The 72089-nt window shown below is 37.5% G+C and overlaps 2 protein-coding genes and 1 long non-coding RNA gene across 5 annotated transcripts in view; 2 read left to right on the top strand and 1 right to left on the bottom strand.

Annotated features, from left to right (window-relative positions):
* LOC104693916 (sodium channel protein type 2 subunit alpha-like) overlaps window positions 1–4920 on the top strand; it is a 70602-nt gene extending 65682 nt beyond the window's left edge. For all 3 annotated transcript variants that reach the window (XM_020584997.2, XM_010406863.4, XM_020584998.2), the window contains exons 28-29: window positions 525–795; window positions 1633–4920. In XM_020584997.2, coding sequence (XP_020440586.2) covers window positions 525–795; window positions 1633–2822 — 1461 coding nt within the window. In that variant the 3' untranslated portion in view covers window positions 2823–4920. The remainder of the gene's footprint in view (window positions 1–524; window positions 796–1632) is intronic.
* A 3437-nt stretch (window positions 4921–8357) lies between these two features.
* LOC104693917 lies at window positions 8358–12963 on the bottom strand. The gene is made up of 3 exons (XR_752661.4): window positions 12733–12963; window positions 12140–12328; window positions 8358–10106 (listed from the first exon to the last, which is right to left on the bottom strand). It is a non-coding gene; the product is annotated as an uncharacterized LOC104693917 (long non-coding RNA).
* A 28385-nt stretch (window positions 12964–41348) lies between these two features.
* SLC38A11 (solute carrier family 38 member 11) lies at window positions 41349–68064 on the top strand. The gene is made up of 12 exons (XM_039555383.1): window positions 41349–41381; window positions 43757–43874; window positions 44303–44377; window positions 44964–45098; window positions 46641–46706; window positions 48311–48414; window positions 48577–48656; window positions 60904–60974; window positions 61808–61969; window positions 63680–63792; window positions 64460–64591; window positions 66491–68064. Exons 1-12 carry the CDS (start codon window positions 41352–41354, stop codon window positions 66734–66736), a joined length of 1332 nt encoding a protein of 443 aa, XP_039411317.1. The 5' UTR covers window positions 41349–41351; the 3' UTR covers window positions 66737–68064.
* Window positions 68065–72089: the final 4025 nt, after the last annotated feature.

Below are 72089 nucleotides of genomic sequence, written 5' to 3'. Positions count from 1 at the left end.
TGCAGCAAGTGGTTAAAAATAGATTTTCTAAGGAGAGACATATGGCAAAAAACATTGAGCTAAGTACTAAAGAAAAACTAGGCTATTACAGTCATGGTGTATTTGAGACATGTATCTTAAGCTGTCCAGTGATCTCACCAAGCACAATTAATTTAAGGAAGAAAGAAGGTTAGCATTCTAAAACCATCTGAGAATAAAGATAAGAAAATTTGTTTCCATTCAGCTGGTACTCTTGCTGGCTATCAATTTACACCACCTATTTTACCCCAGTTATTGTCACTGTTATTACTCTTATTATTGCACTGTTTCCCTTCTTGTCTCTTCAGCCAACAGTGGTGAACTTCTTGATTCACCCTAACAGGATGAGATATAAACTGACATGTGTTGGGCTTATATTAACACCTGTATTGTGAATGGGTCTTGCTCTGCACTCCTAAATCTTGAAGGGAGTTGTTTTCTCATTTGGCATTTTAAAAGACAATTATTTTCACTGTATAAACTGTATTCCATCTTTGTGTTTGCAGAACAAATTCCAAGGCATGATCTTTGATTTTGTAACCAAACAAGTATTTGACATCAGCATCATGATACTCATCTGCCTTAACATGGTCACAATGATGGTAGAAACAGATGATCAGAGTAAAGAAATGGAAACAATTTTATCCCGGATTAACTTGGTGTTCATTGTCCTTTTCACTGGAGAATTTGTCTTGAAATTAATTTCACTTCGCCATTACTACTTCACTATAGGCTGGAATATTTTTGATTTTGTGGTTGTGATTCTCTCCATAGTAGGTAAGAGCAATTCCCTTTCAAGAAAGAACTAGTGGAAGAAATATGAAACATTTGTTTCAAGTATGTTGATACTGAATATGAAATTTTCTTTTTCCTAGATGACTTACATGTTGATTCAGATCTTCATACTATCTAGCATACAATATATGCAATGTTGCATATAAGATTTTTGTCTCTCCCATTAGATTCACTGTCATTTTCCACATCAAAACACATAACGGAACTGTTTGGCACATTAGATTAATGTGTACAAAGAGGAGTGTTTAGTGGTATATGCAAACTAACCACAGATTTACTTTCAGTACTACAACTGAAAATTATGTGAAATGGGTGAGATTTCTTTTTACTTTTGCTAACTCAGATTTGTCAGTTCAAACCTAGTGATTGCCCAAGGTGCAAATGAGTGATACATCTGAGAAAGATTGTGTTGATACAATGTAAATGTGTTAAAGAAATCTCTGATTTTCGGAAATTAAGCCAATGTCGTCCTTCATAAAAGGCAGTGATTATAGGCTCAGCTTCAAGAATTAACTGTATCTAAGACATAAACTTCCCCATCCCAACTGTTTTAAGAACTACCTGTTTAGACAGGCACTACCTACTTGCCACAAGTAGTCTTTATTTTACTTATTTACCTTCTCTAGGATAACATTTCAACATAAGGAAGATGCTTTCACCTTAATAACAGCTTTCAATAAAATGTAATAACTTCTATAATTTTTTGCTATAACATAGAATCCCTATACTGATTGTTTTGGAGATAGCAATAAATAAATCTTTCTATAGGTAATTAATTAATTTTAAATTGTATTTTAATTATTCACTTTCTTTTTCTAGGTATGTTCTTAGCTGAGATGATTGAGAAGTACTTCGTATCCCCCACACTATTCAGAGTCATCCGACTTGCCAGAATCGGTCGAATCCTGCGCCTCATTAAGGGCGCTAAGGGAATCCGCACTCTGCTTTTTGCTCTGATGATGTCTCTTCCAGCTTTGTTCAACATTGGGCTGCTGCTCTTCCTGGTCATGTTCATCTATGCCATATTTGGCATGTCCAACTTTGCCTATGTCAAGAGGGAAGTTGGGATTGATGACATGTTCAACTTTGAAACGTTTGGCAACAGCATGATCTGCCTGTTTCAGATCACCACGTCCGCGGGCTGGGATGGTTTGCTCGCCCCGATCCTTAACAGTGGGGAGCCAGACTGTGACCCCCATAAAGATCATCCAGGGAGTTCTGTGAAAGGTGACTGTGGCAACCCTTCTGTTGGGATTTTCTTCTTTGTCAGCTACATTATCATATCCTTTCTGGTAGTGGTGAACATGTACATCGCTGTGATTTTGGAGAACTTCAGTGTTGCTACTGAAGAAAGCGCTGAACCCTTGAGTGAGGATGACTTTGAGATGTTCTATGAAGTCTGGGAGAAGTTTGATCCTGATGCAACACAATTCATAGAATATAGTAAATTATCAGATTTTGCAGCTTCATTAGATCCACCTCTTCTCATAGCAAAACCAAACAAAGTCCAGCTTATTGCAATGGATCTGCCCATGGTGAGCGGTGACAGAATTCACTGCCTTGACATCTTGTTTGCTTTCACAAAGCGTGTATTGGGGGAAAGTGGGGAGATGGACGCCCTCAGAATACAGATGGAAGATCGGTTTATGGCAGCCAATCCTTCTAAAGTCTCCTATGAACCAATTACAACCACATTGAAACGAAAACAGGAGGAGGTGTCTGCTGTCATCATTCAGCGTGCTTACAGACGTCACCTTTTAAGGCTAAAAGTTAAACAAGTGTCTAGTCTATATAATAGAAATAAAAACAAAGAGGGAGATGGACACATTATAAAAGAGATAATTATTAATAAACTAAAAGGGAACTCCACTCCAGAAAAAACGGATGAGAGTTCTACAACTTCCCCACCCTCTTATGACAGTGTAACAAAGCCAGACAAAGAAAAATATGAAAAAGATAAAGCAGAAAAGAACTACAAAGGTAAAGACATCAGGGAAAATAAAAAATAATGGTGTAAGAATTTTGTTAATGGGGCAACTTGTTTACAGTCTTTGAGAATGAAGCATCAACTGGACTCCTGCAGGAGATTTATGCCAAACTGACAGTTTTTACACATATATGTGTGTGTGTGTGCGTGTGTGTGTGCATATATATATACATTATATATATACTTAAGGTCAGTGCCTATAACAAAACAGTGAACCTCCATCATCAAACTGTGACTCTGTTAATCAGGGTAAAAAACTTGACAAGAGGTTACTGTTTTCACTACAGCTGACACTGCTAAGAATAAGGGAAAAGGTGGCTCCATAGAGAAGACGGAGCATGAAATGAGTGCAAAAGGATACTTTATGTTCCACATCATGTAGAACAGTAATTCTCTTCACTGTTTGTAATGCAACTGCCACATCTGTCATATTTTTACAAAAACTGTATTAGTGTATTTATCATTTTTTAATTCACAGGTTGTTTACTATTATATGTGACTATTTTTGTAATAGGTTTTATGTTGGGGAAAGAGGTATGAGGACCAGGAGTTCTACTATCAGATTCTCTATAAATAACAGATAGAAGTGATTTGCATAGACATGCTGCACTTGTCAATCATGCATAAATAAAAATATGACGTTGCACAAAGCTGAAGATTTTAAGAACTTTCATGTTTCAGGGTTGCTCTTAAATTTGAGGTATTCTAACTACTTGTATGGCTGCATCCAGATTATGAGATTATGCGCATCCAGATTAATGTGCCTGGAGAGTCTCCTCTAATTTACAGGAATCTGCAATGACTTATTTTTATGTGAATCATTAAACATTAACAAGTTCTTGTTTATGTTAAAATATTTACAGCTCAAAAAATATTGTGCGGTTTCTGCACTTGAAAAATAGCTTCACCAAATTATATCTGGGAGTTCCTTTTTTTTTTTTTTTTTTGAACAGCTCTTACTTTTTTCCTGGAGTATTCTTTGGTTACTGTCTTCTCTCATTATCTCCAACATCCAGTGAATCCATAAAATACCCTTTTCCATGTAAATATTAACAATATACTGTTGTGCATATTTGACCATAGAATTAAATGGCTTTGCCGCATTGAATCGCATCAGATATGTACCACAGTATGGTTAATTTGCAAGAGCTCAACAGGACATGTTGTATCCTATGTCATAGATAGTTAGGAGAGTATCACTGATGCATGTCAATGCTTTTGCTGCTGTACTTTGCTCCTTCCACTGTCCACAGTCTCCACGATAGGAAACCATGTGTCAGTGATGAAGTGAATCAAGTTGTCCAACCAGACCTCATTCTTTCAAATCATCAAGCAATAGTTTGCAGCTATTTATGAGCTTTTTTAGTTTTGCATTTTAAATTTGAAGTGGCTGCTATATGGTGTAGAATCAGACTGTACAGGCCATATTGCAAACTATTAAACCTGTTGACAATGTGGTTACCATATATAAATAATGTAAAGACATACCATTTGGCAACAGTTCTGTATATAAGAAAAGTGTCTTCGAGTTTAGATTGCTGTTTCTTATATTTCTTTCCTCATTCACTTGGCTTATTTTCTAACCACAGTAATTCCAAACTGACATCATCACACTATGAGAAAAAAAGTGAGTATTTGTAGACTATCTTGTTTTAATAATATATTTACATATATTCCAATGTGAAGTAAATTGTGTAAATCTGGAACCCAGCTTGTTTCCAAATAGTTACAGGACATAGCAAAGAAAGCATTAGGGGAATGTACGAATTTCTAGCACTGTTTGCATCAGAAGTTCCGAGAAAGTCTCATAGTTGATTAAATCGTTGCTATCCTGCAGTGTCTGTTTACATAGTCTATTCTTATTCTTTTTTGAATCACAGTGCACTAGGCTTGTACAAATAAAATATTTCCCAAGAAAAAAATGGCACATTTGTATAATTGAGGACATCAGGACATTTTGTGTTTCATACACAAGCTAACATTAAATGTAGAAACTTTCTTTTACAAATGCTTTTGACTTGTAATGTGTTGGTGAAATGCATGCAGGAAATTGTAATTATCATAAACAACGCAAACAATATTACATATGAGCCAAAAAATAAAGATTTCTTTTTTTTTAATTGTGTTTATTTTGCTTTGTTTCTGACCTTCTGTTGGTTAAAGCAAGATAAAAACTGACTTTGGTGCAAAAGATTGCTTTCTTTTTCCCTAGAGCTAAACACCTTATTCTTCACATTTTAACTTCTACATAAAATAATTATAAAAAAAATCTGAGAACTTTGATCAAACTCCATTTATTTCTACTTCTTTGTTTATCAGCATATTTTCTGGGAATAAAACTGGACACCTACACAATTCTGCCCCAGAATGTCCTCTCAACCCTCAAGAGCCCTTCTCAGCCATAAAGGCACTGCTCAGTACTGCTAAAAAAGCTGTCCATGTTTTATGAGTCTTGAATATGCAAACAAACTCTCCAATAAAGTTTTTTTGTTTGGTCTCATATAACATTCAGCCAAAGGGCTCATTGCAAACAGATAAAAGCTGGTTTTAGTTATACAGTGATTCTTTTTATTCCAGTAATTCTCAAAAGTAATAAATACCATCTCACTTGATCTCACAAGTAAGGGATAACACTGACACTCAACTGCGCCAAGTAGTGTTCATAACCAAAATATCCGGATGTTAAATGGTAACATGGCTTGACTTAATATGGATGTCATCAAGCTGTTCAAGGGTAGAAAAATTTAGGACATTGAAACACATTATCATATTATTGAATTTAAAATATATTATTATATTTCAAAATTCACAGTAAGTACAATATTCCTGGAGATTTCGCACTGGCTTGTTTTCAGTGTTCCTTAGTCTGTGGATATTATGCCATATTAACCATATTTTGGCTAAATATTAAATAGCTCATATAACCACAAAATAACTGATGGAACACTGTAACACTACAGTCTATTCAAATATCTAATACACTGAGCATCAGCAGCTGCTGCAGCTGTCTCTGAGTTGGACTATCATGCGATAAGGAAGCCATACTTCACAGAATCATAGAAAATGCTGAGTTGAAAGGGACCCACAAGGATCATTGAGTCCAACTCCTGCCCAAGGGCATTGTCCAAATCTCCTTGAACTCTGTCAGGTTTGGTGCTGTGACCACTTCCCTGGTGAGCCTATTCCAGTGCCCAACCACCATCTGGGTGAAGAGCCTTTTTCTAATACCCAACCTAAACCTCCTCTGACATAACTTCCAGCCTTTCCCTTAGGTCCTGTCACTGGTCACCACAGAGAAGAGATCAGTGCTGCCCCTCCTCTTCCCCTCACGAGGAAGTTGTAGACTGCAGTGAGGTCTACCCTCGGTATCCTCCAGGCTCAACTAAGTGCCCTCAGCCACGCCCCATATGGCTTCTCCACATGGCCCTTCACCATCTTCATTGTCCCCGTTTGGACACTTTCCAATAGCTTCATGTCTTTCTTATATTGCAGTGACCAAAACTGCACATAATATTCAAGGTGAGGCTGCCCCAGTGGAGAGCAGAGTTGGACAATCCCTCCCTTGCCCAGGTGCTGTGCCTAATGGCCCCCAGACACGCTTGGCCCACCTGGCTGCCAGGGCACTGCTGACTCATATTTACAACTTTTTGTTGACCAGGACCCCCAGATCCCTCTCTGCGGCACTGCTCTCCAGCACCTCATCCCCAGTCTGTCTATACATCCAGGGTTGCTCCATCCCAGGTGCAGAATCCAGCACTTTCCCTTGCTGAAATTTATATGGTTGGTGATTGCCCAGTCCTCTATTTTGTTGAGGTCTCTCTGCAGGGCCTTCCTGCCTTCAAGGGAGTCAAGAGGTCCTCCCAGTTTTGTATCTTCTGTGACCTTGCTTAATATCCCTTCCAGTCCTGCATCCAAGTTGTTTATGAAATGTTTAAGAGAACAGGGCGTAAAATGGAGCCCTGTGGAACCCCACTAGTGACAGGTCACCAGCTTTATGTCATCCCATTCATTACAACCCTTTGAACCCAACGCATGAGGCAGTTGTTCACTCATCACATGGTGTGCTTATCTGAACAGCTTTCCCTGCACCAGAAAAATGCCTTACTAAGAACATGCAGATTTGTGTAGCCTGCTCATACCCTTAGATCTTGGAGCTGGTCTCTGGCCCTCTTAGAATACAGGTTTAAAGCTCAAGATATGGCCTTCCCTAGTTGTCTGGGCATCCTTACAAGCACCTGGCCTGTAGGCCTAAATGAGAAAATCCTCTAACTTGTGTTAATGTCAGTATGTACATTCTTGAAGTCAAAGTTACGTACATTATTTATTCCACTGCTCCTCTGACTAACTCATCTAACCTTATAAATGATTCAATTTACTTCCAGAGACTTTTGGAGCTCTTCTGCTTCTTTGGTTCCTGAAAACTAACAATTTCATTTTACTCTTATTTTTTCATATTACCTGTTTAAACCAGCATCTAAAATCTGCAGAACTTTTGCTCTGTGAACAGGTTGGCAAGTGTTCTGATGAGGAATGACAGTTCATCATTCATTTTCCAGAACCTGGAGTCTCTTACAGTACTCTGTAAAAGTAAGGTTATTGTATCCATCTTCATTACCAAGCACAGTATGTGCGAAAACATTGGCAATGCTTTTGGCATGGACCAGCAGAAATGGCTGAGGGTCTTGGTTCAACCAGGTCAGGAAAGAGGCTCACTTCTTTGAGGGAGTTTATGTCCTCCTAATTACCCTTTGCTGCTTCTGTGAACAACTTCTTCCCTCCTACCTATTCCTTTTTACACAGAAATCAGTTGAATTTGTACAATTTAAACCTCACACTACTCCTCTCCTATGCTTCCAATGCATTTGAATGGAAATGCCACTTGAAAGAACTCTTTACATGCTACTAGGCAAGCCAGTAGTGATGGCTATTCCAGTCAAGCATAGTTTTATATTACTGCCATAGTGCGCTTGTAGTCCTTTCCCACTGTTAGTCCTCCTTTGTTTCCAGTCAGCAAAGGAAGATTCCTTATATTATTAGCTCCTAAAATCCTCGCTGTATGACTATACTGACCCATGTCCAGGTGAATTTTCAACATGTCCAACCACAGACAAAATGCCTTCCACTCTGTATTAAACTTCTTATCTGTCACGTATTGCCAAAAAGAGAGCATTAGTAATGCTGACAGTAGAGCCAAGTCACTCTCCTAGTATATTACTTGGTACTTTTCCTTAATGAGTTTTCAGATGAAAAAATTTCCACATGGATGCCTGGAAAGGAGACATATTCCTGTTCAGTACATTACAAATTAATTCATAGGGCAGCACTGCTTAATGCTGTTCCCAAGGAAGTGTTCCCAGAAGTCCCAGTGCCTCACATGAGCTAATGCAGCAGTACTAGCTTGCACAGTCATAAAAGAGTAATGAGCTTGCAGAATTAACTGAAGCTAATTCAGCACTGAAGAAATTTTAACAAAGGAGGAAAGACCAGTGTGTGGTGGAAAAAAACCCCAACCACTTCCTTCAAGTAGGAGCAGACTGGCCACAATAAAGACAAGCAGGACTGCCACTATGGGAAGTTAGGATCCTGAGTAGGCAAATGTATTTATTGTGAAATTCATTATTGCATTAAAGGAAATGGTGAGTACTCAGCACTTCTCAGTCCATTATAAATTGCATACTGTACTTTATTGAAAAAAAAATTAAATCCTTTGGAAGATAAAATCATGATGGGAATTAAAAAATCAGGACAGCCCTTGCCCAGATGGTTCATCACTAGTATATAACTTACACGATACATTATTATTATTGCTACATTAAATGTCAAAATTGTGTGAAGATTTTTATATTTCCGAGCTTAACTCTCTTTAAGTTCTACTTGTTGTGATTTTCATGTTCATCTCTTTATTTCTTCATCTAGATAGATAAAATGGAAAAAACAAAAAGAAATCCGAGCAGGAAAGATTACTGGACTAACAACAAAATCTTACACTTAAAATAAGTTTGTATTATTTTCTACTTTTTTGCCATTATGAAGAATGTTTGGCTATCTAGAAAAAGACAACGCTTGGAAAAGAGAAATAACCATGTGAGTGAAGCTCAAAACAACAGAAATAACTATAAGTAGACAAAGCAAATAGCAAGCAGAGTTCATTAGCCACGTGTTCAAATTACTGAGCTAGTTACAATGGATGTTTTCTAAAAGATCATGATTAAATCACGTACAATTTAATAATAAGACAAGATAAGGTAAAGGGGGATGGTGAAGTGCTGTGATCTGTTTCCACTAAACACCACAGAGCAGGGATGTGCTTCATCTTTGTAATGTAACACATACTCTGCACCACTTTACAAATTAAATACTGCACCCTCATAGAAGAAAACATACTGCAACATGAGGCTTGCCTAAGCTAAGAAAATAAATTGCACTGCAGTAGCCTAAGTAAACTGAAGCCAATTACCATCTCTCAGGAGAGAAGACAAATCACATGCATCTCTGCAGCAAGTGCTATGTTTGATGCATATATGAAAAGACATATCATGAACAATTTATAGCAGTAAAGGAGGCATTCATTCCCAAACATTCTACACTTCAAGTACATTTCCTGTATAATAAAAGCCACTTCATGGTTTTTTTCTCATAACCTACATTAAGGGGTAACAGGGAAAACACTATCACCCCTAAAAGTATTCATTGTTTTTATAGGAAACACACATAAAAAATGTAAAAAGCACTTAGCAGACCTTACATAGTATTATTGGTTTTTTACATAACAGGAATTTCAGTATCATAGGGATATTTACTCTTTATTCTAAAACCCCGATAGTCGGTACATGGATCATAAACACTCTGCCTCACCATTTTCCTGATTTAGAAGTGTTTGGTTTGCTTTCAGAAGGCATAGCCCCAGCTACATGCTTACCGCAAAGTACAAGCAAAGTACAGCCTTAATGAGTGAAATGGGTCATCCTAAATCGAAGGGGGTCATGCCATTTTTCTCTCGGTCTAATGCAGTGATATCAAATCCAGCAAACCAAAAGAAGCAGTTTAACATTTCATATAATAGCAGCTATTTTCAAATATAACATGCACAGGTTTTTTAATTATGTCACACAAACACTCTAAGTTGTATTATGAATTTCTTTCCCAGAGATTTGGAACTGATTGACTGAATTGAACAGCGACAAAAATTTACACTTCTTCAAATTTTCCTCTTGTTGCTGTTACAGGGGGATGACAGTGATCGGTCTAATTTTATGACTGCAGGAAGCTCAGTCCTGGTATACACTTCAGAGATCCCAGCTCCGATCTAAGGAAGGAAATTGATTGACCCAGAAAAAAATAACAGATTTTGTCTCTGCAGAATATCAAAGGCCTTATCTTACCTCTTCATGCAAATAAGCAGAGAAAGATCTGAGAAGCATGTAAAAGCATGCAGTGGGAAAGTTGTATAAATTCTCTCTCTCAACTAAGAACTAATAAATGAATTACATAAACACAAAAATATACAGAAGGTGAAAGGGATAGTAGTTTTAATTGGCATAGTCAGATCCTAACATGTGGGACACTTATCATAGGTATTTATTCTTTGGATGGGATTTTGCTACTGCAAGTCCAGGGAACAGCACATTCTTTTCAAACTCTGAAAGCGACAAGAGACAAAAGTGGCAGAGCATATGCTACTTCCATGAATGTGCGCTGCATAGAAAGGATGTTACTAACATCTCCCATCTGCACCAGGCACATCCTTAATTCATGTGTTGCAGAGTCTGTTCAGAAATTAGGACAAGCAATGATTTTTATTTTACTGTTATCTTCACTTCATAATGCAGCATTTTAACCTAGACTCTAATTTACACATGTATTTTCAATTGTATGTTTTAGACATAAAAAGCTATAACTGCTCCATTTAGCACACTACTTTTTTTTCCTTTTCTTCTTTGGTAAAAAAATGAGAATAAATTACCTGGTGCACCCAGGTTGTGCAACAGGCAGCAGAAGTATTTCAATTACCTACATCCTCTACTCATGCCCTCTGGGTTCCTCACACACAGCAGAATTTCAAGAGTTCCAAATGGAGATATGAAGCAACACCCTTCTTGCTGCCCATATACATGGAAATACATACTGAGTGCAAATAGCTGTAAGGGGTACTTGGTGTCCATTGGGCAGCCCTGTAGGGGAACTCTCAGTTCCTAGATCCAGAACAATTAGCCTATTTTTGTACTGTGATCTGAGTTCACCACAACTCTGACACTGACACCTTGCATGTCTTCATGATTGTCATGCAAAACAAGTCCTAAAACTTAGTAGGTAGCTAAAATACAAAGCTCCCTATTGTTTAGTTAATCCCAGAATTGTCCACAGCATGCAACATTTTTAGCTAGGTGATTTATGCTGTTAATGAAACAGGCAGGGCAATTTAATGGCTGAGTAGTAAATTCTCAAAGTGATTTTGTGAGCCTGTATTTCTTGTTCTAACAATTCTATTTCTATTTTACAGACTCTTCATACATACAAGAATATATAAGCTCTTTGTTTTGCTTCAGATAAAAATATGTAACTGACAATGCTGTTTTACTGGCTTAGCTGTTCCCAATTCACATTCTGCAGAATTTGTCTAGCTGAAGCTAGAGATTGTAAATATTTTACAGTAAAACGATATTCCTATATTTTCTAGGTCACTGCTTTTTTCTGTTCCTGAATCATTAGGAACAAACAGCAGAGTGAAGGAAAGGCTTCATCTGAAGATGGAGTACAAAGAAGACCAATTGTTCTCTGCAGCTCACCACTGCTCCCACACTGCTCTACAGCACTGAAAACATACACAGAGCTGCTTCCCTTGGGAAACTAAGATCCAGATAGTAACTCTCATTTAACATGGGGACTTAAACACTTCAAGGAAGTACTAGCTGGAGTCCGTTCTTCCATTTAGCCAAATCGCTCTAATTAATTCCCCATTAAAATCGTAGGGTTTCTTTCCATCTTTACTCTCCCAGAGCTCTATACTTTCCCTCTTTATGTCAGCCTACGTTAATTTGAAACAGGGACATCTTCCTGTTGTCTGTGTACAGCATTCCTGGCTGAACTTTAGGCTGAAAACTCCAGCACCGAATAATATTAATAACACTACAGATAACAAACTCTTTTCCACAACTCATCTTCACTAGATATTATGTGTAGACATACAGAGTGACAGCTGTATGGTCCTTACTATAAAATTTCATTCATGTAAACCACAAAAATTCCCATCTTTCATTTATCTTGTTCTGTACCCTTCAAGACTGTCAGACTCTGACAGTCCTTTACTTTTTTTGAGGTTATGGTAACTCTCTTCTTTACCTCTCAAGTTTCCATGTCCTTACGCAAGCACTTCACTTCCTCCTGTAGCAGAGGTGTTTTACCTGTGCTGCTGCAAAGGAGGACTGGAATTGAAACAACAAGCATCCTGCAGCAACTCCAACTCCAGCTGTGATCTTGGCAGATTGCAGAAGTTTAAATGAGGCTGCTCCAGGTCAGGCCATACGAAACCTGTAGAAGGAAAATACTGATAATTCACTAGGTGGCACTTTTATGACCCACTTGAATCTGAAGCCAAAGAAGATGCAATCCCATTTTTCTGCTATGACATCAACAAGGTCAAACCATATTTCATCACTGAAAATGCTGTAAGGCCTCTCTCACAAGCGAAAGTCTGTGTGTCCTAAGTAAAGCTCAACTTCATATTTCTACTTACCTAAATTGCTGGGACATACTGAGGGAAGACTGAGCTGAAGGACTTTTCCTGTTTATTCTCATTAAACATTTCCCACCATATGTGTCTACTTTCTGCTGGTAGAAGTGGTCATAGCCACAGAGCTCTCCCTTCCTATTCAGACCAATGACCTTAAATCACTGCTGTATTAAAATACTTTCACCTCAGCATATAGGTATACCTTCCCTTCTGAAGTGCCTCACTCGGAAAACCTTTGGTCAATACAATGCAAAAGCTCCGGCAGTCCAACTGCGAGTGTCCTCCTGCCTTTCCAATCCAGTAAAGATTTCAAATGGCAAATGCAAGCAGCCCCTATCTCGCTGTCTGCAGCGATCAATTCTTTCCCATTCCTGCATTTCAGGGAGGACGCATGCACATAATAGAGCAGACAGGGTAGACGTAATCATGTGTAACCCATACAAAAGAACCCACAGCTAGAAGGAGAGTATCTTCATGCCCTTCCCCCCACTTAGGAATTACTATCATCTTACAAGAGCCCTCCCTAAGGGCTGTGTGTAGTCATGGTGACAAGACATCACCACCTGTCTGCCCCTGCAATGGAGGCAATGAGCCAGAATGCAAAGCTTTGTTTTGCTGCTGCTGAATGCATACAGCACATTTCCGACTAGCCTGACTTGAACAGAAACCAAAGAAAATGACAACACTTTTAAAAATATAAAATCTTAAGAAAGTTACAGATTTATTAATAATGGCTTATGAAAATGAATCAATAAAACAAAGTGGCATAAAAATCTTCATAAATTAACATGCTTCTCACTCTTCAAAATGCAATTTTAGTCATAAAATCATAAAAATGGATGCTTTATGACCAAAAGCTGAAAATGTAGACATTACAGAAACAGAATTTAAAATAGGCTGCAACTGTTAACACACATTGCTTTTATTCCAGTGAAAATGCACACATACTATTAAATACTGCTTTCCTGCTGTTAACAATGTCCAGCTTGCAGCATTTTGCCTGTTTTGGTACTGACTCCAAACATCAGCTGACCAAAAATCACAGAGAAACTGGCTAAATTACTAGCGCGATACAGCTCAGTGAAGGGAAGCAGTAAACATTATAAATAACGAAACAAGCAGCTGAAATTCATCCCAGCAAAGAAAGGAGACAGCCTAAATAGAATGGGAGCAGAGCATTTCCTCTTCCTTATCCCAGATATCTAGACTGTACTTCAGGTTATGCATACATTAGGCAGCACCTCACAGCTCTCAGATGTGGCTGCATGCCCCTACCTCAGGCTGAGCTTGCACTGGGTAAGACACAGTGGGAGTATCTCCTTTCTCTTATCTTTCCAGCACACTGGGTTTCCCCAGGAAAGAAATGCAGACTGGTAAGGATTTTCAGTGTTCAGCAAGTTCCCTGAAATGGGTGAACTGGAGGGTGAGGATTAAAAAGCAAGCTGCAGAATTCTCTGTTTTGTGGTTTAGATTCACCATCAGAGACAGTACATAAGATTTCTGAGGCTGTACTGTTGAATTGGGCCGGACCTCTGTTTTCCTATAGGGGCAAATGCCACTACATACCTGGATCTCTTATGGGTCTACTCACATGTGCTGGCTCTTCTCTGGATGGGCTCCAGCACTTCCATGTATTTCTTGGAGAGAGAGAGGCCCAAAACTAAACACAGGATTCCAGGTGTGGCCTCACCAGTGCCCTGTACATGGTGTCAGTCAGAGCCCTGGTCCTGCTGGTCACACTATTGCTGATACAGGTCAGGATGGCACTGGCCTTCTTGGCCACCTGGGCACACACTGGCTCAAGTTCAGCTGCTGTCAACCAATACAACCCAGGTCCTTTTCGGCCTGAAAAGCTTTCCAGTCACTCTGTCCCAAAAGCCTATGGCACTGCCTGGAGTTTTTCTGCCCCAAGTTGCAGGACCTGGCTCCTTCCCTTGCTGAACCTCAGGCAATCGGCCTCAGCCCATCAATCCAGCCTGCCCAGATCCCTCTGCAGACCCTTCCTGCTCTCAAGTAGATCAACACTCCCATCCAACTTGGTGTCATCTGCAAGCTGACTGAGGATGCACTTGATCCCTTTGCTCAGATCATCAAAAAAGATATTGAACAGTATTGGTGCCAGTGCTGAGCCCTGGACTGAACTCCATTCCCCACCACTCTCTGGGCCCAGCCACCCAGCCAGTTTTTTACCCAGAGAAAAGTACACACATCCAAGTCAGGAGCAGCCAGATTCTCCAGGAGAATGAGGTGGAAAACAGTGTCAAAGGCTTCAGTAATCCCTAGGTAGATGACATCCTCAGCTTTTCCCTCCTCCACTGAGACACCTTGTCATAGGTGGGCATTACATCAGATGTTCTTGCATCATTTACTACATCATTTGTAAACAGCAAACATTTTATCTTTCAAGTGGTTAGCAGAAAGGCATCGTTTTGATACATTCAGGAGAAATTAAGAGTGCTTCAGTGCTCTCAGATACTAATTGGTTCCATTTTGTCTAATCCTTACAACTGACAAAGGCGAGGTGCTCATGTGCTCTGCCCGTAGTCACTCTCCTTCCAACATATACCCATTTAACAGGCAGACAAAGGCTTTCTGGCATCAATAAACATAAAATCTTCATGTCTAAAACCAATATTCAAATGCTAAAGGTCACATGTGCTAATCTGCCATCTTGTGGGTATATATCACAACACACTTTTTTATTATCAACCATACAATTTATTACAGACAAATTAGCATCTTGTATTTGTATATAAACTACCAAAAGGTTTCTAAATGAAAAATGTGAGACATAAATACAACCTACCATCTGGTAAATAAGACATACACAATGAGTATTGTAAGTCCTAAAGAAGTAACCACAGAGGAATATTACCCAAGTTACAATAGTAATTCTAGTTGGACAGACACTCTAGGCTGGAAACTTGGTTACCTTGAAATAAATTATAGTTGTGAAAAACAGTTATAAATTATGAGTTAACTACATAACAAATTAGTGTAATTTTAAAAACAATTTTAAAAGAAAAAGAAATAAAAGTCAGACTCTTTTCCAAACAGGGAGAAAGATCAGTCGTGAGGTGCTGAGTAAAAACTTCATTACTGCCTTGGCTGCCAGTTAAATTGTACGTGGCATAGAGAAAGTGCCAATCTAAAGGTAAAGTCCAAATGGCATCGGCAATGGTACAAACATCAAAAGGGTTTCCCCACAGATACATAAAACTTGCCAGAAAATTATGACCATCAAAGAAAAAAAAATCTTAAATGTGCTTAAATACTGCTCTAAAATGCAAACAGCTCTTCTTTCTATTCTGTGTGGAATTTTGTTACATTAATACACAAAAATATAATAAAATTATATTAGTTTAATTGGTGATTAACTTCAACAGTGTCATGAAACATTGGTCCCTGGCAGAAACTCCCAAACTTCTATCACCCTTCATGTCCTTTATTTGTTCTTACTCTAATGAAAATCTCTCTCTAGTCATGAAGTATGGAAACTCTTTATAAAATTAACAGTAAAATATTGATTCTATTTTAGATACAGGTAATTTATTTCAGTGTATTCCATTAAGACACTTTTCCTCACCTCTGATGATAATGACTATTTGCAAAGCTGTAAGACTGAGGTGCTTTCCTAGGAATATTCCTACTAGAAAGAAGTAATACACTAGTATGGAGACATCACCTGTCTAATACATTTTGCTTTTTGAACAATTAGAAATCAAAACTCTGGTTATGTCTTAGCAAAAGGTAATTTGGGTGCTTCAATAAAAACAATTAAATGGACTCAAAGGAGGGGCAAATAGCATTTTAAACCATCATTGTTAGAGGCATGATGTGTGTCACTTGTGTAAGTATTGTGGAAGAGATTCACATTTTTCTGCAGCAGTATCGAGAATTTAGCTTCCTTCTTGGAAGAGAAACCTGGAATCTTTATGGACTAGCTAAAGCAAAATAGCCAGCTTCACTTAAGAAAATGAGAAAAAGTCTGAAGAAATAGCAATAGAAAGTATGGCTCAATAGCTTATCATGTGCCTCCAAAATGCTTTTCAAGAGGAAAAAAAAAATTTCTAATGAACATCTGGGATATATTTTCAGACTGAGAAAAAAGTCTACAGAGCTTTTGGTTGTTTACCCAGACAAAGATAAAAATCCTAGCAGCAGATAGACATGAAAGCATTGCAAACATATTACTGTTTTGAGTCCTTGAATGAATCTGCCTAGGTGCAAAGCTATGTCACAGGGAGAGCAAGATCAGCAGAAGACCTTTCTTGGGTCACGTTTTACCTCCAGTGTAGCTGATTTGGAGGAGATGTTGCGGGGGCAATTAGTAAATATAGTAATATTCTTGGTTTAATGATGACATTAAAAATTTTCATGGAAGACTAGCTTGGTAGCCTGGTGAGTCAAAATTTTGCCTTCCCCATGCAAAAAATTATTATACCTACCAGCTCAAAGATAAAAATACCTTCTTCCACTTTTATAAAGTACTATAACAGATACACAAATTCAAGTATGACACAGGTTTAGCTAAGAAAAATCTATATTTATATCCATATATTATATTTATTTCTACAATCCACCTGAGCTGTTTCTGCTACTTTATGAGTGTTGTCTCAGTTACATCATGGGGCATTGATTAATCTCAGTGAAATGTATCATCAGAAATGGAAGCCTGCAACAAAATTAAGACACGGATTTTGATCTACTAGTCTTTCAGAGGAGTTACTGCCAAGTTTTTGGTTCAGTTCACTTTAAGTATTGTTTCCAAATCCAAATTCTAGATATGGGACATGGTTTTGAATTAAAATTCTTACTACAATCCTGTACCAGTCATAGCCTCCTAACCGGTGTTGGTGTGATATCTGAATACAATTATATTCTAAAAAGGCTTCACACAATGACAGTATCACATGAAATAAATTTCTACAGTTATCTGTGACTTTGCCTTTTCTCATTATGTGCATGTATTATGTATACATAAAGAAAGTGCAGTTCAGAAAATTTCCTAAAGAAAGATGCAGCAGTATTACACAAAGGTGACAAAGCAAACAAAAGAAATCATGCTTCACTAACTTGATTGCCTCATACAATGACAACCAACTGGATAGACAAGGAGAGAGCAGTGGATGTTGTCTACCTAGACTTCAGCAAGGCTTTTGACACTATCCCCCATAGTGGGATAGTGTCTTTCTAGGCAAGCTCAGAAAGTGCAGGCTGGACAAGTGGATGGTGAGGTGCATTAAGAACTGGCTGAATGGCAGGTCTCAAAGGGTTGTGATCAGTGGCACAGAACCTACATGTCTAAACAGTCTCTAAAGCAAGTCAACTGTTATAAAAGGACAAGTACCATCAAGATATCTCCCCCAGAGCAGTAAAGAGGAAAAAACAATCCAAAATAAAACCTCCCAGGAAACAAAAAATCACAGCTTATTCAACAGTCTTGTATTTTCCTTGCAATAAATTAATACACAATACATGAAAAGTAGCTTCAGAGGAACTTGAACAACTATAAGCACTCTCTGAAGAAAATGCCTTTAAAATTGCACTAAAATAATAGTCTCGCTTCAGTGCTGCGCACACAAATTACATTTGCTTGGATTGCAAATTGGACAAACTTAAGTAAATTGTTCACTAAATTTTGTGGTTTGGTTTGTTTCTCTTCCCTTCCAAATTCAAATTCAAGAAACAGAACTTGAAGATCAAGCTAGGTTATTTCTGGTTTTTCTACTGGTGCTGACTGAAACACGTTCTTGTTCCACAAACTACAATTTACCTATTACTATCCCCAAGTAAATGATCATCTTGGCACCTCTATTCCTTGTTTATATCCTCTCTCCGTGCTTCTCTCCATAGCATCACCTATTTCCTTTCTCATATTATCTGAGACCAATTATTCTCCATGGTATTTAATTTTGAAGTTTGTTGTTCTCTTTCAGATCCATAAAAGGGGCTTCTGTGACCAAATGCCACTTTTCCAACTGTATTAATTGTTCCAAGACAACATATCATCTGTACCTGCAATTCCAATCTAGCTTCTGACAAGACACAGGAGCCAGTATGGTCAAAAATATCTGTGTAGTTGTTTTAATAATTCTGAATGAGATGAGATGAGATGAGATGAAGAGATCTTATACAATTACTTTACGGCATTAGTACTGACTGCACTGCATAACTTCTTGAGTGATGCAACTGAAATCTGTGCATAAATGAATAAAACCAATCATGGGTAAGACTTCAATGAAATGCTAGCAAGGGTTAAATTCTGCTTTAATCCTTGGACAGTTATTTGGCTGCTATTGAATGTGCTCTTAAATGTGCCTCAAGCTTTTCTTTATAATATGTTTTGATCTGTTAAGCAGTGATGAATAAAATAACTAGGAAATGTTATTTCTTCCCTCATGGTGAAGTAGGGGAAAGAAGGCAGTGTAAGATTCAGGATTCGCAGCAGACCACATAGTGAAGTCAAAGAATCCAGTGCACAAAGAAAAGTGAAAGCAGTGGCATCAACACTGATAATTATTTACTTACTACAGTATTATTCACATTGAAACATGGACAATTTCAGATGAAAACAGGATCCTTTCCAGTTTTCAGTTATTTAGCTTTAAAGGAGATAGCTATTTGTCATCAAGAAAAGGTTTTGTTAAAAACCCATTCATCTGGTGAAAAATAGAACTCTATCAACCTAGCCTAGCTGTTTTTGCAAATTTCATCTCAAATAATAAAATAAATTTTCTAAGTGAGCAATGCTCAAAACAAAAAAGTCAACTTTCTCCATTTCCTCTTCTACCACTCCACTGAGTTTAAAATTCTACTGTTTTGAGTAAACCCCACACACTATCAGAAAGTAATGGAATAAAAAAGAAACACAAATAGTACAAGATCATCTATTTACATATATTCATGTGTCTAAAGTAGAAGAAGACAGGAAGATATGAAGCAGAACAGGAGGAAGCAGGGAAATGGAGAGAGCCTTTCACGTGGGCAATATACTCAACCTACCAAGCATTACTATAAGATTCCAGGATATCTATTCTGATCCTATTTCTGAGTAATAAAAAGTTGACATAAATAAAAAATACAAAAATTACAAAAGAAAGGTATGTCCCGGAGACAAACACTCAGGCTCTTGAGTTGGTATTAATATGGAGTGTAGCATGAACCTTCTTCTCACTTACAGAATCGGAGATAGATAATATAGAAGAGTTAAGACTAATAAAACATTAACAATTTTCTCTCAGTTCTCATATAGCTTTGTGTTATTTATTCTGAACAAGACTGGATATTAGTAGGGGTAAATGAAGCTCTGTTCTTGTGCTCTTTGCCAAGATGACATAAAAATCTCTGAAATCCAATACAATTTTCTTAATATCTTTGCTATTACTACCATAAAATGGTAAGAGATTCCCAGAAAGAAAACAAAACCCAGCTGCATGTAGGTCTTCATTAGGAAACCAGGCTGCACTTTAACTCACTAGAATCAATTCACTGATGATTCTGGCTATGAACAGGCAGAACAGATAAGAAAGAACAAAATTTTCAAAACTCTCACTATGCCTTTGTGCTTACCCTAGTTTACCATTTGTGATTCTGAAATTTTTTACTCTCTCTCAATAAGTGTCAGCTTAAATCTAAAAATCATTACAAACTACTTACAAACTTCTGCTGCAACACTAAAAACCTTTTTCATGTGTAGTTGTGACATCAGCTTTTTACCACTTACCCTCTACTTCTGATTTATGGTCAAATATAAGATTTTGCAGTGAAGACAAAAACTGTTGGCCTGTTTATGCATCACTTTAGCAAACTGAATGGCTGATGGCATATGGTCTGATTAACATGAGGTGACAGAAGGAAGGATCCTTAAATCACCACGTTCTAAATTCATTTCATGGCTAAAAAGATGGCTTTGTAATGGCCATGTATGATTATGTGGTTTTGCACAACCCTGTTCTCTTTGTGGTGATCTGTGTAAAGGTACCCCACAAATGAGATCAAACTATGGAAAGTAATGGATCAATGCTGGTTAAATACCAGTGTTTGAGTCCATGGCTTACATTTTTAGTGAAGAGTCTCCTTAAAAATTAACTATCATATTCTGGATGAATAAAGTAAACTCAATTAAGCAAAAACCAGAATTACAATAGGTCAATAACTAATAAAAAATAATGGTTAGTTCATGGAAACTTGCAATAAGGATACTCCAAAACTCTTATTGACTTGCCTAATCCTCGGAAAATCCTTCTAATGTGTTTTTATAGACCATCACTCTGCAGCAGTAAGCAGAGTTTGTGCATAAACAAGATGACCTAGTTTTCAACATCTGCAAGTCTTAGCTTGAAGCTTGTTTGTTACTTGAAAAGGCAATTAAAATTTAAACAAGTGTGAAAGAACAAACTCTTATTTTCCTTGAATTTCTGTGAAAAAACCCAGTTACACATTAACTAATATTTAATACAAAGCCACATCGGAACTCAAAATAACAGCAGATAATTAGCATTCATATTTTTTAGAATAAAACAAATCACAGACAGATACTAAAACATGCACAGAAATATACAAGAACAGTAGGTGTAAACAATTCAGGAGATAAGGTTGGTCAGCTCCTTTCAAATTATAAACCATGTACAGAAAGCGTAATTTCACAGGATATTCTTCAAGTAAGAAATGACCCGTGAGTTGATGAACTAAGTGACCTATGTATTATTGTGTGGAATTCAAGACACTCATCTTGCAACAAACACTCCACATGAAAGGTGACTTTCAAACATCAGTATTTACAGAGACAAACTCATTACTGTTTTCCTCTGATAGCAATCTTTTTTTATTGCATTTGCATCTTTTACTATTTGACTATGCATTTCATGATGGATTTACTGTTATTTATTGAACTAGTTGCTTATTACAAGCAGAAAGGTGATACAGAGCAAAATAATTTCCAAAGAGCTTGTAAACCAAACACAGGAAAACACAGGAAAAAGGACCGAAGGACCAAAGAGCATTACACTTGCCCAAGGACCACAGGGCATTACAACATCCATTTAAAAGGAAGCTAAAACCCCAAGTAATTTATACTCCTTCGTGTCCTGAAAAATGTTCTGGAAGACAAAGGTGCAAGAACTTCATATATTTTATTAAAAAAAAACTATACTGAGTAAACTTAGCTCCATCCCTGCCACTGCTCCAAAGGATGGCTTTCTAGTCAAAGCACAAATGCTGAAGTAAACAGGACTGTATCCAGGTACCAGCTCCTCTGCAGGACTTCACACTTTTGGCTTAGACTGTTATTTATTTCCTTTACTTCCATCTGTATTCAGAGTCCAAATGTATGTGTTACACAAATACATATAACATCTACATAAACAAGTGTTCTAGACTTTCCCCATGGAAAGTCTACTTGTTCTATGTAAGGCATATAAACTATTTTCATGACAAAATGTGGCATTCTACAGACAAGCGCACAATACTATAAACACAACATTTCTGCTTCCACAGACTATAGCATTCATAAAAGGAATAACTGGTAAAGATGAAGGATGGGAAATAGGGTAGTCCCAGGACACTAATCCACTTTTAAAATTAAGTATGTATTGCCATTCTTTGTGAATGTACATTTAAAACGCAAATATTATTCAAAAGTACAAATGCATTATCTGATTACATAAATATCTGATCTTGATGCATTAACGGAATGTAGAAGAATAGGTTGCCATTAGCACAGAAATATTAGTTTTTCTTTACTATACATCTATGTACTTTCTGCTCCTTATATTTATCTTAATTCAGTATTTATATTGTATCAATTTTTCTTTTTTTTAAATTATCACTTACTTAGACCTTTTCTTCTTATTAATACAAAGTATTTTCAAAGCTTGAAAGACACCAGACATGTAAATATATGCTGTTACTTTGATACTGATCCTGAGTAAAATCACAGAACAGAAAATAAAGACTGCAATCAGTTTAGAATTGGAGATGGTAAAATAACTGAGCAGCATCGAAACAGCATAAGGAGAACTAAGTCTTGCCAAACATCACTTTTCTCTGAATAGAGGTTTATTTGATCAAAGTAACTGTGTTGACATCAAATGCCTTGCAGAGTCTTCTAATAGGCTTATATGACATTCTGAGATACAGAAAGAAAAAAATCAGTAACATATAAAATACAGGTATCCAAAGGTAAATGTAAATGAGATGCTCCTAATACAAGGGAGCATTCCATGCAGATCCTATGTAGCTGTTTTGGCCAACAGTAACATAGATGTATTTATCATAGCCTGGAACATGGTCCTGCATCACATTCTGGCATACTCACTCAAGAAGAAAAGAGAAATTGAAAAAGTGAAATTTATAAGGCAAAAAGAGAAAAAAAAAAGATTCAAGAACAATTTTAGACCTTAAATAATGACAAATGAAAACTGTGTTTCACATACCAATTATCAAACTGAATACTGAAGCAATGTGATTATCATCTACCGATTACATGCAGAATATATTCCTTTTACATTCTTAAAATGCAGTGAGATAATATGGCTTGCATACCATTCTCTTCAATATCATAATCTTGTCATAAATGCAAAGTCTAATGCCCAATCTCAGAATATTTGGATAAGAGCTGCAGCCCTGTAAAATCACTCTGTTTACTCTGATTTACACACCTTCTTTTACTCTCACAAGGAGGAATTTTTAGAATTACTACTAGAACCCTAAAAGAAAAAAATAACAATAAAAACCCCTTCAAGAAAGAGAAAACAGCAAGAATTAGAAGTTTTAAAAAAACCCCATACAGAGAAACAGCTCTTTGGATTCAATGTATTATCATGCGTATGACATTACATGCATTGGAGTTCAAAATTGCCCAACTCCAGTATTCTTTTCACCAGAAGAACAGCTTTACATATTAACAGATATTTCTTTAAATCATATACATCTTGTTATTGAAGAATTCTGCCTTAGTATAACATGTTTGGATTTTACCTTTCTACCATCCTCTCGTTCTCTTAGAGAATTCATTTGCTTGTGGTACCATCCGAGGAAAGATTACAGGTTAACCTGGCAGCTTTTAGCCAACAGCCAGTTTCCCTCCCGGGACAGCACCTCTGGGCACATGGCTGGGTAAATCAGCTTGCTCCATCCTGATTCTCCCCAGACACGGGCACAAGTGATTCATCCCTCCTGGCAGATAAGCTGCTATTTCCATCTCTGTTTACTGGGCTAGCTGACAGATTTCTGACATGATCCCTTTGTTTTCTCCCTATTCTCTTTACATTAGAGCCAGGAAGTCTAGCAGATGAACACCTACTCTCTGCCACAAAATGGAAACACCATGTGGAGTCCACTTTACAAGTAGTTTCATTTTCAGAATATAAAAATCAAGCACTCATGTCAAAAATCTACATTGCAAAACTCAGTTTGACAAAAAAGTATCACAAGTCATCTGATGCATATTAATTTCACATACAGATGTTATTTATCAAGGAGCACAAAAGGTTTTGCAAAGATTTCAGAAGGTACTGCAGAAACACTTATGAACAGATCTTGATCCATAAAAGAATTACATTAGACCTCTTTTTTAACTTAAATGAGAAGCAGTTTTAATTCTATAAGATAAAGAATTTTAAATTTGGAACTTGCATAAGGAAATGCACATTTTTAAAGCAAACAAGTGACTTAAATAGCTTCAGGTTTTTAGTCTGACCCAAAAGTTTATCTACCTATAAAATATGGATGTATTAAAATTTTTGTTATGCTTTCCAGATCCGTAAACTGTAGGCAAGTTAAGCTTGACATTACTCAACTGTAAAAACAAAAAACCTTAATTATATACAGGATTACACAAATAAATCTTCCTAGGACTGGAACTTCAAAACATCTACAGGACACAAAGAGGGAGAACAGACCTAGATACTTGATAGGATTAGCAGAATTACAAAAGACCAGTAGCACCCTAAGAAGCAGGAAAAGCAATGGACCCATAAACTTCTGACACCACTAGACCAGACATTACATGGAACATAAAACCACGGAAATCTATTTGTTTATTCCTTGTTCAATGAAAACTCACTAATTTGTGACAATACACTGGGCTTTTTTTCCCAGAGAATAAATCATCATGGACAAAAAACATACTGAGATTTGTTTTACAAGGATAGTTAAAAACCCAAAACATTCTGCAACATCCTATACAAACCAAGAATTGCTGCCTTTTAAAATATACTATGCCTTTAATATGCCTACTTTAATATACTTAAGGAACTGAAAAAATTCCAGTGTGCCTACCCTGTCTTCTCTAGGCTACCATTTCCCTTTTTTGCAGTATCTTAGACCTGATAAATGCTGCTTGCACATAGCTAAAAGTCTCTGTAAAAAAAGAAGCTATTAATGATAGCCTCCAAAAATAAAACAAAATTAACTTTCACTTCTACATATCCTTAAACTCCTTCCTCAGTATATTTGTTTCTTGTCAGTTTTAAAGGGAGAAGGTGAAAAATGGCACTCAGCACTGGACCTGCCAGAACTTTGCTATTCATGACAAAGCACCTAATGCAGCAGTAGAAGAGAGTTGGTTTGAATAATACAATTTCTTAAAAGGGGAGGTGCTTAGAGGGTAATAGACAAATTTATCTTGCAAAATAAAAGTAATTTTTAATTCCTACCAACTTCTGGGTTTGAATTCCATGTGGTTTTGAAAACTTAAAAGCAATTCTACAGGTATACTCCCCCCAGTATTCATATACCATATTGAATCTCGTTTCTTTTACAGGAAAGCAAGGGCTTTCCCAATTCAAAATGCCTTTCAGTTTGTCTTAGGAAGAGAGACTTTAAAACACAAAAATGAATTTGGCAGAAATCTTTTTATATTTTATAACATGGAGACCTGCAAGTAAATTCAATTTGTGGTCAAAAGAGACGCAATGTTTCCTTCAAATGCATGGTAGGATAGCTCAAAGTGCCTGTAAAATGTGCTCACTGATGCAAATGCTTAAAACATTATCTACTGCCAGTAGCTGCACCATTGGCAATAGACTACAAGTGCAGAAAATTTCCATCTACTATAGCAGAAAACTGACACTTTATACATGCTTATAACTGGGCAGAAAAAGCCTAGCAAAAAGAATAAAAGCATTTTTAATATATATAATGATAAAAATCAGGTTTTAGATAAAAAATTTAATCTACTATGAAATCTTATCTTACTGAATTAGTGGTGATGAATAAAAACATTTTTTTTAATTGCCTTTGCTATAGGTTTTTAGTTATCTCTATAATAATGGGCCTTAAAAAAGAGGACCTGAGATCTATAGGGTTGAAAGCAAAGAAATTGTGTTACAGTGGCCATCTAGCTGTTCTGACCTCCATAGTTCTCAGTTCTGAATCTTTCAATTCATTAAATATCTTAGACCGTCTGTAAATGTTTCCATCAAACCTGCTTATATTGAGTGAAAATTGTGTATTTTATTAGGTCATTCTCTCTTTTTACTGTCATACCTCAGTGTCAGATGAACGTTTCTCATTATATGCTGACAGACTAATCCAACAAAAGCTGCAACTAGAAAGTTTCTTTCATAAGTCTGTATGGAGCAGTAAAGTCCTGATGGGCTCTGCGTAGCCACTCTCCAGCCATTTGGCCCTCAGCATGTACTATCAGGACTCGGCACTGCCCCTTGTTGATATAATGAGATTCCTCTCTGTTCTGTTCTCCAGCCTGACTGGGTCCATCTGAATGGCAGCACAACCTCTTGGTGTACAGTAGTAACTCTTCACCATTTTTGTATAGCCTGCAAATCTGAGGGTGCGCTCTGTCCCATCACCAGGTGACTGACGCATAGGTTGAACAGTACTGGCCCCAGTATCAATGCCCAGGGTACACATCAATTAGTGACGTGTCTCCAACTGAACTTTGAGTTGTAATGTTATTCTTTACCAATTAGCATAAGAACTTCAGCTTGTTGGCTTGAAATTAATTATTTATATTTTTCTTGTTTCAACAAATTCTATAAATATGAATAAAATTAAACAATTTGTGAGTACAGTTTTTGTATTTGACCATTGGCAATCAGAAACTTTCTGCAGGAACATGGAAAAGAAATAGGAGTACTATAAAGCCTAAGAGCACATGGATTTAAAGTAGGAACTATCTAAAGACAGGTTTAAGTTACTGTGTCCTCAATCTGCAGCACAAATTTTTAAAGAGGTTTTTGTACTGAGTTATCTTTGTACTATTAACAATACTATTCATATTTTATCACCATTTCCCTTTTGACAGAACTAGGTCTCCACAAACACACACAGGTCTGGAAGCAAAGCATAAGTGTTTTAAAGCAAACATCTCAAGTATAAATCTAAAACACTACAACTGGTTTTAGCATTACTGACCTTGTATTACATAAGGAAGTTATGTTGGATTTTCTTTCTGATACTAGTATTGCAACAAGAAGCCAAAATTTTAAGACTCCTTCTGAAAGCAAATCAAATTCTGTCGTGAACAACTTTTTCCGCTTTGAACTGCTAACAAAGCATATAGGGAACATGCCCAAGTTCTGACTCTACAGGCTACAGACCCTTGCTATGAGACCAAAGTGTCTTACTATTCATAATCCCACATTTTAGTTAATTTAGGTCACATACAATTACATATGTATTTTTAAGAGCATTATCCAGAGAAATTATTGAAGTTAGTGATGTCACATTTCTGGCATCAGGATTTTCTGCATGTAAGCTTAGGTGCTCCAGCACCATCAAAGTCTGTGTCACTGGAGTTTTAACTCCATTAAGTGACCTTTAGACCAAATATATCTAAAGGTAAGTGCAATCTAAAAAAAATTAAAAGAAAGAAAAAACCCCACTTTCTGGTCCATTCAGATTGGACATGTAAAGGGAGAAATGAAGTAACAAGCGAAGAAATATCCTTGTAAAAATGTATTTTTTTTAATCCCCCATGACTTAAGTGCTTTCAGGCAGCTCAGGAAGGACCAGGTCACCTTCTAAAATACTAAGTAGAGTTCTGCTGTCAAGGATGTATTACTCAAAAGGTCTTTCATCTAGCTCAAGGCATAGAGAATTTCATTTTGTTAAATCCAATGTATGTAATTAGCAGGGTAAAAGGTGAGCTGTACTTCTGGAGCCAAGAATCCCTTGCTATTTATAAGTGATTTGACAAGTACTGTAGCATGCATTTTACATTTACGTGTATCTGGCTGGGTGTCATTCTGTGCTCACTCAGGGTATTTATGCCTATGTAGGTACTGCAACCCATGTGTTGCAGGACTTAAATAAATGTCTTTACACCTCAAAATGCTGCACATACAAAAGCTGCTGTTAGTTCAAAGGAAATAAAATTTCCAGAAACAGTTATTCAAAAGAAAGTCCACAAAGAAATGCTTTTAAAATGTGTCATACTAGATATTTGCTTTGTAGACTGTGTTCATCTTCAGTGAAATAAGTATCTGCTTACATTATTAAACATCACTTTAAAAAAATGTAATGCAGTGAAATTTATTAAAACACAGATATCTGCAAAATAGATATGGAAATTGTGACTGAAGTATTTAACAATATGAGAAGAAAAAACGAATTAAGTAACTCTTTTAATAAATTGTACACACATACAAAAAAATGCGAATTCAAGACAGAGAAAAAATAACACCAAAAATAATTTTGCTCATTTATAATATCTACTGAGATAGTTTTAAGTTTTTCTTGTTATTTGTAAAGAAACTGTTGAGGCTCTTGCACCTAAAATTAGACTTACTACATCAGTTATGTTTGTATTCTTGGTTGCTACATCCTTGTCTGTGCAGCCCCTACACTGCACTCTCGTGTGCTGGTGTGGTAATGCAATAGCTCACTATTACTTGTCTCAACAGTGTGCAGTCTCCTCTATACGGAGATGCACCACGGGAAAGGAGTGACATAGCAGTTACCAGCATGGGAGAGAACTCCTCGGCCTTAATTTTTTGCTGCTGGAGGATTCAGCAAGAAAAAAAGGATTTAACACACCTGCAAGTGATCTTTTCTGAACTGGCACTGTAGATCAGGACCACTAAATATTTATTTTGCAAATAAAACTGACTGAAGTGAAAGTATTCAGACAAGCTGTTGCTATCACATGAAGGTTCAACAATAATTATTCATAGAATAATAACAAAACTATTATTTTAAGTGGGAAGAACCTACTATAACTCATCATGCAATTCCATCTCTTGGCTGTACCAGGAATTGAGACACTCAATTCCTTCATAACAATGTGTGTTTCTTGGCTTTATCAGACCTATGCTTATCCTACCTATAACGACTGTGACCACATCGGTGCACTTCTGAAACAAATGAGTTGTTGATATGGTGGTGGTCAGTGAAAGGTTGGACTCAATAATCTTGGGGGTCTTTTCCAACCTTAAGGACTCTATGATTCTAACTGCAGCAGTAACCTCTTGGCTATCACGTCAATCATGCAGATATTTCCAATTTTATAATCAGTTGTACTTCTGCTTTTAAGGCAGCACCAGGAATCTTAAAATAATCTTTAAAACGTTTGAATAATGTGCTATCTCTACTGCTATGCTACAAAATGAACATTTAGAAAGCCTGGGCAAAACGGTTTAGCTAATTTTTGATTATACAATTGTGATGCTTATTTGCATATATTATGTTAGCAAAAACATGCATTGAAGAAAAGAGGAAAGGGATTGATAATGGATCATCTTAAAAAGCAATACAATAGCTGTAATCCACAACTATGTCTAACAATGGAAAAACTCTAGCTGTAGTCCTTTCTGCAATGTCACGAACGGTTGCTGTGGAAATAACCGTCATTAATCCAAAATTGAAAGCAGAGAGCATCTGGAAACTCACAGCTCAGTCTGCAGCATCTCTAGTGTTAAATTTCTAATGTAAAAATTTCTCACCCATAAATCATATTCTCTCAATCCTTTTCTGCCTCCCACCCAGCTGCACCTCCACCCACCCTACTTCAAGGCTGTACTGTTTGTGCAAGGTAATGTTCATCACTGCATATAGTAAAATGATTCTACCTTCTGTTACCCAACAGTGCTTCTTTTTTAATCCATATCATTAATAGTTAGTCATAGAGCTATTATTCATTCTCTGAACTCCTAAAATGAGATATCCCTGATAGGTTTATATCCTTAGCAACTGCACATAATATGGAGAACTGTATTTTGCTCAGCCATATCATCCCATGTTCCTATTTCTGCTTGAAAACACACTCTTGTTGTTAAAGAACGCGTGTCAACAACAGGCTTCAACAGGGTATTTCATACCAGTTAATATGTACAGCATGTCTTCACCTCCCCAGCAATGTCGCTAGTTTGAGTGACACTTTTCAGCCCAAAAGTAGATTTCTCTACCAGCTAGTACCTATTAACCCTTGCTTCTATTATAAAAATATACATAAGCACATATATATATATATATAAATTTATATATATGGGTTTGCCTTAAGTAATTCTGCCTCTTTATATGTAGAAGCATGGCAGATATGTGAAATTGCCTAAAATATTTGATCACATAGTGATAATTACTCCTGTAAATACAGATGCTTATTTAAAAATTTTATATTTACTATATTTTACTTTAATTATTTACTATATCTTCCTTCATTTTACTCCACGTGCACAGTAGGAAATACCCCAAATAGAAGAGGTAAGACAGTGACATTCTTTATAGAAAATGTAATTGTTTCAATAGCCATAATCATATTTTATATGTACTAGGAAAGAACATGCAGGATATGCAAGAATTTTAAAAAATAAGGTATCTAACTTTACATGCATGTTTGCATTAACATACTTTTATATAATAAAGGAAGATGTTTTGGAAGACTACCTTCTGTTATACTAAACATGAAGGGAATTCAGTGGTCAGCTGGTCTTTCAACATAGACCCAACCTGGATAGACCCTCTCAAATATAATTTAACCCTTTCCTAGACAGGAACAATGTTCAAAAATAAGGAAAGTCATAAGGTCAAAGAATTCTACAGAGGCACAAATACTTAAAAGCTGACATCTCTGTAAGTAAATTCTCCATTTGATAAGGAAAATACGTCCACTGTTCAAATTTTATGTCTTGTTTCTGGATGCTTTTTGGCCAGAATTGGCAGTGAATTTCTTGCAATTCTACATTCTTTTTAGATGAACCACGGTTCAAAAGCACTACAAGGAATCCAAGAACCCACAAGCTTTACCACTATTACCTCCCTACACAAGGGGAACTTTTGTTCATGCAGTGCTAGAGTAACACTGTATTCTATACACATACCTAGATGGTATGGTCTGCTTTCCATTTCCATATATGCAACCATGTTAAAAAACCAAACAAACAAAACCAAGCCCCACAAAGCTTTAAAAATCGTATGTGAACTTATTTATTACAAAATACTACAGTTTTGCTCCATTTGTCCCTCTTGTTGTTATTCTTTTGCCAGAGTCTCACTTAAACCTTTCCTAAAGAAAGCCAAAGCCACATGCCGCGTCATAAATACTTTGCCTGCAAAACAGAGACAGAATGACTTGAATTTTGAATTAGGGACATGAGAACTAGAGGGGCCACTATTGTTCCTTCAGGCTTCAAAGACAGCCAGTAAAGTCCATTCCCTTTTTCTCAGAGGATATTATCAACTCAGACAGCACATGGTGGTTTTCTGTAGGCCTAGGTCTTTTGAAGGAAGGCAGAAATAAGGCAGCGGGTGAGGTAGTGTTTCTTGAGAAGCACAGGGTAAAGTCAGAGGTCTAAAGGGATAGCATTAATAGCAAAATGGGACTAAGATGTGTGGGGAAGTACTTAACACTTAAAATAGACTATGTCTGTCTGTATTTTTTTTTTTTTAAACTAAGAAGATTAAATTACAGAGAGGAAAAATTAAATAAATACCACTACCATATTACAAGCCACCCCTACTTCCATGAAAAAGGTATTCTCAGGTATATATGCACCTAATATGCCGAGCCCTTCAAAACAGTGCCTCTTCAGTCACTCTCCTAGAAAAAGTATATTTTTGGCCTTGAGAGGTAGAAGATAATCTATAAAACCTCCATCTGAATTTGTCTGTTGAACAGAGATATGTGTGTATAGATCATACATATATTCACGCAGTTGCACATACAAACAGGTATCAACCTTTCCATTTCTTCCTCCCATTGAAAATGCTACAAAAGTCTCTCTTGCCAGTTATCTTTACTGAAAATAGAAAAGGATTGTTTTTATTAGCAAATACTTTATTGTTATAATCGCAGTTATCCACTCCTTTAGTTAGTTGTTATTGCCAATGAAGATTATTCTCAGTCTTTCCCCAGTGATGCTCTATTTGTCACTATTCTGGGCATTAATCCAAGTCCAAAGATAGGAATGAAAATTATAGGCTCTTCCTACATAGCTTTCCTTTTTAGCAACTTCATGCAGGCTCCACATTAGCAACTTCTAACTTCTCTCAGATTTCTTCCTACATAAGTCATTCTCCAAATGGATCAAAAGCAGAAAAAATTCAGCTCAATGCTCAAAGGGAAATTATCCTTTAACTTCTTACCAAAAATACTTCTTTTTCCTTTTTTTCCCAAATTCAGATAAAGGTAGTAGATTTGGAGGGGGGGTAGGGGGAGTGGGTGGTTGTGGTTTTGTTTACTTGAAGCATTTTCTATAGCATATACCACATTAATGTCTGAGATAAAATATTAATGGATTTTTCTTCACAGTAGTTCCATAAAATGGAGGATATCATTGCCCTCATTTTAGCAGTAGGGAACTCATGCACAGATAGTGAACTGCATGTGCAACATCATAAGAGAAGAATATGCTGAAATTAGGAATACCTTTCTGAAAATACAATCCTTTTCATTCCTAATTTTTGTCAGTGCTTTGGAAAATTTTGCTATATATTTTCACTGTTGTTCCATGATGTTGATTACACAGAGTGTTGAATGCAACTTTTTTATTTGATCTAATTCATCACACTATATTAATGGATAGAAGCTCAGTTATGGGTCATGATTTATCCTGCCAACTGTTAACAAACAAACAAGTTGGAAAAGCTAACAGTAGTAAGTATTAAGTAACCAATAAAAAAATAGATAACCAAATTTATTTCACTCCTAGTCTGAATTAATTGACAGCAAATCTATTTTGAAGCAGGAGACAGAACTAAGGTGTCACTGTAACCATCTGTCATATAAGCTTTGACAAAGAGGAGAGATTTGTAAGGTACAGCCACATGCTACTGCTAATGGAAAATCTCTGTATGTTATATGGAGCCCCTACATACCAGTAGGAGTATGTTGGACCTAACATTACTCTCTATATATTTACCAAATCTCTTGGTTTATATCAAGTAGCTACTTAAAAGGAGATCTAATGTTTTACTGAACTTCAATGGAAACAATATTTGCATGTAGCTCTTCAACCTCTAAAATAAAATCAACAACTCTTGCCAGCTACTTCTTGCCTGCATTTCACAATGTAATGTTTTCATTTAGGATTAAAATTAGCAATCAGATATGATTTCAAAGTGAATAGTGATTGGGAGGCACTTAATCACCTAACTAAGATAAGACATTAGGATTGGCAAATCAGAAAATGCTTCTGAAAGAAAAATAGAAGAGGTTGCAAATGCAGTCAAAACAGAGGCTAAATGGCAGGGAAGTCATTAGCAAAATAATACTTGATAAGCCTGATTTCCTCCTAATTATTTTTGCCCTACCATTTTAAAATTATCCCTTCCTACAGTCCATTTCTAGTCTTCTCCCTCTTTCTTCCTTCCCCTGGCTAGTTCTTTTGGAAGTAAAAAAAACTACCTGTTCTTCTACTCCTTCTCAAAACACATCCATCTTTCACTTACTAATGGATTCCAAACTTGCATTACTGCATAACCAACCACAGGATACACACAAACAAGCCTATCACACCTACAAATAACAAAAACACACAAGAAGCATAACAAAGTAATCCATAACATCCTACAGGTGTATGGAATTGGTTAGTTCTTCTGCTATATTCATACAATACCATAGAGCATTTAGGAGTTTCACCACTGACTTCTCTGTGCCCAAGATTTCAACATTCATATTGTCTCTATAAACCATATTTTAAAATAACAAACAAGAAAAAACTTATGGGGAGTTCATAGTTTCCAAAAGGATAGCAAAAATATTCTGCCCCTTGGTACATCGTAAATAAACTATAATCAGTTTACTGCTTGTAACATTTTACACCATAAATATCTTAAGTACCTACATAGCATCATTCAAACACCAACTTCCTTGATTAGACTTGCAACATCTTATCTCACCACTCTGCATAGAAATAGGGAAAAACCTGAGTTTGAAAGTGGTCAAGACTCGTAACTGGACAGGCAGTTGTAAGGAATGCCAATTTACAAAGATGGCTCTGAACAAGTCAACAAAAGACAGGAGTTTGACTAATCTCTGACACAATCATCTTAATTACTCTACATAAATTTTGTCATGTTTTTACAATACGACACTCGATCACGTGATTTTATCTTTATTTTCCATCCCTGATAAATCTCTTCGAGCATGGCAAAACGCCCACAATGGCTTCAGCGGCTGCTTTGAGCATTTCCTGGCCGTGCCGCGGCGCTGTGCGGGCAGCCCGGGCCGGCAGCGCGGCCCCGCCCGGCGGCAGCGCCCCCGAGCCCCGGCAGCGCGGTGCCGCAGCGCCCCCTGGTGCCCGGCGCTGCCCGGCAGGGCAGAGCCCGCCGGCGCCGATCGCAGCGGAGGCGCGGGGCGCTGCGGTAACGGCGAGTTCTAAGGCCCAGCAAAAAAACTGTGCTCCTTCCCCTTGCTGGGCGAGTTCCTCGCGGTATAGTTTAGAAATGAGCTGTATGAGTATATACCTGAGCAAGAACCAGTCCGTTCTGCAAAGAGGAGTTAAAAACAAAGCAAAGAACTTCAGGGAAGAATCAATATTGCGTTTTAGGGATACAAGGGATTTGCATGTCAAAAGATGAAGAAATGTGGTCTGTTTATACTCCACAGTATATTGTGTTCTAAACTAGAAGAAAAATGTTGAATAATTTGACCTTAGTTTTTCAAATAAACCGAGAGCTTACCATATTAAGGGCAGCATTTTTATGCTACTACAAGGAATCCGTTCACCATCCACTTCAGAAAACACAGAAGATGTATTCCCTAAAAAGGAAGGCAATTATGACATTGACTAGGATTTGTTCTGAAGACGTTCAAGGATTAAAGCACAAAAAGCACAGCTGAAACAACAAGCACTAGTAACAGAAATTAATACCGTAACACCTATTTCAATCCTTTAAAAATAAAAGTACAAAAGCAGTAATCAAAGAAACTTAGTTTGCTTCTGTATAGGATCTGTTAAGGCACTGGAGAAATACCATAGTAAAAGCTCTAGGATTGCACATGGCTTCACGTTACCAATGAATCAGTAACAACCAGCAGAATACCAGCACTTGCAATATTAGCATCTTCTGCTACAGCTCAGAAACAGAACTGAATCACTTAAGCTAAGGAATGGGTAACACAGTGCCATTACACTCAGCATAAATCAAAACCACACATGAGGCAAAGAAACTAAGAATACTTCACAAAAACAACTCTAAATATAAAGTAAACATAAATATATGCCTGCCAAACATGCCTCTGTGGCCTTGCCTTTTGTTCTCTGAACACTGAATGCCTTCAGGTGAGCTGATGGCTAGTAAGTTATCACTCACTTGTGCCTCACTTTCTTGCCTCTAGTTCTCCTACTCCTCTTTAAGTCCTTTTGTCTAAAATCTGTTACAGCAATACTTCAAGCAAATCCCACTTTTTATAACTTCCTCATCATTCAAATTCTAGCTCATACCCAGCAAGCAATTAAGGAGACACAATTTACTTCTCCGTTCAACTTCTCTTTCCCCCCCACAACAAGGGTAGTCCAGCAGGTAAAAACGTGGTATCCCCTTTAATCCTAGACCCTTAGCTACACAGAAGCACAATTAGCTGCGCCCACATGCTGTCCACATCACTGACCTTTGAGTAATCAGAATATTAAGAAACCATTTATTCTCTTACTTAATTTCTCAATTGTAGTAAAGAACCAACAGTAGAGCTGCTGTGATTCAAAAGTACACAAGGAAAAAAACTTCCAAGCTTCAAGAAAGATGAAAGAGACTTCTAGGAAAGCAAATTCTAGGAAAGCAGTTCTTTTTGGCCTCATACACTTTAGCTGAAGAGTTACAGGGTGTAACACAGCAAGGCAGTTCCCAGTTCAGAGTCATGAGTTCTTAGTATAGCTCTCCCACACCAGTGTGCCTGCTCTCTTGGTTTCATTGTGGCTATTTTGAACCAGAATTTTGATTTTGATTTTCCCAGCTACAGATATTGTGAGCTAATGAGTCAGAGAGACAAAAAATGAGTTTACAGTTCAAATTCACAGTAAGAGAAATTCATATGAAAAGCTTTAAATTCTCGAAGTTGGTTTTATGTGAGACTTAAATTAAATAAATAGTATATTATCTGTCACAACCAACTAGTAAGGCATCACCAGTTGCAGTCTGAGATTTTGTCTTCCCTCCATACACTTCCTTTGACCATAACAGTGCAGGACATGAGGCAGAAAACGTTATCATGTAAGACTGAAGCCCCAGGCTCCACAGTGAGAACCATCAACAAAAGGTTACCAACACTGAATACACAAGGCTTATCAATGATAAGCTTAAAGACTCTATGTTTCTCCAAAACAGACTATGGTATCTTCAACTTGTAGGAGAGGAAAAGCTGTACCGATAACTTCCAGGTCAGTTATTTAGCATTTGTCCACTACCTTCACAAATACTACAGGTTCTTATGAAGGCCAGCTTAGAAGTTTTAGAATATAAACAAACATCTTCCTCAAACCATAATTCTTTTGAGTAGTTTCTGTAAAGCTCTATACACCCTTACAGGAGATCAGGTGCTTGGTATTTATTCAGATCATCAGCTAAGCAATGCAGGCAGACTGCCCACAGCTGTCATATTCGGAGGTTGCATTCCCTTGTAGCCCTGACCATCTTTGCAGGGGGCACAATAGAGCTGGACAGTTTCCACTCATTGCTCACATGCATCACCAAAGCTCATTTCTCAACAAAATCTCTTTTAAAAATGGTCCATAATCTCTTCCTGGCGGACTGTTATGTATCTCACAGCTCAACTAATTTGCTGTTGAAAACATTAGTCCTTTTAAAATATATTTACCTCAAAGACAAAGACACTATTAAAAAGTAAAAGGTTACTGACCTTTTTAGGAAAGACTAAAGAATCTGACATTAAAGTGTCATGTGATCATAACAATCATTCCTTACAAAAAAGGTTCCTTTTTTTCTGTTTTATTCCTTCACTTAGTGATAAAAAGAAATGCAGTCTCTTTTTTATATCTGTCAATTTGCATCACATGACTTTTCTTTCTAGGCCTGCTTTGTGTCTCATCTTGTATGTTTTATCTTATATGGCTTCAGATGATCTAGACATCCTTGGAGTACACAAAGAGCTTATAGTATTGACTCTTCTTTGGTTTTTTTTAATGCCTTGTTTGCTTTAATATGTTTAAGGCTTGTGAAAGATGACAGTGGTTTTATTGGCATTTACAAATCTAGTTCTCAAGCAGTAACACTGGCAAAGCAAAAGTTGTAACAGTGTACGCTTCTCCATGAAGCTCTGCCAACATGGTTTTCAACACCATCTCATCCTGATATTTATTACAGTTTGTACTACCTTGTCCAGTGGAGATGTCAGGCATGTTTATCCATAGTTTCCTGGAACATTCTTGGAGTTCTTTCAGGCAGCCATACTCATGTCACATGCGCCATTTTTCAATACCACTAGTACCACTGACATTAAGCAAAACTTTAGCACTTCCTTCCCCAGCCACAAATTAATTTATGATTCCAAGATGAATACATCTGATCTTCCCAAATCATTGCTACTTATATTTTCCAGTCACTCTATTGATAATTAAATTTAAGGCATATTCTCTGTCTGGTCTTCCTTGTAGAAAGTGTTTGGCCATGAAAAATTTCCCAAGATGCTCTCCAGTAGACAAAAAAACCCCAACTCTTTGCTTTCTCTGTTCTGGTTTTATTGTGATTGCTCTTCCCACCCAGCCTTAAATTTCTGTGGATCCTCAGGATTCTCTTGCAGAATTTCTGCTCATAAACACTAAAGGTACTAATAACGATTCCTTTTTGGTGGTTGTTGCTCTAACTCATTTTGGTCTCCTTGGTATGTTTCCACATTTCATGGAAATTTAGGGTTCTTTCTGTTCCCTTTTTTTTAGACACAACTTCCTTTGTGCCCATCTTTTTGGAAGGTGCCTTCTGGTGTGTTTTTTCTTATAATTGTCCTACTCCTGCGGTTTAATTGTGTTGGCATCCTTCAGAGCTTGATCCTGCACTGCAACCAGAAGGGTAAACAATTGTACAAACTGTCCGACAACAAACTCCCAAAGAACATAATGTAAACAGTGGGTTATGGACTTGCAGTGCACCCTGTAATTTTATTCACAATGTACTGCTAGTCTTACTACTAGGAATAAAACCAGTATTAAGCTTTCTATACAATAACCACATTCCAAAGCACAACAGGAAGCACAGAGCAATCCAAGTAATCAAAAACTAGTCTCATAGCATAGGAAAAAGAACCTCTGCCCAATCTTTTGGGAAGTGCCTATTCTTTGCCCTAATTCACTGTTACTATACGGAATTAAAACTATTAAGTTTATAAACACTACTCGGAATCATTTCAGTGTGACCAACTGAAGTAAAATTCTAGGACTCTTAAATAGGTGGGTGCCACATTCAGGCACCAGCCCCATCACATACTAAGAGCTGCATAGTGGGAGCTTGAATTAATTTGTCAAAAAAAGCCTGAAGGATGCATCTGATTAATTATAAGGTTATACATGAGAAAGTATTTGCACAAAACAAAGTATTTTCTAAGGTAACTAAGGTATGCTTGTCATAGGTTAGCAAGCATAGTCCCGGAAGGGACGTCCTTGCTAAGGGGTGCTTACAGTTTCCTCTGGGAACTGATAGAACCTATCAGCTGGCCAGTTTGAATATGGACAATTCTCTAAGCCACTTAAAGTTGTGATCACCTCTGTGATCCACATTTAAGAACAGGCAAACTCCCCCTCCAAGCTCTCTCTCGTTTCCGGCGCTGGGACAGGTGGCTGCAGGGCCCGAGCAGGCCCAGTGGGGCCCGGCCGGGCCCTGCTTGGGCCAGGCCGGGCCGGGCCACGGCCATCCTGAAGCCATGGACCTGTTCCAGCCATGGAACCCCCCCCCCACTGCCTTGCCGTGGCAGCCGGAGCGGTCTCGGCTCTCCCCCCTCTCCACTGCGATAAGAAAATTCAACATTCCAGCTGCAAAGCTGCAAGGCCGAGGTGAGATTAACCCTTTTTATTGCTGTGAAGAGCTGAAAACCTGAGGGAAGAGAGAGAGGAGATGCTTAAAGCTGAAATTCTGTTTGTGAAGCTATGATATATCAGAGTATCCCGTTGTAATTTCATGAAGATATGGGGGGTGGAGTGTTCAACTCGTGAGCAAAAGCACCTGCCGCCGAGATAGGCAGATGCTGACGCAGCTGTAATTTCATGAGGAGTTTGGACAGGGAGAGATGAAACCAGATGAGGACTTTTGCTCCAAATGGGAAAGGAGAAAACCTCAGTCCTAGAGATGCTCCCAGAGATAGTCCTAAAGGATGAAGATGATGAAGACCCTTTGCTCCCAGGGAAGGAGAAGGGCCTCTGTTTTTGTTTCTGAACGGCTCACCTTAAAATTGTACCCCAAAAACTTCAAGAGTGGACCCTCGAAAGCAGTTTGCGGGGAAAAGCTGGCAAGTCGGGGGAAAGGACTCACACGCAGGCAGAGGAGACTCCTCTTCCTAAATGGACTGAACAATATTTGGAAGTGGGCGGCTGTCTCGTTGTGATAATGTTTTCATAGCATGAGCAAGAAGAGACTTCTCTTTCTAAATGGACTGAACAAGGTTATTATGGCAGTGGTAAACAGACTGAACATCTTAAGGGTTGTCTTTTCACATTGTCAGTGGGAGAAGGGAGGAAGGTGGGGGGAGGAGGAGAGTTCTGAAGGTGGTATAATTTTTTTTTTCTTCTTCTTTTAGGTCTGTTAATAAACTTCTTTATATTCTTTCAAGTTTGGTGCCTGTTTTGCATTTCTCCTAATTCTTATCTCACAGCAGATAAACAGTAATGAGTATTTTGGACAAACCACTACACTAAATTGGTGTTTCTGCCCGGTTACAAACCGAACCCGCGACAATGCTCCAAACAAGAATTAAAACAAAATCACATTATTCAGGACACTATTGTAGAGCACTTGGGTGTTAGGTACAGAGGCTTCAGGAGGAAATTGCTACAGTAATAAACATAGAGAATCTGGTAGAAGACTACCTTGAAAACCTACTATATGCTTTATCACACTCTGCTTTAAAACAGCTTAATTCTCTGTTTTTACACAAAATTCTTTGTATAGTCCAAGAAAGAAAATAACTGCTACAAATCATGGGAATTGCATCTTAGGCCTCTCAAAGGTTCTTTGCTGAGTCATGTCATCTGACTAGTCACACAAGAATACATGTCAGCTTGTAGCTTGTCATGGAGATGATTAGAGATTTTTTTTGAAGGAGCTGAAACTAATGTGCTTAAGCTATTGAACAAAAATGTCATATATGCTCTTTATGTGCACTTTGTTCTCCATATTAAATCATATGCATCATAGATCTTTAAGGACAAAATTACTGATGCACAGCACACGTGCTCTTTTAACCAACACAGTTTACCCTAGCAAAGTATTATCAAATATAGGAGTTCTTAAGACTATAGAACAGAAATTAGCATGCTCTATTTTCTTCTGCTATTTAGTTGTCATCTCTCAGGGATTTTTCCCCTATAATGATTTAATCTTGTTGAAAATTTTGGGTCCACATTCTGATGATGCCCTCCAGTAACTGGAGTAAGTTCCCAAAGTTAGGTGGATTTTTTTACTCTTGTAGGCCCTACATTTTATGTCTGGCAAAACTTCATGAAATTAATGACTGCCTCCAATTTTTTATCAATGCCTGCTACTTCCTGTGGGTTTTTGTTTAAGATGTATGGGTTTTTTGCATGGCTTGTTCCATGTTTCCAACGCATCTTTCTGCTGGAGGCCATTTGGCCTCAGCTTGATAGTGGAGGTATCTAGAGACTAAACTTTCAGCACAGTTATTCTGCATCTTTTAACTAGTTTGGCCTCTTCACTTGAACCTCAGTATGTTCTTTATCTGATTTATCACTCTTTACACTAAATTACCCTCCCTGAGGAGAATAGTGAGGCCTCGCCAAAAAACCTGATATTAAAAAGCAACCACAGCTATGACATCGAACCTGGTTTTCGCTACGCATCCCTCCGAGAAAGCTTTCCTGGTGCCCTCCGGGTAAACAAGGATTGAGTAAACTCGAAAACTCACAAACTCAAGGCAGAAGCGCTTACTTTCTGGAATGCTTCCAGTGAAGGGCCGCCCGGAGGAGGGGCCGCCACCTCACAGCGCCCGCCCGCCCGTCGAGCCCTGCGCGTTCCTCCTGGACCTGAGTTCGGTCCGACGGGTCCTGTAGCCGCGGGTCGGGTCGGGCCGTGTCGAGCCAGACGCGCACCCGCCTTTCCCACACGGCGGAGGCGCCGCGGGACCGCTCCGAGCCCGCCTGAGGGGAGCCCGTGCCGGGCGCGCGGGCCGGGCGGCACCGGCGCCCCCCAGCTCAGCGGCGCCGCGAGGGACGCGGCGCGCCCGCCCCGGGCCCGCCGGCCATGGAGCCGCCGCCGGCCGCCGCTCGCCAGGTACCGGCCGGACACCGGGGACGGGCGAGGCGTGGGACTCTGCGCGGCTCAGCGAGCCCGCCAGCACCCGTCGGACTTTTCTCTGCGCTCCGCGGCCCGTGGGGCGGGATGGGTGTGAGCGGCACCGCGGCCGGTTGCGGCGGCTCAGGGCGACCGGCCGCTGGAACGTGCCCGCTCCGCGGTCGAGCGGGCGGCAGCGATGGCCTCTTGATCGCTGTTGAGTTGCCCCCGAATTCGTAGGAGTCATAGGCACCACGCAGGGGGAAAATGCGGTCTCGGGGGCCGCACCCTTGCGAGGCAGGGGCAGGGCGTCTGCTCGGCACGGCTGAAATTCGGTGTCGCGTGAGGAGCGGAGCGTGAGCGCCCCGTCTCCAGCCGTGCCCCATCATCTCCTGCTGTGCCCGCTGCTGTCGCTGCCATAGCGGGTGGCTTTGGCTGTCCCGTGGCTCGCAGGGGTCCCAGGGAGGACCTTGCGAGAGGCAGACGCCTCCCGTTCACCTCTCCCGCAGCCTGCGGCGTTGCACAGGTCGCTGGTCGGGCTCCCGGCTGCCATCCCTCCCTGTCTGCGGGCCAGGGGCACCCTCGGGAGCGCTGCTCTTCACAGAGGAGCCTGTGTGACCTGTGTCACAACTTTTTGCTGCCCTTTCTTTTTGCCCATTTAAATGTGCCCCTTCCAACGGGGGAAAGGGACCAGGGCTTAGCAATGCACATTGTGTTCATTTCTTGTCACAGCTGAAGAGAGGGAATCGAACTGTTCTATTCAGTGCAATTTCACCTGTACTGTGCTGTTAGCAGAGAGCATTAAAATTTCGTTAGAGAATGATAGTGATGCTCCTGCTGCTGAAATCAGTTGTGACATAAAAAAGTAGCAAAAATCTAGATAAGAAACAACTGAGGGAGAATGTTACTTATGAAACTGTGTGATATGAGGAAGATAGAAACCAGTGATTAGTTTGTCTGTGATGACGTGGGGACACCAAGTGAAAATACTGAATGGTAGATTCGCAACAAATTAAAATACGTGTCTCTTCCTATGATGCGTAATTAAAACATGGCATTCTACACGATATTGTAGACGCTAAAACTTATGCTTGGTTTCAAAAAAGGGAAAAATCAAGAAGCAGTCCATTAAGTGTGATGCACCAAGAAAACAACCAGTTTGGGAAGTCCAAAATATGCAAACTGAGGAAAGCTGGGACAGGAACGTTATTTGCTAACTAGCTATCTCCTATATTCTTCCAATGCCTCAATTCCTATGCCTGTTCCCTAGGCACCTTCCATGGTCATCACTCTGAAATGGGATACCATGCTATACTGGCCTTTGATCTGAGGCGGTATTACCCTTCCTATGTTAGTGCTGCTTAAGGATTAAAGTTTCCACTTAAATATGTAGCCCTACTAGAGGCAGGCAATCTTATGCTAGTCAGTTGATGCATCTATCTACAGATGACTTAGATTTTTCAGTAATTCTTTTTTTCCCCAGGAATATTAGTGACAAGCATCTGAGTTTGTACTACCTGCTATGTATGTTAAATAGGCTTCTGCATCCATTAATAGTGGTTTTACCTTCATATTTAGTACACAGAACACAGGCAGGCATTTTCTTCATTAAATGGATGTTCCTCTTTTGAATTTCACAACTTCAGTTAAAATACGGTCTTTCTCATGAATAATTCTAAAATGTTCTCTGACAGCACAGTGGTGGTCTAAGGAGAGGGTTACTGCATGTTTATTAAAAATTCTTTTATGAAGATAAAAACTTTAATTTTTGAAGCTACTGGCTACATATTTACTTAGAACTTTGGTTCTTTCCCTCAGAAACTTTCTGGGACTAGCTGATCTTACAGCGTCATTAACTATTCATAATTAACTAAACCATTGAATGGTACAGAAATATTTAAAATACTGGGTAAGAACTTGGGATTAAAGTTAAGATGTTGGATTAGATGTTAAGATGTTGACATGCTTCACTAGTAAGTCTTGAAATTAATTTCATTTCCCTGATTCAGGAACTATTTTTACTGACCAATTTTACTAGCCAAAATATTTTCAAAAATACTTGAATCACATTTCTAGCTTTGAAATGTGACTAAGAATGTCTTTGTCTAGCACCCTACCTCTGAGTTTATATACATTTTTTCCTTCCACTTATTATTTTTCCGAGAATTATGGAAGATTATGAGTCAGATTTATACAGGAATTAGATGCTTAATACCCCTTTGATTTCTCACTAAAAAATGGGATTTATTTATCAAAATACCTCTACAAATCTGAGTTAATGACAATTTTTAAAAAAATCTTTAATAGACTGTTCAAAATCCTTGTTCTCACCTATTTTTCTCATGTATAATGTTTTTCTTGTCTTCATGAAATAGGTAGAAGCAGATGACCAAATAGCCCTCCTTAGTAAGCCCAGGAATAAAGGAGGAAACAGTGATCTGGCATCAGCTGGATTTAACATTATTAATTCAATCATAGGATCAGGCATTATAGGTAAGTCTACTTTTCTTCACTATTCTGTATTCAGCCTTGTTTATTCACGTGTGACTATCCAGCTTGGAGAATAACACTGACTCCTCACTTTCGGGTGCTGTTTTTAAAGATTTTTCTCTGTATTTATTTGCTTACTGTGCGAAAATGCAGAGGTGTCAGTTGAGACCACACCTCAGTGATAAATACCCCAGTGTCTCTTGGCCATAATGATCAGAGAGGTTGGGCAGGTGCTGACTGAATTTCATAGTTAAGCAGCAGCACTTTGTCCAGTGAAAATTATCTTTTTGAGGTTATCTTTTTAAGCATGCTGGTCCAATTTGGGAGATTACTAGCATTTTTTTTTAAAATCTGAATTTTTCTTTATTTTGATTCTCATAAATAAATATTTGGAAAGAATCTTCTAGAATCTCTCCTTTTCTGCTTTGCAGGATTGCCATATTCGATGAAGGAAGCTGGTTTTCCTCTAGGAGTACTGCTTTTGTTTGTGGTTGCCTATATCACAGGTACTCTTAAAGCAGTTCCTGTTGTAAAGATAAAATTAGTCCTGCAACATTTTAGCTGATCCTGAGCTTAATGATACCTTAAACAAGTATATTTATGACAATAAAAATGACTAATTTTTTCCTACCTCACTAATCCCTTGAGCCGATTAGTAAAAGTAGAGAATTACACTACAACATATGAAGCTGCTTTTTGACTGCATTTATTTTTATAAAGCCTTAGTTTCCTAGTGGAGGTAACATTTGCAAGAATTTCTTATTTGTGCCCTCATAATCACCTGTTTGAGTTCACTGTTTTTATCCTAATTAAGAGACTGAATCTTGAGTGGGTTGTATATGACTTCTAAAAAATATACTGCAGAAAGAAAACCTTTGATTGTACTATGATTTTGATTATTTTTCTTCCAAGATGAGCCTATAGCTCCTGGGTTTGGTGGGTTGAAAGACTTAGTGAGATTTCTCATCCCTGCTCGTCCTAGTGCCACTGCTTTTCTTACAGACATTTTTTTTTTGAGTAGTGAAAAGGTGAAAAGTAATCAACCACAAGTTGGTTTATATTGTCTTTAACAGTAATTTTATATTTTAACAGATTATTCCATTATATTACTGATCAAAGGAGGAAATCTGTCCAGTACCAAAAGCTATCAAGAGCTGGTCAAAAAAACTTATGGTCTTGTGGGTTATCTAATCCTTTCAACTCTCCAGTTTTTATATCCATTTATTGGTAAGATCATATAAAATATAAATGTTTCCATTTTATAGGTAACAAACTTTTTCACATTACTTCATTGTTTCACTGGTTAAATATTAAGAAGTATATAAAGAATGTACTGTAAATGCTTCTTTGTTATTTAAAAAAATATTTAAATTTACATTGTGGGTTCTGAAGAATGACTGAGGAGTAGTTCAATGAATTGGAGGATCAGAATAATAGAAATGAACTGAAATGTAATAGCAGAGAAATCCATGATAGCACATACAAAGTTTAATGACAAAAGTAGCTAGAAAAAATATCAAAGGAATTCTGTTCTAGAATGAGTAGTAGAGCACGAAGTTGATGTGTCTGAAAGAAAAGGAAGACACAAATTTAGGAGTATACTGAATTAGTATTTTTTCAGAGGTGCACTATTATTGTAATCAGGGAAGCCACTGTTTAGATCTTGCTTAAATATTATGCGCTGTCATTGCTTTTCAAAAGCATTAGTTCAGCCTCATACCCAACGAGCTACTAAGAAATTGGGCAGTCAAGACCCCTTTGAAGAAGAAATAGTAAAAGAACAAACAGGTGTAATCTGGACAGGACTTTATTAGATCAGAAGTTTGAAATAAAGTTATATTCAGAATCTGTCCCCTGCTGTAGCAACAAAATTAAATCAAATCTTAAATAATCTTGATATTTTCACACATGGGGCTGCAAGAGGTGGTGACTTCAGATATCAAGAGTCTGGACTTGGTGATCAGAGTCACAAATCAAAATTCCTATTTTGGGTCTGGCTACAGGTAGCTGCGATTTTTAAGGGCATCAAGTTACTGCAGGCAACAATGTTACACATATAATTATACTCCTTTGTAAATCAGCTACTCCATAGAAAATACAAAAAAGAATTGTGAAGGTCACAATTCTTACCATAGAACTATGGTTATGCTCTTGTATGTGTTTGAATTAATTTATATAAGTAGCGTTAATGACTTACAGTTTCACAACACTGAATATTTATATGTTAGTTAAGGTCAATACCTAAATGTAAGCTGTCTAAATGTCAAAGATAGCAAGAGTGTATAAATATATTTTATGTGTATGTATACACGCGTGTACAAATTTACACACTTTTAGTGTAGCATTAAACAAGAATGAAATATGAATGTTAAGACCACAGCACTTATTAATGAAAGGGAGGAATTGAAGTCCACATCTGATATCCTAACCTATTTGCTCCTGCTTTCTTCTGGTTTAAAGATTTTGCTAGCTTTTTGCATGAGTTAGAAAGTCCTTTGCATTTAATTGCAGGACTGATTGTTAGACTAACACAGGAGCTTTACTAAATAGAAACAAGCATTTGAAAATAAACTGACAAAGAATTGCTATTTGAAACAAACCTTTTCAGAAAGCCTTCTTTATCTTCTGAAGTGAGTTCATATGGCCACTCAGCACAATGGCCTTGCTTATCAGGCTGCATTATTGCTTAGGTTGAACCTGTTTAAAAAAAAAAAAAGATCAAATATTTTGGATATGACTTGTACTAACAAAAAAATTATTTTCTTTAAGCCATGATCAGTTACAACATAATAACAGGAGACACTTTAACTAAAGTTTTTCAGCGAATTCCTGGAGGTAAGATGCATTTAAAAAATTCAGAATGGGGGATTATGTATTGGATAGAAATGTAGCATAAATATTTTGGAATTGCCTGTAACTTTGCTTCTAAATTACTCTTAGAAACTTGAAGCATATATCTATGAGTGGGGTTTATTGAGTTTGTTTTTTTTTTTAATAAGCCTTTCCCAAATAAAAACTATGAATCCTAGTCCTTGGCTATCAGTGGACTCAGTGTCAGTGAACAGACTACATGCTTCTGTGAAATACTCAGCAAATTGAAGTGAGTCTTCCACAGCTGTGTATTTACAAGATTGGGTTTTGTAATGTTTTTAGATATTTCCCATAATAATAATAATAATAATTTAAATAGTGAAACTGTACTTCATCTAGTGAATAATTCTGGATGAGTTGCAAATAATATAATGAATGTAATGCTTTTTAACTCATGCCCTTGTTTCCTTTCCTGTGCTCTTAAGTTTTCACAGCAGCATCAGTGGAGCAATTTGCATACGTGTTTGGTATCTACTTTAGCACAAAACCAGCTAAGTTAAAACATTCTTCACTGGGAAATTAAAATGAGAGAGAATATGTTCTGTAATGAAGTGGAAATGCATATTTGTATGAACTGTTTCATTTCCACAGGAGAACTGTAATTTTCAGCATGTGAACCCTGAAAGGTGTGGATGTAGTTTTAATTGTCACACTCTTTTTTTTCTGTGAATACCTGATCAAATTGATAGTGACAGTGAATATCTAATAGTTTTTTTATTGACGTGACTTCTGTAATAGGGGGAATCCCCAGCATAGCAACTCTTCTTACCTGTCCAGTAGAATACTGCCTGGAAAGAGGTCGGAAAGCATTATAATCTCCCAAAGAAAGGAGGGAACAGAACACAGATTTTTTTCCGTGTCAATTGCCAGTCACTTTCCAGCCATAATTACTCATCAAGTATTCATTCAAGCCAATGATTTATGGTAGCCTGACTGAAACTCAGAGATGTTTTATTTTAAGTTGTTGTTGGCTTGAACAAACCCACCAGTTACACAAACAAATCCCACTGATTGCATGGAATAGTCTAACATTATTGTTGCCTTCACATGGTAATCTACTTTGCGAGTGGAAGCTGGCTGATGGCAAGAAAGGAGGTGCTCAAAAGAAACCTCGAAATTAACTTATTTTAGGCCATTTCTTAGAGAACAATGCTGTCCTACACAGCACAGTAATTGATGTCAACCCAGAGTGTCAAGAAATTCTCAAGACTAAATGGCAGAAAGAAGTAGTAGAATTTTTTATTTGCAATCTCCCAGCATTGACCCAGACATGATGAAAGACATTAATACCAATTTATATGTAGGAATCCAGACTTTGCAGTTTTGGTTTCATATATCTCATATGTTACACATTTGGTTTGAATTTGCAGAATTCTTGTGTTTATGCCCATGCTGTGCATGGCTTTCTCAGTGTTAGTTAATGCCTAGTTTTCAGTGTTACTTAGCCTGAGTAAAGGGAATAAAATCTTTATCACCAACAGTTTGGTACTTCTAACCTGTCAAATGTAGCTAATCTTTTCCTCAAGTTAGTCTCTTAAAGAAATAAATTATTTTCTTTTTTGCTTTAGTTGGGCTGGACGTGCTTACCGACCGTCACTTCATAATTCTTCTTACCACCATCATCTTTACCTTACCTATATCTTTATATCGAGACATAGCAAAATTGGGAAAGGTAAATCATAATAGCAATTCATTTTTGGTTTATTGTTCTGTATGCCATTAGAAAATAAGTGCCAGTCATAACTTCACATAAATAATTAACAAGTGCATTATGCTGCTAAAAGGACAATCTTTCAGCAGCTTACTGACTGAAATCATGTTTTTAACTTTGCAGATATCTCTTCTTTCTTTGATTCTAACCATTGTCATCCTGATTATTGTGATGGTGAGAACAGTAACCTTCAGTCCACAAGTGTGAGTATTCTTACACTTGCCACAAAGTGAATTTTTGATCATATATAATCTGTTATTGCACTATTTCATCTGTCTGCATAGTTGTGGAACGTGCCTGCTTTGGGACAGACAGATAACTGAAAAATCTCTATCAACAGTAATACAAAATGAACAGCTAAATATACTTCGTCCTGTTTTATTTTTTCTTCTATTGGGTATAAGCAAATTTAGAAAAAGTCACAAAGCCCCTAGAGATAATGGGAAATTATGGGTGATATGACTAACAGCAGGTGAGTCCTGAATTGGCACGGGAGATTGTCATTTGAGATTTTTTTTTTTTGTCCATTATTGTCAGATGGCCTGTATTTACAATCTTCAAATACCTAGTATCTTAGGAGTATTTCTTTTCCTGATAAGATAAATATAATAATTTCATAATAAAAATATAATACAAATACTGAGAATTTCTTAAAAATAACACAATCATAAAACCTTTATTCTGTTATTTGAGAAAACAACCACATAAGCATGAAAAACTCTTGCAGCACTCATACTCTGCAAGTGGTATTTAACATTGGACACTGGCATGTTCTAGACAATTTAGTACATGTAAGTATGTGTTGTGACAATATTTTTATGATTATATTGCAAGAAAGTGTTATAAACCTATTATTTTTCCTTAATGGCCTAGAAGGGCTGTCTTTTTATATGTGTAGATATATTAATAAAATAAATATATCCGAATGTGCTTTTTTATTTATTGGAACAGATTTATATGGTACTTCTGATGTTTCCTGAGTATATTTTTCCACCAGGATTGTTTCATCAGTGTTAAGCATAATTGTTCATTTGTATTACTGCTGTGATACATGGGTTAGTTGCAGGGTATTCAGATTTAATGGTAGGAAGATGCCTAGAATAGCAGTTTCTTAAGTTGTACCAGATGATGTTGTCTATCATCCACAAAATCCCTCTCTCAGAGTGTGGACCTTTCCTCCCCACCATTTCTGAAGCAGCATGTTTTTCACACGGTGTGTTAAAGGGGTATTTAAAAGGTTAATATCAAAATTGCCTGTTAAAAAAGGAAGAAGCTATACATAATAGTTACTGATAACCTTGTTACTATGGTAACATTTCTTCTCCACAGTTGTGATGCACTGAAAAATACGGAATGCATGGTTTTATTTTTTCTTACAATACATGTGGTTGGGTTTTGAGTGATTCTTGAAGTTTTAATTCTTAATTCTTTAGAAACTTCTATTTCTGCCTTTACACTTCTTGTTTTAAAAAATGCATCTAGCAAGTTGATAAACAGTTGGTAAACTTTTTTTCCTCACCAACATTCTGTTAATGTCTATTTTTACTACCTTTGCTATTTTTATTTTACAGTTATAGACATATACTTTAATTGTTGAAATTATCTTCTAGAATTTTGTTAGTTGTATAATGGTATGACTATTTTTTTTGCAATGAAAATAAAGAAAACTGTTATATTTTAATATGGGTGTCATCATATTACAAGTGAAACAAGTGAATTAACACGTTTATTGTGAATCCTTACTAAAATACAAATAGAAGTTGGAGTTCCCAAAGAGATTTTTTAAAATCATCATTATGAAAGCACGGTCCTTGTATCTGTCATATGGGACAAGAATTTGTACAATCCTGGATAAAGGCTTGATGGGGAAAAGAATATTGAATTCCTACAATTGTTATATGGCAGAAGTGATTATGTGCCTGCCAGTGATGACAGGTGATTGCAGAGAACAAACTAGACAATTCCACGGTTTCCCATTCCAATCCTTAACTAGCCTTTCATTATGAATTCTTCCTAAATGTGTATTACTCCATTTCATATTGGTTGCTTCTTGGCTTAACCACAGGGGGTATGGACAGCAAAATGTTTATGCTTTTTCAAGTGCTTGAAAAACACCTGTAAAAAGCTGTAGTTTGTCACACTTGGGGGAACCTTTCTATGGACTAAACAAGCACAGTTCCTTTAGGGTTTCTCTTTTTTGTCATTTCCTATGCTTCTGATTATGCTCAATGGCTGCCTTAAGTTTTCTGCAAATTAAAGTGAAATCATGGTGCCCCACCTGCCTGGGATATTCCCTCTGAGGAGCAGGGAAGAAAGACTAACATATCTTAAATACAAAATGTTTTAAGGTCCTTTTCAATTGTATCCCTTGGGGATTGCCACGCCTGTGTTTATGTAACCTAGTTTGATATTCGCCCCTTTGGAAAAGAGCATGATGTCATGGATGTGCCTTGAGTTTGTAGTCTAGTAGAAGTACCAAGCATGGGGTACTCTGCAGAACTGTTTGCTAGTGAATTTTCCTTTCTTTGATACTGTTCTCGTGAAGTTTGGGATTGTTTGGGGTTTTGTTCCCCCTGCCATGTCTTTGTGAAGCCTTTTTATCCTCTGCATAACTAGAATTTGTCGTTACAGAACTGAATGTTGCTTTATCAACGTTGCTTTATCTCCATTTACCAACATATTCATGATTTTTCTTTTTAATCCCATTTTCTAGCGTGATTGTGTTTACTGCACATTTCATGCTTTCCACTTTCTGCTTTTTGTTCTATCATTCAATTCATTGCTGAATACATTCAAAAATACTGGACTCAGGTCAAGTTCCCCTGTAATCCCATTTGGATATCTTCCCACTTTGATAATTCTTTTCTGAGTAGTAATCAGTTTTCATTTACCTTTAGATTTTTCAAAGTGAATAGTTCTTCCCTTTGAGAGATACAGATCATTATGTGGAAATGATAAAAAAATTTTTTGCTTAAATGCAATCCATGCTTTAGTTGAAAATTAAATCTGTTATTTGAACAACAAAGCAATAAAGGATATTTTCTGCAATAATCTGAAACTTTCTGCAGTGTTTTAGACCATCAGAGAAACAACAACATTTTTAGTATTTTAAACAGGAATTGCAAGGTTTTGAAGTTGTCTTAGGTTACAATGTAAGATGTAACCAAAAGTATGTATTCTATCACCATCTGTTAAAACCAGGTGGGGCAGCATTCTTTATCTCTTCTGTGACCCATCCCTGATAGCTCCGTCTGGAGAGATATTTTTTCTGTTAATGAGCCATCTAGCTTCGCTGCATGACTCATAAAATTATATCATCCCATTGTGAGATGCTCCGCCCAGGGGGAGGAACCAAGCATTCCTACCTGGATATAATCTGAGGAACACCACACTCAGCCCTTACCTACTGGATTCCCAGAGAACGAGAGCTACATAACCACCACTGGACCGTCAGAGGAAGACCAGACCCTTCTGCAGAATCACTGCTTCAACAGAACCATATCTATCTCCTCAAGAGGACTGCAGCCACCATTTAATTGGACTGCTACCACCACCCTGCCTGACAGGGTGTCAGGTTGTATCCTGACTCTGTCAGTGTTTCTGTACTATTGCATTTATTTTTAATTTTCCTATTCAATTATAGTTCTGATTTCAAGTCTCTCACTGGTTTGCTTTCAAACTACTAGTACATCTTTTGGCATCCAGTGTGAGGCAAGTCCTGAGAGAAGTCAGAATTATAATGTTGTATTATAGAAACCACCTATTCACCATGATGCTTACATGGGTCTTGTACCTAGCTCTCTATATTTTTCTGCACATGAGGAACTACCTGCCTGTTGTAATGCTCCTGTTGAGACCAGGCTATGGTATAAAAATTGTTTTATTGGTTTATTATGTCTATTGCATGACAACCTCCAAGGCAATGAACATCATTCAGAATATATACTCAACTTTATTTGCCTGTCCTAGTCTGACCTCCTACGTCTGGGGCCTCCTCAACAATCACACCCAGCCCCTGGGCGTAAGAGTAGAGAATGTTTTTTTCCAGCCTTTCAGACCTGACACAGCAGTTTTTGAAAATACTGAATTCCCTCTGGATGTCAAGGATGACATAATCTTGTTGTCAGTTCTGTTTTCTTTTTTCTCTATGACCTGCACCATATACACCATGCTTAGAGTCAGAACAATGCTCAGTGTGGCCCTGCATCCTCAGGATGAGAAGAAGAAATGCAGCAAAGCAACAGGCACCACATCTACACAAACTGTCACAGAAAGGAAAAAAACCAAAAGAACCATCAGCGTCTCCACACAAACCGTCCCTGAACCAGAACGGCCTAAGCTGGTAGCAGTTGCCCCCGTCCAGAAGAAGAAATCAAAAAGCAAATCAGTCCGTGTAGTGACTGATGATGGGCAGCGACCTTCGCACACCAGCAAAGAGGCAGAGCCAGAGATCATCACTCGGTCGCTATCCCTGGGTGAGCTGCGAGACCTGCGGAGGGAATTCACCCGCCAGACGAACGAGTCTATCCTGACCTGGCTGCTCCGCATCTGGGACGCTGCAGCCAATGACACCATTCTGGACGGAAGTGAGGCCAGGCAACTGGGATCTCTGTCCCGGGATGTGGTCATTGACCAGGGGATCGGGAGAACCCAGAAAACTTCAGCCTCTGGCAGCGACTGCTGGCAAGTGTACGGGACAGATACCTTTGTAAAGAAGACCTCCAGGTGCGCGAAGGAAAATGGAGCACAATGGAACAAGGTATCCGATTCCTGAGGGAATTGGCTGTGCTGGAGATAATTTTTGCAGAAGATGAGAGATTCCCTAAGAGCCCAGATGGTGTCCAGTGCACTTTGCAAACCAGAGATGTACTCTCGTTACCTGGCAACGCTGCAATGGAGGGAAGGAGAGGACAGGTGGGCGTCTTGGTGAAAAACTGAATTTACGAGGACACGTCACAGCCCGTTTCGCACCCATGTCTCATCCGTGGAAACAAGTCTGGCTGAGCACAGTGGAGCTTGATTGAAGAGGCCATCAGAAACTGAGAAAGGAACTTAAGGAAGAATTTACCACATCTTGCCAGAACCAACAGGAGTCTCTGCCATTAGGAGCAGACGCCCCCCAGCCAAAGAGAGAGAATACACTCCACGAGGTAACCTCTGTTTTTTTCTTCAGGAGCGTGGAGAAGACATGAGGAAGTGGGATGGAAAACCCACCTCCTCCTTAGCAGCCTGGGTACATGAATTGAAAAGAGGAACATCTACCACAAGAAGCTCATCTAGAGTCAACACTGCTCCAGTCTCTCATGGACAGAACTCCAGATGGTATAGGAATGATAATATGACTGATTCTCTTAAAGGGACCTCGGAACATATTTACAGGAGGAAAGCAACATGTACCATGACCAGGATTAGAGGGGCCCTGCCTCTAGCCAGGTAGAGGAAAGGGACAATTGGATCTACTGGACTGTGTGGATGCTATGGTCTGGCATGTCTGACCCACAAAGATACACAGCTTTGGTTGACACCGGCGCTCAATGTACCCTGATGCCATCAAGGTATGTGGGAACAGAATCCATTTCTATTTCTGGAGTGACAGTAGGATCCCAGCAGCTGACAATATTGGACACTGAAGTGAGTTTAACTGGGAATGAGTGGCAGAAACACCCCATCGTGACTGGCCCAGAGGCCCCGTGCATCCTTGTCATAGACTATCTCAGAAATGGATATTTCAAAGACTCAAGAGAACATTGGTGGGCTTTTGGGATATCTGCTGTAGAGACAGAAGACATCAAGCAACTGAATACCCTGCCTGGTCTCTCAGATGACCCCTCTGCTGTGGGACTGCTGAGAATTGAAGCACAACAGGTACCAATCGCCACAGCAACAGTGCACCATCGGCAATACCATGCTGACAGAGACTCTTTGGTCCCCATCCATGAGATGATTCGTGCACTACAATCAAACAGGCCAAGTGGGTGAAGCGTCTGTGGCATGGTGGACGATGGTCAAAGTACAGGTATGGGGAAGCCTGGCAAATTGATTACACCACCCTTCCCCAAACCCGCCAAGGCAAGCACGATGTGCTGACCACACACTGGAAACCACCACTGGATGGTTGGAGACCTACCCCGTGCCTCATGCTACTGCCCAGAACGCCATCTTGGGCCTGGAAAAAAAAGTCCTGTGGAGACATGGCACCCCTGAGAGGATCAAGTCAGACAACAGGACTCATTTCAGGAATAACCTTATGAACACCTGGGCCAGAGAACATGGTACTGAATGGATCTATCATATCCTCTATCATGCACCAGCTGCCGGGAAAGTGGAATGCTGCGATGGACTACTTAAGACCACCCTGAAGGCACTTGGCAGGGGGACCTTCAAAAATTGGGAAGTGAACTTAGCAAAGGCCAGATCAATACCTGAGGGTCCATCAATCAGGCTGGTCCTGCCCAGTTTGAACCCTTGCACATAGTGGATGGAGAAAAAGTCCCTGTGGTACACAGGAAAGGTATTTTAGGAAAGACTGTTTGGATTACTCCCACCTCAGTCAAAGGCAAACCCATCCAGTGGGATTGTTTGTGCTCAAGGACCTGGTTACACTTTGTGAGTAATGCAGAAAGATGGGGAAACCCATTGTGTACCACAAGGAGACATAATCTTAAGTGAGAACTGTGAGTAAGGTTTCATTGTGTATAGTAGAGTGTAAAGAGAGTGTTGATTTGGGTATGATGCAGATGGTAATAGAGTAAGGGGTGGATAATGTCTTAAGTTACAATGTAAGATGTAACCAAAAGTATGTATTCTATCACCATCTGTTAAAACCAGGTGGGGCAGCATTCTTTATCTCTTCTGTGACCCATCCCTGACAGCTCCGTCTGGAGAGATATTTTTTCTGTTAATGAGCCATCTAGCCTCGCTGCATGACTCATAAAATTACATCATCCCATTGTGAGATGCTCCGCCCAGGGGGAGGAACCAAGCATTCCTACCTGGATATAATCTGAGGAACACCACACTCAGCCCTTACCTACTGGATTCCCAGAGAACAGGAGCTACATAACCACCACTGGACCGTCAGAGGAAGACCAGACCCTTCTGCAGAATCACTGCTTCAACAGAACCATATCTATCTCCTCAAGAGGGACTGCAGCCACCATTTAATTGGACTGCTACCACCACCCGTGCCTGACAGGGTGTCAGGTTGTATCCTTGACTCTGTCAGTGTTTCTGTACTATTGCATTTATTTTTAATTTTCCTATTCAATTATAGTTCTGATTTCAAGTCTCTCACTGGTTTGCTTTCAAACTAGTACAGAAGTTTTGCTTCTTTTTTTTTTGTTTGTTTGTTTTCCCCTTTATTTGCTTTGGGTTTGGAGCAGGTTGTCCAAGGACATTTTAGGAATGTTATTGTCATGTTCTCATGAGAAAAACAAAATATATTTAAGATGCGGGATTACTTGGTTTAATTTATTTCATCTTATGACAAATATAAAACTGAGGTACTTCTTTTTTTCAGTTTTGGTTTTGATAACTATCATCCATATGATTATTGTTAACTGAATGACATAATAACCCTGCAGATAAAATCCGGTGTTCTGGATTACTGAGAGTTCATTCTCAGTACTTTAAGATGTTGGATAAAAATACATTTTGATGACCTGATCTTTATTCCCATCTGCTTATAGCTGGGTATTTACCTACTGTGATCAAAAAAGATAGTTGAGAATTAACTCATAAATGTGCCGTGTGTTAATACTGCATGGAATAACTTCACGCTTCAAACCTGAAACTGACATTCATTGCTGTAAAAAAAAATATTTTATGTAGCTTATAAAGAGGGATCATTTTAATTTAATTTGTTGTTCTTTTGCAAGAATATTATGATGTCAGTGTCTCCATAATACATAAATGTCTATGAAAAACTTCAAGAGCATATATGTGTAGCATATGCTACACATAAAGAAGATGTGAGAATTACCCAACTGGCAGCTGATCACAGGGGTAAAACACCAAGGGCTCAGGAAAAAACTTGAAAGTAGAAAGCTGATTCTTTCCTTCATATAAAAAAAATCCAGTAGTAAGCAAAGATAAACTTTAATGTGTGATGAATGTAAAAAAACCTAACTAAGCTATGTTATATTTACAGAACTGTTAAGTAATTCATTAAGGAAGAAAGAGGAATTAAAGTAGCTGTAGATATGGGGCTGCCATAATAGCTTTGTCTTGTCTGTGTTCTTTCACAAGATGACTTTGATTAATATAAAATCCAAGGCTAATGTGAGCCATACTCATTTTCTTTCCATTATATTGACTGAAGTTACAGTCAGCATCTATGAACTTTTCAGTATTTTTAAACTTTTAAAGTTCGAAAAACATCTAGAAAGGTATTTTACCTTAGAATATAATTAAATTGAAATTTTACAATTAATTTCCTAAATGTTTAAATAATTGAATTAAACCTGAATGAATCTGAGGTGTTCCTGGATTATATTGTTAACTGCTGATTTGCACCTAAACTTGGCAGTTTGACACTGATCTTCAGTCCAAAACAATGGAAGTCTTTTGCGCATTCCAACATGTAGCTCCCCTGTCAAAACTATTACTTTGTTCCTCTCTAGAAATTACCATTCTTTTTTGACTCAATGTTTCATAGCCACTAGCTGGTTGAGATCAAAGATATTTCTCTTGCCTTCATTAAAGATGTTTTGCTTCTTATGCACTCTTTTGCTGTATTATATTTGGCAGCATTTCTACATAAATGACAGAAAAGATTTTTATATGGCATCAATCTTAAGATGGGGACTATTATGCTGCAAGTGTTTTACAAGAAGTAGAAGATTGGCCATTTTAGACTGCCAAACAAATTTGCCCAACTCTTACTCATGGTCCGGATGCTTACCCTGTTGGATGTCGTAACTGTTGCCTGTTTATTTGTTCTTCTCAATTCCCCTGCTTTTATGTAGATAAACATGAATATTTTCAAAACTTTTAGAACTCATTAATATGTTAATTATGGTATATTTTCACTTACATATATAGTAGACTGAGTAAAGTCTTATTTTCTTATCCTCTAGGTCTTCTTCATTGCTAGGCCTCACTACCTTCAGTCTGTCTTGCTTTTGTCTTAGTTTCAGCTAAGACTTTTTCCTGTCTGGGAACTCCTTTAGACTGTCTTTTTACTCAAACTTTTATTATTTTTGTTCTGAGAACTACAATTAAATTACATCTCAGGTTTTACTTTGTGTTTCACCTTCTACTATATATGATAGACAGTGCAGCTGTCAGCAAGTGCATTTAGTATCAAAAATCTGTTTCTTCTCTTATTTCATCCGACTAATACTCCTTCTTCGGCATGAAAAACCTTCCTGTTCATGCAGGCATAGCCTATGCTTTTATACACTGAGTGAGAAGCAGAGAGCTAGCTGGTTTTGTCATTCACAGATTTTCACAGCTAATGCTATTCTTGTATAAGCAGCAGTTAAAATCTTTCCCTAATAACTCCTAACAAGAATGTAGGTCAGAACAAAGGTCCCATTAAAAAAAAAAAAAAAAAAAAAATCCATCTTGAGCAGTAGCAGCAGGATTGAAAAACCACAACAGGTGTAATGTTCTGCTGTATTCTTGTGACACTCTTTCAGTGTGTGTATGCAGCTGCCTACAGAGATGTATATATTTATATCAGTGTGTGTATGTTTACTTTGAGAGATGATGTTTCCATTAGTTCCACAAGTTAGACTTGTGAGTGGTTTTATGTGATTGTTCACTATATGACTCTTCCATAACTAACACCTACTGTTTTCTGACACAGTTTTCTCTTTCTGAGTCTTTCTATGAAGTCTTATTTTATATAGACACTTTCATGTCACCTGCACCCTTTCCCAGGAGTTTTTCATAAGTCTGTATGTTCTGCAGACTGAACTTGGGGGTAATTTCTTATTGATGTGATCACAGCTCTAGAGCTGTTGACTCTTATTTCCAAACACTCAGAAATTATATTTCTTACTGTGTACTTTCATTGCATGAGATCCCTCTATTCCCACAATATGAAAATGTTCTTCAAAGCACATGCAGCAGTATATGAGTGTAGAAAACAGCACATCTGTACCAGCATACATTGTAGGACATTACAAACTGCTGGTAGCATTCAAATCAGGGATCTGAAATTGTTCCTCAGTTCTGCAACTAGAATGGAAGGAATTTATCTTCTTAGGCTGCTAAGTAAGCAGGATTTTGTTCTTTTGGATTTTTTCCTCAAATACTCCTAATCTGATTTGCCATTCATCCATAAAGCAAAGCAATTATCTTGGTCTCTTGCATATTGCTAGTGCATAAGCTAACACTGTGCGAGGGAAAAACCAGTTACTGTGATTTGGTTTTTTAAATTATTTGGCCTCGGTATTCAAAATGTTTCAAGTGAAATTTATGTGCTTTCTGAATTCTCTTTTTCAAATCTGTATTTGTAGGAGCTCATGAAATAGCTATAACATCGCACAGGATGTACCATTTTGACAGAAATTAAATGTGTTTCACACAAAAACTATTCCTTATTTCCATGCATTTAAAAATATTTTGATTTATAAGGTATTAGATAATGTAACTTAATTATTACTAGAAAAGAGTCAAAGAAAACTGATAAATTCTGCTGTCAAAGGAAAATATAAAACAAACTTCCATTTTGCATGTTTATTATCAAAGCTGACCTCTAGTGGTTACAGAATGGAACAAATGCAGTGTTAGCTTCCTTTATACTCTTTTTATTTTGAAGTAGTATTGAAATTTTTCCAATCAGATGTGAATGTTTTCCTGAAATACATTAAAAATTATTAATATTAATTTTCCAGACTCATCTCTAGGGGTAGTGATTTGAAATCAGTGGCATCAAGTTAAGGGAGCCTAAGTAAGGAGCAACAGCATCTGTAGAGGGTCAGAACTCCTATTTCACAAGATAAATGCCAGATAGCTCTATTTTATCCCTAGTACTTTACATCTACATGCTGAGTCTGAGGGTATTTTAGGAGGGCCATACTCAGCTGCTTAAGGCTTGAAGCAGTATGTTACAGCAGTTCAAAACAATATTCTGCACCTGAGGACAAAAAAAGGAACTTGATTTTATGCTCAGGTTCTGTTCACTTTAAAGTTAAGCTTAGCAACCACAGCTTAAGAGCTGAAAAGCTGCTCTAAGTCTGAATTAAATGTGCATTAGGTACTGTAAGTCTGGGTTTTATTAATATGAAAAAGGAAGGATTGACTATTTGAACTCAAGAAATAGTAAGATATGAGTTCTGGAAGAGGAAACTGCAACTTTTTTTTACTTTTTAAAATTATTATTATTACTTTTAAAAATTTGTTTATTTTTAGGGGCTGAAGGTGTAACTTAGACACTTGAAAGCATTGAAACCTGGCATAGCATATGCCACTGCAGCTGTGAAAACCAGCAAGAGGGAGAGATCACCAAAAGAGAGGGAGAGAGAACGCTGCCATTGTTACCTTCACAGAACTGGCCTGAGTGCCATACTGCTTCCTAGGGCAGTAGGAAAAGAGCAGCTAAAGCCTCAGGTGGCAGCAGCTTTCCCTCTAAATAAAAACAGAGCAATCAAGGTTAGCAGCAGCCAACTTTTTAAGAGCAGTCTTCTCTGGATTGTTTTTCATTGTCTGTGCTTTAATATTACAAATTCAATATTTAACTAGCTTGTGAATTTCATTTGATGTTTTTAGCAAATTGTATTTCTGGAAAAGGATGTTTTGTGTCCCTCCCTATTTTTTCTTTTTGCCTCTTTATTCCAAGTTCATGTAGTAAATGGTTTTTAACAAAGTTTGCTGATGGTCCTCCTCTAAGCATTGCAATTGCTGCAGGTCCAAATCTGTGAGCATATCTTAGAGGAGGGGGTGTGGGGAATATGACATTATTTCCTCATTGTAAAAGTCTCCATGTACTCTCTTACACTTTCTTTTATCTTTTGGGAAGTAGCAGAATCTCTTTACTATGAGGAACAGGTGTAAAGAAAGGCAAACTGCTTCACTTGATTTGTACCCTAGTAAGAAGGTATCTCTAGACTGCTTGGATTACATGTTTAAATTCAAAGCTAGAAATTGCCTCTAAATAGTCAGAGGATGTTTTCAGTTGAGATAACCTTAGTCAGGATCAGTAACAGCTTTTACCCTCCATGTTGCTGTTTCTTGGTATATGCTGACTTGAGGAGCTTGTTTACGAAACTGAAACAGGCTGACATTTTTGACTGTAAACACTAGTTACAGAAATACTTTAATCAAAACAAGGGAGGTGAGAAAGGTATCTCCCTGGTTTCAACTTGTTGATAAACACTGGGGCTATTTCAGAGGGTTCTGAAGATCTGTCTAGCAGCAGTTCTGCATTACAGCATATTACTTGAGTAATTTTTAATAACTGATAATTGAAAAGAGGGTAATCTATTAAAATGTCTGTTTTAGACCCAAATCAGAAAATGCATGGATATTTGCAAAATCAAATGCAGTACAAGCCATTGGGGTGATGTCATTTGGTAAGTGGTTTCTTCCGTTTTTTTTCAACATTAAGATCAATTGTAAGAAATCACTTAATATTTTGAACCAAGAATTTCTTTGGTTTTTAAATATTCATGTTATGCTGGTGTAGAGAAAAAAAAAAGAAATTGACTGACTCATCCATATGAATGTCATTATTACTGTGTAAGACATCAACCTCATCCATTGTCCATTTGGCCCTAGAGGCTATTGCCACTGTAGCAGGGACAGTGTGCATGTGAATCCAGCTCACCTGTGCAGGTCATCCTAAAGCACCTGCATCAATGGGTTAGTCTGACTGATAAACTGAGGGGGCTGGATTCGTTCTGCATTCCCTTGGGTAACCTCTAACAGAAAAGTCCTCATTCTGAAATCTGTTCCTGCCTGCAGGATCTGGTATATTACTTCTTGTTAATGTTGTGATAATCTGAGGCTTCCCAATGCTTGCTGCTGCCAAAAATGGATGCCATATGAAGTCTAAAAGTAGCAAATGGCTCTGTAGATTTAAAAAAAAAAAAAAAACAAAACTTCTCAAATCTGCTGCTGGGTTCTTAAGTAAAAGGAGAGCAAGAAGAGGAAATAGCTGTGGAATGGAGATGTGGAGGGTGGGAAATGGCATAGCATTTAAGGATAATGTAATCAGAATCATCTTGGGATGAATATAAACCTTCATCAAATCCACTAAGCAAGCAAAGGTTCAAACCGTTTATCTTTGCCACTCATTGCAAGATTAATGTTTGTATTTAATAATGAGTGGATTCAAACAGTGCTGTGTCTCTATGCATTTATGCATGAATTCATATATTTGCTTTAACTGTCATGTGTTTTTCAGCATTCATCTGCCATCATAACAGCTTTTTAATATATGGGTCTCTGGAAGAACCCACATTAAAGAACTGGTCTCAAGTCACACATATGTCTGTCTCACTTGCTCTTGTCATCAGTGTAGTGTTCGCTGCCTGTGGATATATGACTTTTACAGGATACACAGAAGGTAAACTGCTTGATCCCTCAATCTTGGTACTTGCTATAATCCTTACATTTCTGCCTTGCTGTCTGATTTTTTCTGTAAACATCTTGGTGACTGTAAAAATGCAAAAAACATAATATATTTGGACAGAAATAGGACATTCCTCATAGTTACCCAATAACCAAAACGGGATACAAAAACGTCAGCTCCAGGCTAATAGAAGTCAGATTCTCAAGCATAAATCTCACCAGTGGAAGTCCCCTTTGAATACTTCCATCATCAAAACACTTTGAGGACTAAACAGCTATGAGTTATCCACATGGTCCAGCAGCAGAGAGCAGTAAGAACAAAAATTTCCTTCAGAATATCTGGTATATATTCCTGTATATTTTCTTACATTTTTTTCCTGTATGTGCTATTATAGCATCCTAGAGTTAGAGATATTTCCTATCTTTGCAGCAGCTGTTCTGCTGTTATTAATCCTACTGTCCCCTCTGTGGGTATATGAATACACATAAATATATATAATTAATGTTGCATCATGCTATTTAACATTTTGTTGAAGTTAAAAAGGTATGTTCATAAGAACAAGGTGTAAATTGGTTTCAGTGCATTACTTACTTCAGGAAAAATGCACATTTTGTAAGCAAGCATCTTTTCTGTTACTTCATAGTGACATTCTGGATTGTAGGAGAAGGCTTCCAAGCTTTTTCCTTTTCTGATGAGCAGCAGCATTTAGTTGAGAACAGAGAAATTGTAGGATGGGGATTCCTGGTTTATCTGTCCTTTTCTCCTGCCTCCAGTGCTTACTCCAGCAAAGTAAGTCACTGTCCTAGAAGTACTCTAGGTAGACCGAGTTTAGGTTGGTTGAGACCTTTCAGGTATAGAAAGCTCTGCCTGCAGCTCCCCTCAGTATGACTCTTGTATAAGCAGGTTCCATCTCCCCTTCTGTCTCCCCTGTCAAAATCTTTTGGCTGTTTAAAGTTAACACCTTATTGCTTCTTCAGTGCCATTGTGATCCTGAAAGTAGTAAATCATAAAACAGCATTGTATTCGCATAAAAAAGACCTGATAGTTCATCTGATCACTGTCTGGCACTGTCTCTTGTGCCTCAGAGATCATTATTACAGATTCTTTGTGGTAAACACCAAGCAAGATGATTTTAATTCTATAGTGATGCTTTTGTTGTTAGATATAAGATTTGCTAGGTAATAAACCATATATGTTTATAACGGGCTTTTGGGGTCAGAATATTTGAAATTCTTCTCTACAGCTTATTAGCTGTGATTAAATACTATCAGAGAAATGCAGTTCTCCACAGGTAACTCTCTCACCTTTTTTTGGTGTAATTGTCGTTCTAGGAGTTACATTTTCCCTAAAAATGTATCTTTTACACATAAGCTTTCTTTCTGAATCTGTCACATATTTATTTAATCAAACACTGGCATCTCATACAAAATCTATGGTATGGGGAAGATAACAGATGACAAATTCTGATATGTATATTTGAAAATATTTTTTGAAGATTAATGCTACTTGAGATAAAGACCCTGCTACCAGCAGGATAAGCTGAAAGTTGCTCCTGGATGTAACTTGTGACTGTAACTAGTTTCTAGTTACATGTCAGAAGAGGGGTTCAGTAAATCTCAGTTACTCCAGTAACCTGCACTTCAAGTTGCAAATATAGGTAAATGATGTGAAGTTCAAGCTAATTGGTGTTTTGCTATACCTCAGGAGATATATTTGAAAACTACTGTAGAGATGACAACCTTGCTACATTTGGAAGGTTTTGTTATGGAGTTACTGTAATTTTGACCTTCCCCCTTGAATGTTTTGTGACCAGAGAGGTAAGAATTTATTACATTTTCCCTTTAACACTGTTGTTACATATTAATAATATTCTCACATTATTAATACATATTGTAGCTGAAGTCTATGGTTCATCTGTGATAAATAGCAGCATATTTTATCCCACTACATGCAATGAGTACAGGGAACTAGTTGTACTGTTTAGACACTGGCCATAGAATGTTGTTTTACATTCATTATAATATTAGTATTATATTAATAATTACTTAATAATATCAGGACTGCTTAAAATTCCAAGTTTGGCATAAATGACATTGTTGTTACTGTGTTGAGAATAGCCAAAAAAGCATACTTTTCATGCTTAATACTTTTCCTTTTTAGAAGTATCTCCATCTAGGAAATCCATCTATTCAATAAATAATTGTAAGTGGATTTATTCTGTAATGGGCAATTGAGAAAAGAGTAAATCCTAAAATCCTACAGGCATAACTAAGTCAATCTGGCAAGTGTTCTGCAATTTTAGTAATGATTGTTATGAGTTATTTTTGGAAGCAGATGAAGATGTTTTCTTGAAGCAAGGTAAGTAAAATTCAGCCAGTGTTTTCTCATCCATTCCTTTTGTTTCCTAAGGTTAGAAGGTTTGGAGTAAGCTGTTTCATAACATAAGGAGAAAAATCAAGGTTTAAAATTGTGGTTCTGTTTCAGGTGATTGCCAATGTGTTTTTCCATGGGAACCTCTCAACAGTTTTCCATGTTGTTGTGACAGTAGTTATCATTGCTGTAGCGACTGGTGTATCATTGATGTATGATTGCCTTGGAATGGTCTTAGAGCTGAATGTAAGTGAACCTGTATACTCTTTTATTTAATAAATCACTTATTAATAAAACAGCTTTATAAAATCCACAGCTCTGCTGCAAATCTCATGTAATTTGACATAGTAGTCAGTAGTAATGTTAGAAGGAATTACTCACTGCTTCAAAATCAGATAACTAAAGGTGAAAGGAAGTTAAGAAGTAAAATTCATATGGTTGGGGAGGGTTTTAGAACAGTTTTGTAGATATGGCAAGAGGCTATGACTTACCAAATGTATTTAAACCACAGCAGAAATTACTAAAGTACTCATCCAGACTGTATAGTGGTACTGAATTTAGCATTTCTTTCTCTAGTCCCTGCTTCTGATGAAGTTGGAAAATTACTAAATGCTGGGCCAGATTCTAGTGACTGCCTTGGGCCAAAGAGGCAAAAAACAAAGGGAGGTAGAAAGAAAGAACCAGTAGTAGCAAGACCACAGAGATGGTCGCTGGAAATATACAGCTCCCTCAAAAGCAAGCATTCCATCAATGTAGTGGGGTTTTTTTCCTAAGCATTTAGTCAATAGTCAAGCTGACAGCTTTATTCCGTTACAAATAGAAGATGATAGCCAGGCTCCTATCTCGTGGGGTTTTTTTTCTTTTCCTTTTTAAGAGACAGTTTTACCATACAGCTGTAGGTATCTATTGGTTGTAATAATTGTGCTTAGAAAGATTGTTCAGTCTTGATATCCAGCAGTAGAGAAAAATGAATAGACAGAGTATTTACATGTGAAAGAAAGGTGATCTGTCTTTTCAGCTGGGATTCTGTCCAGCAGAATTGTCTTTTGGCTCTTCACCACAGATGGCATTTGATGCTGTTTCTCTGACCCTGCTTACTCTTTCCCTGCTTTCTGGTTTTAAAACAAAACACAAGCCATTGTGTTTGCCTTGTGGTAATTCCCCAGGGAATCTATTTGGTCATATGGGAGTCAAAGAGGCACAGATTTTTCATTATTCTTTTACTGGGATGCTGGTTTGTGTTACTTCAAAGACCTAAATCTTAGTTTTCATGGAGAAGATCCTTTGTGCATGTACCTATTTTTGATGTCTGTACTGATCACTGTTAACAGGTTCTACCATAAAAATATTGGAACTTTTGTACAAATGATGATGTAATGTTGCTCCTTAGGCTGGATTACTATCTTGCCATAATTAAATTGAAGCATAGCGTTTGTTAAGTGTGGGACAAAGTAAACATTCAAAATTTCTACATAAAGTTGCTCTCTTCTGGCATGTAACTCATATATTAACCTACAGTGGCTTTACTACAAAAAGCATTTTAAAAAGTGCTTTTTATTTGTCCCTAAGAGAGCATTTAAAGAGGAGCTGAATTTTTAGTGGGAGAAAAGGTTCTACTCTGTCAAAGGGAGCTTTGCTTTCATAGGGAAGTCAACCTAAATCAGGTTATAAATGTTAAAATGATCAGAATTCTTTGAACTCCTATGATATTGATATGATTTTTCCACTTTTTAAAAAAAATTATTCTTTTAAAGGCAGTGTTATATCTAAACTCCTCCATGGGATTATCTTAAATATTTTAGTTCAGTTGGGGAACTCTGGACTTTTACTCTATCTCTTAAGCTGAGAAACTTGGGGTAATCAGATTTAATGCTTCTTGCAACATTAAAATATTATTCTGTATCAGCAAAGCAAAAGCATTTAAATAAATCTGAATTATTTGAAGTAGTTTAACAGATATTTTTGCATATTATTTGGGACTTTGAAAAAAAGGTTTTCCATATAGCAACACTGGAAAAGGCCTTTATTCTCTGGTTTTACTGTTGCATCAGGCTAATCACAACTGTTTAAAAATTCAGGTATTTGTTTTTCACATCTAAATAAACATGCTTATGAGGTTTTTTTATTGCTCTTTCCCACACACAGGGAGTTCTGAGTGCTACCCCACTTGTTTTTATCATCCCATCAGCGTGTTATCTAAGGCTGTCCAAGGAGCGGTGGAACCATTCAGACAACTTAATATCCTGCCTGATTCTTGTTCTTGGTGTGCTAGTGATGGCAGTTGGCTTGGTTATGACTGTCTTGCATCCCCAGGAATGTAGCCATGGAAAAGAAATGTTCTACTGCTCCCCTAGTAATGTTTCTTTACACAACAGTACACTTCCACCATAGGTAGCACACTAACCTCCAGACTAGATCAGTCACATCTCTTAGGGAGCCATACATGCCAGTTTAAAGGAGAGTGGAACAAAGAGCTGTCATGTTTTGAGATGCACTAGGAATCTTAAACTGTATAACTGTATTTACATACTTGATTTTGTGCTGCCATCCTGTTTCAGGTAAGACTTAAGTTTTAACAGTTGAAACACAAATTCTCAGAGGTGCCTTTCAGCAGACATTACTTGAATAACTTGCAAGTCTACCAAAAAGGTTGCATTTTTTTAACTTAGTCTGCAATGCTGTTAAAAAGCTAGAAATTAAATGTTTTGAAATGTAAACCTCTCCCATGTTTCATTGATTTAACTTAGTTTTTATTAATTTTATAATCCTTAATGTATTATTTATTAGCTCACTATAGTATGAGGGTTTTTTGAAGTCCTGAGAAAAAGTATGTCTGGATCTCTGTGTATTACAATTCTGCTATTAAATTGAAAGACCCTTATTAATTCTGTCTTTGATTTTGCAGTAACTGTCCTTTAGAGCTGAAAGCTTCCTTTTTATTAGCTCTTGAGTAAAAGGCAATTTTGTATTCTGACTGAACTGTAACTGATACAATATATGGTCTTCTAATTGACAGATATTGCACAAATAAATTCACAAGAGTGAATTTAAAAAGATTCAACTAGGCAGTCTTTGTAAAAATTTCAAGATTGACAAAGAAGGAAATTACATTGCAGCTGAGTTCTTACATTTATAATATTATTCATTATTTCTGAAACGGAATTTTGAAACTAACATTCTAAACCTGATTATCATTCTAGTCCTCTGATTCTTTTCAGTATATGACTAATGATTTTGTCATGGTTTGTCAAATTCTGGTGATTTGTTATATTTTCCAAAATTCATTTAACATCAAGGATTAATGTGTATATATATATGTATGTGTATATATACATAAGTATATATAAAAATTGACTCACATGCCTATAGGATATGAGTAATTTGAGGTTGGTAATATGGGTATCCTCAGTCATATCAATGCTGTCATTTTGAAAATGTTTTGTTATCAAATCAAAATGTGTACTTGAGTTAAGTTTTGCATTACTGTGATCCTTGTGGTTCCTCATGCCAGCTAGATGCATAACGCTTCTTCATTTTTATGCTGCTTAATGGGGATGGGTTTTGTCTTCCCTTCATATTGCATGACAGAGCTATTTCATTGAAGATTTCCAGCTAAATAGATCTTTAAGCAAGGGTCACTAGATGGTGATAATACTTGTAAGAATAACACACTTTTTAAAAGTACTGCTTCCAAAATAAATGCTTTAAATATTACTGGGGTTTTTTTGTTGTTGTTGTTTCTTTGGGGTTTTTTCAAGTTGTAAACCAAGTAGAGAGAAGTGTGACGATTATTCTGCTTTCTCTACATAGTGTCAACGTTGAGGGTGATAATTTATTTGTTCTCCAGGTACCTGATACTGTTCACAGAGAATATTTCTCACCAGTTTAGATTCAGTAATAGCTGATTTTGTCTTAGCTGTGGGTGAATTGTTACTGAATAGATTCACTTTCTTCTATGCCAAATTGAGTTAAACCTAAATAATATTTCCTTGTGACAGCTAATGAGATGTTTTTGATCTATCATAAATCTCTCATGAGCTTTGTTGGGGTTTTTTCTGATTTTTTTTTTTAATGTTGAAGTAGGTTACCTTGTTTCAGGCATTAATTACAATCTATCTTTGCCTTAGAGTGTCAATGGAATAATTTCCATCTCATTCTACTGAGGCTGTGTTGATATGAAATCATGTTTGCCTGTCCTTTATGAAGGATGAGTCTTTCTATGCTTTTCTACTTCATAAATGAAAATTTAAAGATTTTTTTTCTCTGTTCTTTTTAATTTTTGAAGTGTAAAGTCTGAAGTAGTAATGGTCAGTTAAATGTTTTCACTGCTAATAAAGCTTCTCTTGCCCTTGGAAGTTTCTTTTGCCAAAACTAATTGAATTAATGTAATCATATGCTCAGTGGTTTTCATTCATGAATTTCCCAGGTAATGATGGGGCTCTCCCAGCTGTATGTATATTGAAAAGGGGAAGTCAGGTGTCATGGAAGCCAGAATTTAAAGTTAACTGCTATTTGCCTAATGGCTTTATAAAACCTATGGTCCCTTCCTTTCCAATATTACATAGTCTAACTTACCTTTATTGAAATGACAAATAATAGCAATCTGGTAAGTGCTTTCTCAGAACCTAGGAGGTCTGAATACAGAAAGATAATACATCATAACAAAAATTGTGGTAACCATTGTTTTTTGCGAATACTTAAGACTCCCCAAAATAAAATTGTAAAATCTATTGGGAACCTCTCACAGGCCTCAGCATGTGCAGGATCTCACCACAGTCTTAGTACTTCAAGCAGAGGTGTGCTGTGCACGAAAGTGGAAGTAGTGCTGGGAGTAGCAATATCCCCAACTTCAAATGCTCAGTGGTGACAGAACTTCATGGAGTGCATGGAGGGAGAAGAATGTTCCACAAGCACTTGTTGGCAGGATTTTCACATCAAAAGCTGGTAGTGTGGCTCACTGTTTCTCCAAGTTCCTCTCTCCAGCTGAGAAGGCATTTCAGGACACCAGATGTACAATTACCATTCTCACAGGAGCTAAGCAGACAGTTTGTGACTTTTTAGAGTAGCGTGCTTCTTATCGATCACAGAATTCTGAGCATTCACAAAATACTTCCTCCTGAAAGTTGTCAGATTACCCCACTATGTACTACCTGAGATTCCCTAGGGAATTTTCCTTCTTCCTTAAGTTTCTCTCTGGAGGGGGGAGCAAAATGGCTCACGTTTGCTAAACGGACATATTTTTATATATTTTGCAGACAAAATCTTTATATCTCATATAATGTCCATACATTGCGCACATTATCTGCATCTGATAGGGGAAGGATATTTATTTACTAAATACACTATTTTAGTATTTGTGACTCACTGGAGAACAAAACTTAAAAGTAGTGTGAGGATTTATTTCGAGTCTGGTGTGAACATGGGGTAAAATTTAGGGAGAAAGTAATAAAAGTGGCAGACTAAACAAATGTATTGTGGGTAAAAAACATGCAATTGAACAATTCCCATAGCAGGAATGAGGGAGAAATCCAAACTGAAACATAATGCACAGATGAGTTATATTTTTATAGTAGTTCTGTTATATAGGGATCTAATTTTAAAAGCAGTTCTTGAGTTTTGGCCGAAAAAGTGTGTTGCAACATTTGTTGTTTAGATTTTTTTTTTTTTTTTTTTTAAGAATTGGTGCAAATTCTAAAATATTCAAAATTTGAATTCAGGCCAGTGAAGGAAATAAGTAGAAGCTTTTTAGCGTCTGTCATTCAGTGCTATTGGAGAAGTTGAAATTCAGGTACATGCTTAGTACATGACTCAAAACTCTTTATGGAGAGAAAGTAGACTATATGGTTATTCCTCTTTCTGCTTATCTTTCTGTTCTAACTAAATGTTGATTCTAGGTGCTTCATAAGACAATATCGTATGGCAAAGCTGTAGTTGCTGTATGGAATTCCAAAATTGCATTGAAGAAAAGTTCAGGAAGGTCTGAATTTTCACATGTGATTTCCTAAAAGAGACAGTATCCACTAAATACAAGATCATGGACTTACTGTATTAATACAAATACAGAAGTAATGAACTGAAGACAAAGAAAGTTAGAAACAAGTGAAAATTACTATTAGATACTGTAGGAATAAATTACAGATGTCGTTCTGTAAAACCTGCATTGACATGGGGTCATGTAAATTATCTTTCAATGAGCAGCTTACATCTGCCACAAACAGCACACTGGGCAGACTCTTCAGCAGTGTCCTTTGTCCTGATGGAGGCAGGAAAGCTGACAGTAGTGATTTGCTGTGTTGCCAAGAGTGCCTGCCTGAGTTTGCATAGTGGGATGTTGAAACCACCTCTTGGGACTTTTGTTTCTAGAAGCAGGGGCTGTCTTATTTTATTCTCTGTATTCATAAACTGCTTAGCACAGTGACTTCTGGTTGATGACAGGGCCTTCTAGGTGCCAGTAGCATAAGCAGTAATTATTATACTTTGGTCATATTTTACTGTTTCTCTACCATTATATCTCGTTCCAGTCATGAATGGGTAACATAAATACATTACTGGGTGACAGAAGGTCCCTTTGCTTTTATTTTTGGTTATATTTGGGGAAGAAGAAGGTTTAGAAGATATCTTCTTAATGTTTGGTTCATTGCATTTTATGGCTCATAAGAAAAGGACATGGGTGTCACATGCCTTATTAGTTTTTGCAGTGCTGCATGAAAACAGCTGTGAAAAAGCAGTGCATTGTCTATTATGCAGAATATCCTCAAATACAGGGCAGTTATGGCCGTTGTGGAACAATAATTAACTCATCAAAGGAGAAATAACTGGGGTCATGTGACATTTGATGGAGTGACAGCTGCCTAATTTTGGCCATCTTTCATATCAACCCATTTGGAGTGATAATTTTGAGGACAAAAGACAAATACTTTAAAGCTTAAACTGTCTGCTTGGAAAAAAATGGGATATACCCTACAGGGCAACATAAGTTACATGATTACAGGGACTTATATTTAAAACTCTTTCCCTTATACTTTTTCCTTTCATCATACCTTTTTCTGTCACAAAAAAGGAATGTGTCTAATGAACTTCATCAAGTAAGTTTCAGGCTCTTTTCTATCATATTGCAAGAGATACATTACTGAGAGGTGACAAATATCTTCCCATGCTGTTTGACTGAAGAAGTCACTTGACTAGGCACTCACATAAAAAAACCCTGAAATTATAAAATATGAACACATGCAAACAATGTTCTGGTCACATAAATTCACTTCTGCTTTGCTCCTTCTCTTTCTAGTTTTTCTGTGGTTTATTTTTTCCCAGAAAGGATCATCTGTCTTTTGAATTGGGTCCTTTTATATCACAGCTCAGTGTTCTGATGTGTGAAGTGGAAAGTCTTCTCTATTTTTTTTACATTAATATTCTTAGCATCAGCCTACTATAGAATAATAGACATCTTAAAATAACCAGAGTTTTCATAGAAGGATTATTATCTTCCCTGAACTATGTAGTTAGCTGTCTTCCAGAGAAGAGAGAAATCCCTAAAGAGATAGACCCCTAAAATTAAATTTTGAAGGAGGTAACATGTAAGACAATACCATAACAGTGTTTTCCAGCATTTTAAATTAGTGGCATGCTGTATGTTGACACCAACTTTTGTAGCAGTGCTAGTCTGCCTGCAGTGTGAGACAAATGGTGTTCGCGGACTTCCATTCATTTATTTAACAGTATATATTAAATCTGTTCCCATTTAATG

Source organism: Corvus cornix, chromosome 7 (assembly GCF_000738735.6).
Source record: "Corvus cornix cornix isolate S_Up_H32 chromosome 7, ASM73873v5, whole genome shotgun sequence".
Taxonomy (NCBI): Eukaryota; Metazoa; Chordata; class Aves; order Passeriformes; family Corvidae; genus Corvus; species Corvus cornix.
The sequence above is the reverse complement of the archived record's forward strand: the minus strand, read 5'-3'. Positions and strand labels throughout refer to the sequence as shown.

Bases quoted from the DNA above. Each gene is read 5' to 3' on its own strand.
- SLC38A11 (XM_039555383.1), top strand. From the start codon at position 41,352: ATGGAGCCGCCGCCGGCCGCCGCTCGCCAG. The intron at 46,707-48,310 runs GTAAGATGCATT...TTTTTGCTTTAG, and splicing joins TTTTCAGCGAATTCCTGGAG to TTGGGCTGGACGTGCTTACC. The intron at 63,793-64,459 runs GTAAGAATTTAT...GTTCTGTTTCAG, and splicing joins AATGTTTTGTGACCAGAGAG to GTGATTGCCAATGTGTTTTT.